The 63,406-nt window shown below is 36.8% G+C and overlaps 3 protein-coding genes across 4 annotated transcripts; 1 reads left to right on the forward strand and 2 right to left on the reverse strand.

Moving 5' to 3' along the window:
• Nucleotides 1–3,505: 3,505 nt before the first annotated feature.
• LOC124642245 (nose resistant to fluoxetine protein 6-like) lies at nt 3,506–16,807 on the forward strand. Its single transcript, XM_047180587.1, has 14 exons — nt 3,506–3,750; nt 5,565–5,744; nt 7,552–7,757; nt 9,225–9,430; nt 10,689–10,780; nt 11,048–11,226; nt 11,930–12,081; nt 12,410–12,572; nt 13,113–13,306; nt 13,730–13,880; nt 14,294–14,477; nt 15,281–15,423; nt 16,249–16,358; nt 16,602–16,807. The coding sequence occupies exons 1-14, from the start codon at nt 3,717–3,719 to the stop codon at nt 16,717–16,719; spliced, it is 2,112 nt and encodes a 703-aa protein (XP_047036543.1). The 5' UTR covers nt 3,506–3,716; the 3' UTR covers nt 16,720–16,807.
• A 10,918-nt stretch (nt 16,808–27,725) lies between these two features.
• On the reverse strand, nt 27,726–45,201 carry LOC124642432. 2 transcript variants are annotated; one of them, XM_047180846.1, is made up of 6 exons: nt 44,009–45,201; nt 32,614–32,770; nt 30,229–30,338; nt 29,624–29,779; nt 28,369–28,480; nt 27,726–27,927 (listed from the first exon to the last, which is right to left on the reverse strand). In XM_047180846.1, exons 1-6 carry the CDS (start codon nt 44,906–44,908, stop codon nt 27,728–27,730), a joined length of 1,635 nt encoding a protein of 544 aa, XP_047036802.1. In that variant the 5' UTR covers nt 44,909–45,201; the 3' UTR covers nt 27,726–27,727. The 2 variants fall into 2 exon arrangements, with proteins under 2 accessions (XP_047036802.1, XP_047036803.1); XM_047180847.1 differs by lacking the exon at nt 44,009–45,201 and adding an exon at nt 40,516–41,347.
• Nucleotides 45,202–47,169: 1,968 nt separating this feature from the next.
• LOC124642196 (MAGE-like protein 2) lies at nt 47,170–53,371 on the reverse strand. The gene is made up of 3 exons (XM_047180507.1): nt 53,366–53,371; nt 52,779–52,907; nt 47,170–48,119 (listed from the first exon to the last, which is right to left on the reverse strand). Exons 1-3 carry the CDS (start codon nt 53,369–53,371, stop codon nt 47,631–47,633), a joined length of 624 nt encoding a protein of 207 aa, XP_047036463.1. The 3' UTR covers nt 47,170–47,630.
• Nucleotides 53,372–63,406: the final 10,035 nt, after the last annotated feature.

Genomic DNA, 63,406 nt, shown 5'->3' on the forward strand with positions numbered 1-63,406 from the left:
TTATTATCTGACCTACAATCAGAGTTTACGCATAAAAACACAATGTAATTAGAAAATAGGTCCCCAAGATACAGGCACAGCCTAGTTTGGGGACCACAGAACTGATAAAAATGACTCTAGTAATATAGTTACAGTTTACCTTTATTGTAATCTACCTCATAACATTAAGAAGTGATTTGTGAATGTAACTGTGGATCAATAAACGAATTTATTATTATTATTATATAATGTATGTCTCTTCCAGACCTCGGGACTATAGAGTCCCGGATTTTTGGGAGGCGAACGTGGGGCCGAAGCCAACACGCTGAAGCCCTTTTGAGACAACTTTAATGAAATGGTGACACAAAACCGACGATTATCCCTGTATACACTATAGAAATGTACCCAAGAACAATCCCCGGTTCTGTGCTAAACTATTGCTAACTATGGATGAAAACTACTTAGGCTATTGTGATGGGATGCTAATGGACTAGGAATGGGGAAACTACGGGAACTATGGCACCTGCCGATGACAATGTATTAAATACATGTTAAAATGGCAGGTGGAGACTCGCCAACTCACTTACTGGGCCCCCGGGAATCAGTCACTGAAAAGCAACAAGAGGGCAACAGGGACATGAGCGGCTGAGAAGGGTGAGGATACCTCGGCGGACTTTAAACGCAGATCACGCGCTCCCTGTGGGTCCAGCATCACCGGCCCACTCGCCACTTACCACGAGGCACCTACCCTCCGAGCAGGACTAACCTTGCTCTAGCGACTCCACTCTGACCGGCCGATGAAGGCAAGCCAAGAGGCGGGAGACCTATCCCCCGTCATGCTTCACTCCGGCAAGCCGGAGGTGGGGGACAGTATACTCTCCCTGGAGCACTCGGATATATAGCCCCGCGGGGTCGCTACTCCCCGTCATCCGCCTCAGATGCCCTGCGGGGCTTATTATTATTATTATTATAGCAAGACTCACAATTACAAAATGAATGGAGTTATAATTTTCATAGGCGCTTTTTGCATTTATAATAATTCTTTAGCAGTAAATAATATCTATACTTACTAATACCTTACAGGTGAAGAGTTTGTTTGAAAGCACATCTCAGGAATTACGGGACTAAATTAAAAAAAAAACTTTCAGTAGCAAATGATACAATGAACCTGGGATCAGCTCATTCAAGCCAACAAATTCTTCAGCTCTACATATAGATAATATATACCTATATATTGAAATAACAAAAAACTTCATTCAAGTAAGTACCCATACAAATCACTTATTCTACCCTCAAAGTACTCGAACACCCCTTTCTTGCGACTCGGTTAAAAACCCTATCACAAAGCAAACAATCTTGATACATTGTTTCAAGCTCATACATCCATATGATTGGCTACAAATTGTTAGTTAAGAGCTGAGATGAAAACGGGAGGGGTTATGCGGGGTAGGAGGGGAGACAATCAAGGTCTTAAGGATTTATCTCAAGGGTCTATCCAAGCGTTACTTATTGTTCGATATTTCTTTTGAGCGCGGATTTGCCTGCAATTTGAATTGTTATAAAAGTCGAGGTTATAGATTGAAGCAGAAGCCAGTCAGTCTGATAACCAGTCTTACCTAGGGTACTGGGTTGTTAAGGTCAGAATCAGAATAACTCGCTACTGACTGCATATAGAGATTATGTATTCAATCAATATTTAAAATGTGCCTGCAGTACCTTACTTTATTTTTGTTATTGTATCTGTCAGGCTTCCTCATGTTAACAATTTATAAATAACATCGCCTCGCAGAGTAAAAATTGAAATTTTTATTAAATGAAAACTGGTCAAGAGCAAGGTCTTGTCCATGGACCTCTCATATACCTAGGAAAATAAAATTTATAATTTATTAATAAGATTTTTTTTTTAAGCACTGATCGTATAAATCGATACTTGCTGTGGAGCATATCCCAAGTGCTAGCAGTACTTAATTAAGTTTCAACTTTGGTACCTACTTTTAAATAAATAATACAAAACATACATTAGATCACTAGCTTCTGCCAGCGGTTTCACCCGCATCCCGTGGGAACCTTTGCACGAACCCGGATAAAAAGTAGCCTATAGCCTTCCTCGTTAAATGAGCTATCTAACACTGAAAGAATTTTCAAATATTTTTCAAATGGAACCAGTAGTTTGTGAGATTAGCGCGTTTACAAGCTTTAGGTTTATAATATTAGTATCTATAGGTAATAACGTTTTATTTAGAGCCATCTACTTACATTAGCGGTGTAATTGGTAACCCTTGATGTTCACCTTTGTTCTATGATTAGTTCTCATTAAGTTCTACAATTAGCCAAACATTACTTCTAGGGCTTTCCATTAAACAAGACAGAAAAGTGTATTTTTGTATTTGTAGTTTTATTTTGAGGGTGCGTAATAGATCCTCTATGTGTTATCCTGGTTATATAACAAGAATACTAATAGTTCAACAAGAATAGTTTTCAGGGACCAACGAGATTTTTTGTTAAAATTTTACAAGTACTGAAATGAGATAAAAATGTAGGAAACCATGAGACTGACCAAAAAAAATGTTGAAAGGTTCCATTCAATTGTGTATTTTCTGTCAAAATCAATGCATTTCTCATCGTTACTACTAATACTAAATCTATAGTACAAGTACAATAGTTATATTGAACTCATTGTTCTTAATGTTAATTCTTTAATCACACCCATTGTCTACCAGTTGATCCATCGTATGAATTCATATTTTTTTTACTTTCAATACACTTTTTTTGTTCATCTAGTATCTAGGTACGTAGTTTTCAACACTGTCGAGTCACTGCAACTATGTTGGGGTCGGCTTCCAGTCTAACCGGATGTAGCTGAATACCAGTGACCTCCTCAACCAGTTACCCGGGCAACACAATACCCAGACCTATAGTTTAACGTGCCCTCCTAAACACAATCATTGGTTTCAAAGATATACTTAGAAATTACATACAAACTCCTATTGGTACTTGCCTGATCTCGAATCGAACTCACACAACCATTGAGAGTTTGGTTCTTTACCCACTGGGCCAACATGCATCGGATTATTCCAAAATAATGCTCCAAAGATTTAAAAGATATTCTTTAAATAAACCTGTTCCTGTCTACACAATTCTATAGTCTGTAGTAAAAAGATCGCGTCTATAGGTACTAAGTACTACTAGCACGGAATAAAGAAAGATGAGCGGAGATGCCATAATGCAGGCATGACCAAAACGATCAGTTACGAGTGAACCAACGAGGCGTACGGGTTCTTTGTGACATCCGTCAACGATTTTTGGTATTACAAAAAAAAACAGGTATAAGAGCATCGGGTGAAGGCGTATAAGAGCGAAGACTGTAACGTTCCTCGTCCCCCGAACACCCGCATTTAGGCGCGTTACTTTCTTAGAAGATTTTCCGTTATGGCACCTCCGCTAGTCATTTTGTCCTCCATGTACTAGGTATAAATAAATGATCTCTTTAACATGAATATTAACTTAAAGTACTTCACAATTGCACTGTTTATTCCGAGGCCAATCGTCTAGGGATAAGCAGGATTGTGAATACCCTCCTTCTTTTAGAAGTCGGTAAAAGTATGATAGTAATAGTTTTGAAAGTATAACCATTTCATCAAAGTGATTCAAAAGGGCTTCAGCGTTTGGCTTTTGGCCCTACGTTCGCCTTCCAAAATTTAAGACTCTTCTTTAAGATATACGAAAATCAGATCAATATGTGGTGTTTGTATTCATTTCTTATTTTATTCGGTAAGTTGCATTTAAACTATGTAGGTATATTAATATAATGCAGCTGCAGTGTTTGTTCGGTGAAATCTCACGAACTGCTGATCCGGTAAGAAAAAATATTTCAGTGTTAGATAGCCTATTTATCGAGGAAGACTATAAACTGCTTTTTATACGGGTGCGCAGAGTTGTTCCCACGGGGCGTGGGTAAAACCGGTGGAAGCAATTTTTAAGAATATATTTACCTTAACTTTTTCCTTTACCCAATTGGTTTTCTATTGTTATCTATTATTATATGTATACCTGTATACAGGTAAGTAACAGTGCAAGTTTTCTAAGTTTGTATGTACTTCCTATGTATGTCTTGTACACCAATGACTGTGTTTTGAACCTCTTTGGCAGTCGTCATGGGTGGTCAGAAGGCATCTTATAAATCAGTTATTGGGTTGCCTGTATAACTGGGTTGAGGAGGTCAGATAGGCAGTCGCTCCTTGTAAATCATTGGTACTCAACTGCATATAGGTAGCTGGAAAAGGCTAGGCAGATGATGACTTGATGATGATGATGAATGCATGCAATAAAAAACTGGATTTCAATCTTTTGTTTGGGAGTTACAAGGACGAATACAGACCTCTTCCTTATTCCCCTTACTTTTATGCGAAGGTCTCAAAAGTTGTACAATATCAAGGCCCTTTATTTTAAAGTCAGTTAAAAATAAAATTTCCATAAATAAAACAAATGTTTAAAATTCATTCAACATTCTTTTGTGTGCACTTAGTAGCTTTATTAGGTTGATGATTAATTTACGGTCATTGACTATTTTAAATACTTTTTTAAGAAATAGATTTGGATTGCACCCAATCTAAGCGTACCCGCACACTAAAAACTTTTAGTCGGTCGATAGTAGAGCTCCACTTAATCATCGGGTCAACTGTCGGCAGTCGGCTGGCAATTTAGTCTACTGTGTGCACTTTTACTATATTTTATCCGAGGGCAAAGAAGTACCCCTGAACTCGAGTGAAACTCTGTTAGCTAAACGTGTAATCTCATAAAATTTTGAAAAGTCACTAGCCTAACTGAGGACTTACTTCTCAAAATGATGTGATTAAACCCACGTTAGACATAAGCATATTTTGCTTATTTTGAGGAGTCAAGTAAATTTTAGGAAACCTACTAACTTGCTAGGTCTCAAAAAAGTTATTTTTTTACATTGTTAGCGTAATTTTCTTTGTCTAATTATCAGCGGCAGGTTCAATGTCAGATGTCAGATCTATAGATAACACACTGTTGGTATACTAGGTCAGATCTCTGACATCGATATCTGATAGCGACTGCACGTGCTGCTGCCGCTTGGTTAAAAACTTGGTTTCATGTAAATACATACAAACCAGTAGTGCAGCCGCGGCCGACCTTAAGCTCCAAACACTCATCACCTCCCGAGCCTTTTCCCATCTATGTTGGGGTCGGCTTCCAGTCTAACCGAATGCAGCTGAGTCCTAGTGTTTTATAAGGAGTGATTGCCTATCTGGCCTCCTCATTCCAGTCCAGTAAGACTGGTGTCAGACTTACTGGCTTCTGACTACCCGTAACGACTGTCAAGGATGTTAAATGACAGTCGAGACCTACACTTTAACGTGTCATCCGAAACACAGTCATTGGTGTCCAAGATGTACTTAGAAAGTATGTAGATAAAAACTTAGAAAAGTTGCCTTGGTACTTGTCTGACCTTTTTTTTAGGAATCGAAACACACTCATACTTGAGAGGTTGGTTCTTTAGCCACTAGGCCACCACGACTTTTTTCCAAACTCCTAACACTCGTCATTATTATTTGTTACAGCACTCACAGCCAGTGTATCATCAGACTCCTCACCACAGCTGGCGCAGCGGGGCTCGTCAATAGACGCGCTGATGCAGCGACTGCAGCGAGACTCCTGGGAGCGCGAGGAAGCGCCATGCTTGCAGAGCACGCTCACACTCTTGCACAATGTCAAGAACCATACGCTGTGGGCTTCTTGGAGTAAGTAGAGATTTTTTATCACACTAATTTCATAAAGGAGTTTGGAAGTTGATAATTGATACACCCAAGCATCGGAGAGAACGTAAATGTCAGTCCTGCGCCTGATCTCTCTCTGGTCGTGTCGAATTGCCGTCCCATCGGGTTATGAGAGTGAATCGTGGTCGTTAATCGGCTAGGAGAACATCATTCGTGGAACATACACTATATTTTATGAGACTGTGGGAAAATCTCCCGATCGGGACTTTTTATCAGCAAAATCGGCAAGATCACAATGCGTGTCAATATACAAATAGGTAGGCCAATTACCTATAATTACGTAGTTAATATTCCAAGGATTGGTCGTCAGTGCCAAATTAGTAAGTACTTATTAAAATATCACATTTCATCTATTTACATTATTATATACAAACTTTAATTACTAAATAATTAAAAAAACAGTGATTGTAATTATGGCTAGCTGCCTACTACATACCCTATTGGTTTTGACTGGCTGTTACCCACGATTTCATCCGTCCGAATCCGTCCGACTGCCTGCACTGGGATAAAAAGTAGCGGATATCTAATCTCAGGCTATTACTTTATTTTTGTTCTTTAATTTTATTAGCAGTATTATTTTCTTCTGTAAGTTGCACTTATACATACATACAAACTTACGCCTTTATAACATTAGTAGGATAGTAGGACATTAAAGGAAATAGCGGCTTAATTTACATATCTACAGACATAAACTTTTGGGATGTTTGGGGTATAACATGTTGGCGGTAAGACGGGAGTGTGACCAGATAGGAACTATGCTCAAAATTTGTAAAGGTTTGACGGATGCACCTGATATCCTTAATGAGCTGATTCGACTATACACGCCGAATAATTATCTCCGCAGCAGAAGGCATCGTCTGTTAGACGTGCCTCCGTGTCGAACCGCAGCCCGCGCTACGGCTCCTGTACCGCGCGTGAATACGATCAACAAACTCGTTGAAGCCAACCCGGACTGCGATAAATTTGACGATAAATTTGTCCATATGATGAGAGTATGCCTAAAGTTTTGTGAAAACAATTTCTAATTTTATTATTTGTTACTAACGTGTTTTTTTACTTTATTTTCATTTTATTTTATTCTTTAATATTATTTTATACTTTAGTTAACTGTATTTTTAAGTTTTTATTTTTCATTTTAAATTTAAGTTTACGATTTATGTAATTGGCTGCTAAAGCCGTGTAAGTCGAATAAATAAATAAATAAATATGTAAGTACCTACCTAATACCTAATGTATTAGTTATGCAGTAACATTAATTGTACTTCATGAGGTTAATGGGTTAATTGGTTAATAATGAAAGATTAATTAATTCTCATTCAGACTAAAAATTTTTGAATGGTATTAGGAATTATTAATGTATACTTTTACACCTACTAATATATAAAGAGGAAAAATTGGATTGTTTGTTTGTTTGAATCGAGTAGGCTTCAGAACTACAGAGCCGAATAATTCTTTCAGTATTGGGAAGGTGCACTATATGCACTGAACATGGGCTATTTTAATATTGGCTGCTTTAACCGGGTACGACAAAAAGTTTCCCAGGTGCACGGGTGAAACTACGCGGAACACCCTGTAATAAATAAATCGTTTTAGTAACGACTTATTTGCTTGAAAATATTTTATGACGAAGAATGCATATGAAAGACTATCCTCATTTTCGCAAAATTTAAGAAATCGTTTTTTGTGCATACCTAGACTACTGTTTTGATAATTTCCGCTTTTCACATTTTTCTAACAAACGTGAATCTGCATTTCTCATTTCATTTTCCAGTTTGGAACGCCAACACGGCAGCCAGTGGGAACCTGTTCGGTTCGCTGACGAACTTCGGTAACTTCGACCAGTGCCTGAAGCCGCCCTGGCTGCGCACACATCCTCACTTCAGCACCAAGTACTGCGTCGCGAGACTCACGCTCACTGATCACAAGAAGACTGCACCTGACTATGATCCTTATGGCTCTGTGGAGGAATATCTTAATGTGAGTAGATAATTGTAGGTAGGTAGGTACTAAAGTGTAGTAGGTAGTATAATAGGCATGATGACAGTAATCAAAAATCATTAAAATAATATATTTATTAAATTAAACTTGAAGCTTGGAATATAAAACGCGCATTGTTTTCTTTATTAATAATGTGATTGATATGTATTTTTATAAAATAAAATTACGAAATAAGGCAATCCGCCATGATATCTTGAACACCAATCAGAGCTCGTGACGTCATTTCTCAAAACAACTCGCGCGAAAGCGCGCGAACGTCACATTTCGTTATTGTGAACTTCCACTGCGATCTTTGTTTTTAATTAATTAATTGTTTATAACACGAGTTATGGAGCCCGGATTTATCAAGGCAAACAGCGCTAATTTGCCTAGAATTGATATCATAATGCTGGGAAAGTTTTTGGCATCAAATAAAGATTTTTGTTCAGCTGAATTTAGAAATGTTAAAACTTCCATATAAGTATACTAGTTTAATTAAAAAACAATGAGAGATGAAACCTAAGCTCGAAATAGTTATTTACATTATAAACTATGCTAGAATCTAGAGAACTACGTAATAACTTACATCAAAGTGATCTTCACAAAAATAAAGTTGTACCCTGGGCAATATTGCTTTTGAATCTCGCCTTGCAAGTTTAAGCCACTTGTTTCGTATTTTTTTATTGTGAGGAACGTACACAAATAACTTATCAGGAGTTGTTTTGGATGTGTTCTTACACTGGGGGACCCCACAACACCTATGCCCTTTCGAATTCATATTTAATAACACAAAAAACTTAATTATTGCACGAGCGTTGTTTACTTGCGTCTTGTAATTTCAGTCGTGACGTCACAAGTGACGACATGACACTGACAAGCGTTTTCGCGCCGGATTCAAAGTGGACAGAGAAAAATGCAATTATTTGATAAAAAATCATCGCATTTTCTTAAAATTAATAATTTTTCATATAAAATAGACGTATACCTACATCATACAAAGGAATTTAAAAATTTGTCATCATGCCTATTGCAAGTATTGTGGCCAAGTCAGGGTTCGAAACAGACATCTCGATCACAAACTGCCTCGTTAGTCTAGTTGTCACATAGCGCAACTGTGGTTTAGGAGGTCTCGGGTTCGTTCCCCGGGTCGGACCGAAATTACTTTGTGGTTTTAAGAAACTTTCATTGGTGATCGACACACCTGCACGTTATCTTTCTCCGGTCGTGTTGGTTTGCCAGATATGGGGCTAAGAGAGTGAAGGATTAGGGAGTGCATCAGTGTCTGATTGAATTCTTGTGCACTATAATATATACTGCGCAGTTGGACAATTTCCTTATATGACAACAGTCGCCGCGGCGGAAAATCGGCTAGGGCTCCATCCATTTTTACTTTCATTATACCCGGCAGCGCAAGATGGAGGGTTTTGTTTTTCTCTATAGAGTCTATAAGTCTTGTATTTCCTTCAGTCTCCGACACCATCGGGTTTGCCATCGAATGAGCTAGTATGGGGTGTATGCGTGCCGGCGTCGTGCGGCGCTCGCGGCGCGGCGCGGCTCGGCGCGGCGATGTGTGACGTCACCGCGTGCGCACCCCGCGCGCCCAACGTGACTGTCGACCACTGCCAAACTGCTGGAGATAATAAGCCATATGACACGGGATATCATATTTTTATGTGAGTAGTTTTCAAAAATTATATCAACATTATCTATCTAGCCTAGGTTACTAACTTGATGACGGCAGATAGAAGAGTATCATCATCCTCCGAGCCTTTTCCCAACTATGTTAGGGTCGGCTTCCAGTCTAACCGGATTCAGCTGAGTACCAGTGCTTTACAAAGAGCGACTGCCTATCTGACCTCCTCAACCCAGTTACCCGGGCAACCCGATACCCCTTGGTTAGACTGGTGTCAGACTTACTGGCTTCTGACTACCCGTAACGACTGTCAAGGATGTTAAATGACAGCCGGGACCTACAGTTTAACGTGCCATCCGAAACACAGTCATTGGTGTCTAAGATATACTTAGAAAGTACATACAAACTTAGAAAAGTTGCATTGGTACTCGCCTGGCCTGGAATCGAACCCGCGCCCTCATACTCGAGAGGTTGGTTCTTTGCCCACTAGGCCACCCCGACATCGCACATCGCACATCAGATAGAAGAGTATGAAAGGAGAAATGCTGCGCTGAATCTAAATAAAATTGGGATAAGGGCAGGGGGATAGTGATGATGATATCTACCTAGCCTTTTCCCAACTATGTTGAAGTCGGCTTTCAGTCAAACCGAATGCAGCTGAGTACCAGTGTTTTATCTGACTTATCTGACCTCCTCAAACCAGTTACCCGGACAACCTAATGCCAGGCAAATTACGTAGCAACTATTCAGTAATCTGTGGTATAGCAGTTAATCCGGTGTCTTAAACGTTTTAAATTGTTATTAACTATATAGATTAAATAGTGTTTACTATTCAAAAGACAGTTGTTAACCTAGATACACGTTAAAGAGTATAGCCGTTGTCGACAGTTGATCTGGATGCAATTATTATTTCTTTAATAGAATGTGTTAACCTTGCAGACTAATCGTCTTTTTAAATATATCAGTATCTTATCACTACATAGTATAAAACAAAGTCGCTTTTTCTGTCCCTGTATCCCTACGTCCCTGTGTCCCTTTGTACGCCTAAATCTTCAAAACTACGCAACCGATTTAATATAGCGATTGAAGCACAGGGTTTATGTGTATAATAACATCGAATAAATAGTGGGGAAATTCTGTCATTTGTGCGAAGCTTGGGTCGCTAGTTTGATATATGATACTAGAGTTTCTTGCGAGTTCTTCTCCATTAGACCCTCTCCTTGGAACCGTGCACCTTGACGTTTCGTAAGCACCATTAATAAATCCATATGAAAACCTTGACTTTGATTCATTTTCAGAATACTAATAGGATCGTTGATACTTACTGCTGCAACTTCCACCTGTTATCAAAGTTTTTTTGACCAAGAAGAACATCCTGCAAAGAGTTTACGTAAGTTATATATTTCTAACTAGCTGATCCCGCGATCTTCGTATCGTTTAAGCCTTCCCTGGATCCCTACGAACATTTTAAAACCAAAATTAACTAAATCGGTCCAGTCATTCTTGAGTTTTAGTCAGACTAACGAACAGCAATTCATTTTTATATATAAGAGAAGATACAAAAGGCACTCGCTTGTCATTTTAGAGTGCTGGCCCATTGCAGTCTAATAGTCGGCCAAAAAAGCAAAATAATGTAAGTACCTACTTAATGTTTCAGAAACAATTATAACGAAATCGTTCTGTATTAAGAAGAATACTCAAGACTTAATGAAGAAGAATAATGGAGAAATCCAGTCGCTCCACGGCATAAGATTCTTATCAGCATTTATGATCTTAACAATACACGAGTTCTTCTATATGATGATGTTTGGAGTTGCCAATATGAGAGATTTTAAGGTAAATTAAAAACTTAGTAATATTAAATCTTCTTCTAACTTATCTAGGTATTTTAATGACACATCAATAAATCCTTTGAATAAAAACCATCCATTGTCCTACAATAATGCTACAATGCTCACATGACATATCATTGACATTTTGGACGTGAGAAGGGTTCAAATTAGACCTTGAAATCTCAAGATATTAATACCTTTTATTGTAAGTGACATCAAGATCCTATTGAGACGGAAAGCTCTGTCATTGTTTAAGCATCAATCAGCAATTTTATTTCTAATTATATCAGATGTAACTTATTAGAAAGCCTCTTCTTATCAAGGGAGTTACAAGTATGATCACATAGCAAGTCCGAGTATCAGATTTTTCTCAAATCCGCCTGACGGCCTCTGACGTGGATTGATAACAACGATGGCTATAACTGTTTAGCATTCGGAAAATTCGGCTTTACGAGCCCTGCCAAACACGGAGGTTTAACACTGCCAACTTCCAGATTCGGACTGCTTTCTGAAAGTTTCTAAAACCCACAAAGCTATTTCGGATCAATCCGAGAATCGAACCCGAGACCGCGTGCACGGCAGTCGCGCTATGAGACAGCTAGACCAACTTAGCAGTCATAAATGTTCTATGATCATCTCATGCCCATACTATGGCAATCGGTTTTTACTTGAATTGACTTTAACCATAATAATTGTTTTAATTACAGGGCACTGAAGGAATAATAAGTACCCTTCTTCACGGCGATGTGTTTGTGGATGGTTTCCTCGCCATATCTGGTCTTCTTCATGTTAAGGGCCTTCTAAGTAACATTAATAGACCCCAAAATTTATTCAGCATTCTATGGAAACGTTATATGAGGTACGTCATCTTAACTTATTCTTAATCGACCACATAAACAAATCTAGTTTTTGAACATCTTTGGCATTCGTTACGGGTAGTCAGAAAGCTGGTAAGTTTGATAACCAGTCTTACCTAAAGGTATTGGGTTGCCCGCACAGCTGGATGAAGAGGTCAGATAGGCTGTCGCTCCTTGTAAAAAGTTGGGATATTTTTCGACTTCCAGTCCAACCGGGTGCAACTGTGTACTAGTGTTTGACAAGGAGCGACTGCTTTCTGACCTCCTCAACTCAGTTACCCGGGCAACAAAATACCCCTTTCTAAAACCAGTAATATTTTTTTATTTCAGATTAATTGGACCATTCGCAATGGTCATGTTCTACCTAACTTCAATGGCTCACCACGCCGGGTCAGGTCCGTTCTGGTTGCAAAGCAATAAGGTGGAAGCTGATGTCTGTGCCAAGAACTGGATATGGAGCTTACTCATGATTAACACTGATCTTAAAACTGCTGTAAGTAGGTTCAACATTAATGAATTCTACATCTATTCTTGTATATTATTCTAAGATATGGGCTTTGATGCCTGAATTAAATTGTTAAATAAATAATCTATATTAATAATATAATTCAATATCCACCAAACTTAGCGCTTTTAAGTTGTTTGTACTGTCTGTTTAATTTAATAACGCAAAACCAGCGGGTGCTATCATATATCTTAATGGGTGCCAAGGAAGACAAAATGACGAACGTTGATACCATAATGGACAATCTCCTAAGAAAGTAATGTGACCAACATGCGGGTGTTCGAGGAACGAGGAACGTTACTGTCTGTCTACGCCCTAATACGTCTTCTTCGGAACCCAATTTTTTTTAACCAAATCACCAGTCAATTGTTGACAGTTTTGTCAATGAACCCGAACGCCCCATTATTTTACGAGTGACTGACCGTTTTGTATTTGACTTAGAGTACGGCACCTGACCTACCTCTCTTATGGCATCCCTGCCCATATTTCCTTCCTCCTTAGTGATGCATTTCACGTTTTTATTTCCAGTGCCATGTAGTCACTTGGTACATATCCTGTGATTACCAACTGACAGTCTTGGCAACTATACTCTTCTACCTTTACAAGAAGAACAGAAGACTTGGTTTTACTACTTTCGCTGTCGCAGCTACCGTCTCCCTGATTGTACCAGCAGTTCTGACGTATTGGTACCGGCTGCCTGTCGTGTTTTTTATGGACATTGGGTAAGAACGTGAATTTCATATTTAAAGATCTCAAGAAAGGTTTTCATAAACTGAACGTGCAGTTTAAATCGTCCAATACTTTTATGGTAAAAAAATAACTGTAATAATATACCTAAAACCATTACGAATGCTGTGGGTGCAGCGAAAAGGAAAGTCAGACTCTTACTGACTGAAGTCCAACATGTTCCTTCTTGTCTTTGTTTACTTTCGAACGCAGTAACTCTTTCGAACTATCCCGCAAATATACCTAAAACTTTCTTCTAAGTCTGAAAAATAATATATTAAAACAGCATAATATATTAAATCAGTTCAATCGCGCTCAAACATAAATACAGGTCATACTGAGAACCTCCTATTTTTGAAGTCGATTAAAAATAAATATTGCTCCAGAATCGTGATCCCGATAATCTATATCATTTTCAGCCAGTGGTACCGAGGCGTTCATGAATATTGGCAGGCCAGCATCACCTACACTCCGAGCTACAGTCGCGCTGGCGCCTACCTCGTCGGCGTCGCCATGGGATACCTCATGACTCTCTACAAGCCTGATGATTATAGGAAGACTGTGTCTAAAGTAGGTCCATTATCTCCCGTGCCTTTTCACAACTATGAACTATATGATGCGGCTGAGTACCAGTGTTTTACAAGGAGCGACTGCCTATCTGACCTCCTCAACCCAGTTACCTGGGCAACCCAATACCACTTGGTAAGACTGGTGTCAGACTTACTAGCTTCTGACTATCCGTAACGACTGTCAAAGATGTTCGAATTACAGTATGGGCCAACCAGTTTATCGTGCCTTTCGAAATACGGAAAAGTTTGTTATGACACTCATAAGATGGCCACCCATCCACGGACCAACCACACTAAGCGTTGCTTAACCTTATCATGGGTCGAATTCTTACCTTGTGAAAGTTGACTGAATCCCTTTTTAATTCAATAGTTATTCTTGTATTAACTTAATGGAGGTTTTCCCTTTCATTTCAGACATGGTCCACACTAGGTATTGCTGTAGCCCTACCAACAATGGCATTCATAAGTTTACTAGGAAAATACTACTACCTTCGGGACTATGAACCTCTAGAGGTTGCAGTTGTAGCTGCCACCAACAGAGTGGTTTGGGCTGTGAGCATCTGTTGTGTCATAGGATTATGCGAGTATGGGACTGTTCGTAAGTATAAAGATGTGGGCATTAAATGATTGAGAAATGGGTTTGTGTGATTTTCTACTGAAGAAAAATCAGAATGACCTCTATCGAATGTCTCTATCGCTTTAAGGTTGGCTGTAAGAGAACCCAATTCTGGGTTAAGCTCGCCGTTGTACATAACTGTCTGTATTCCTTATGTATTTACTGTTTAGTGTGCAATAAAGAATAAGAATGGTTTAACAAAGTTATAGTTCGGCCATTCAGAGAATGCGTTCCTGACACGTCGCGATTGAACTGACGACGTAACTTTGCAATGGCGTTGCAGTTACGATAAAAATATTTTTGCTGGTTGTTTACCGTTTTAACAATTGAGGAGCATTAAAACAACATTATTATATCAATAATCAATGAATGTAGTTACGTCGTCAGTTCAATCGCGACGTGTCAGGAACGCATTCTCTGAATGGCCGAACTATAGGGTCTAGTGAAAATTACATGCTTCGATTTTTAGCTATGTTTAACCAATTTTGAATCTCTGACAATAATTTCATACTGAGAAAAATGTTTACTAATAATATAAAGCTGCAGAGTTTGCTTGAACTGATATCTCAGGGACTGATCTTTCAGTGTTACATAGCTCATTTATCAAGTACGTCATAGGATAATTTTTCGCGATAAAGTTCTCACGGGATGCGGTTGAAAACGCGACCGAAGCTACTCATTTTTATAAATCTCATATCACTTGCTTTTCATTTACTTACTTCAAGTTTCTTCAACAGTAAACCTAACTCAAACCCCATCTTCTAATAAACCAATGTTGTTTCCAGCAATACTTTCAGACATTCTAAACTGGGTGGCGTTCACCCCTCTCAGTAAACTCTCCTACGGTATATACCTGATTCATCCTCTAGTTATACAACGTAAGAAGTACATACAAAGAGCACCCATTACGTACGATACATATTCATTGGTAAGCAAGATTATTTCCTAAGTTTTAAGCTTTTTAGCGTTATTTAATGTTACTAAGGCAAAGTCAAAATCATTTATTAAAGTAAGTTTTTAGATTAGCTCTCTTTAACGTCAAAATTACAAAAAACCGGCCAAGTGCGAGTCGGACTCGCGCACGAAGGGTTCCGTACCATTATTTATAAAACGGACAAAAAAATCACGTTTGCTGTATGGGAGCCCCCTAAAATATTTATTCAATTTTAGTTTTCAGTATTTGTTGTTATAGCGGCAACAATAATATATCATCTGTGAAAATTTCAGCTCTCTAACCATAACGGTTCATGAGATACAGCCTGGTCACAGACGGACGGACGGACGGACAGAGGAGCGAAAACAATAGGGTCCCGTTTTACCCTTTGGGTACGGAACCCTAAAAATGACGGCACTCCCAAAACGCCCCCATTTCACCACTTCCTAGTGTTATGGCTGAAAAGAAGAAGCGGTGAAGAATAAACCCAGCAACACAGCTGTCTATTACAATTTACAATTTGCTATAGTCATACGTGGCTATTTAACCGACTTCCCAAAATGGAGGAGGTTTTCAATTCGTCAAAATCTTTTTTATGTATGTTCACCGATTATGCAAAGATGCGAAATGCTTTTTTTATAGGGTATACTTCCCAGGTGGTCCCATAGTTTTCAGATCAGGATCTGATGATGGAAACCCTGAGAAATCGAGAGCAACTTTCCACTCCTAACACTAACATAGGTGTATATGTAAAAACATCTTAATAGAGCGATTTTTCATGTCGACTTAGTTTTACTTTTTTTTTGGTCCTTCTTCCAGTTTTTAGATGCGATGGGGACCCTAGTTGCGTCTACAGGGCTCAGCTATGTTATGTGGTTACTCGTTGAAGCTCCAGTTATTAACTTGACGAACCAACTAATATTTAACAGGTATGTCAAAGTCAAAGCCTTTATTATTATTATTGTGTAATTCTATGTCTTGGTTTGAGTAATCCCCCTAACCTTTTCTCGGATAACTGGGTTGTGGAGGTCAGATAGGCAGTCGCTCCATATAAAACTCTGGTACTCAGCTGCATCCGGTTAGACTGGGAGCCGACCCCAACAAATTTCGGCAAAGTCTAGGCAGCTAAAATTAGTACTTGTGTATTAAAAATGTACTGTTTTTAATTTCAGATCTAAGAAATTGCCACCAAGTAAAGTTCCTGATCAAAATACTCAAGATGAAGACGTAACTGAAATATTAAAACCATCTTCTGTTCGACCAATATCAAGAAGATTAGCGGCTAGATAATCCAGTTTAGGGTGTATTTAAATAAGACTAGTATAGACTTTTACATTTGTATAATTATTTACAATAAATCTTTGGCACTACTAAAATACATTACTGTTTTAAATAGTTAACTACCCAACATAACTATGTAAATAATTGTTATTAAAAATACAAAAAAAAAAGCATATTGAACGACAAATTCCTATTCCCAAACAGAAATGTTACATCTCGTGAATGCATTACCAATCATACATAAAAATATCTAGCAAAAATCCATAAAAGAACAAACACATAGTGTTCCGTCCGGGAATCAAACCAGTGACATTCCACATGACTGCTAATTATTCATCCATTAAGAAAATAGTCAGCATTCATGCATCATCCTCCTGCCCATATTCCAATTTTATTTGTGGTCGGCGCACCATGTTTTCTTCTTCCATACTCTTCTATCTAAATCAAATCAAATCAAAACGTTTATTCGCGTTCATGACGCACAAACAAAAACGAATATACATATAAAAGCACACAAAAAAGAAACAAAACAGGAATGAAATAGAAAAACAGAAGAATATGGTAAAAGGAAAATATGCGTCACAATCACGCGAAATGGCCCTCGTTCAGCATCTCACAAGTAACATTCTTACCACATCGAGTTTCACATAATCCATAATTTATTTGATCGGCATTCATTAACAAACAATAACATAGATATAAACAATACAATAATAAAATACCACCATAAAAAATAAAGAAAAATTAACTCATTATCCCTTGATTCATAGCTGCCATAAAATACTAAAGTCTTTCAATACAATACTCTTAATTAATTCAAAGTAAACCATTGATTAAACAATCCATCAATCGACTCCTATTACAATAAGGGTCAAATTTCACTGAAGGAACCGCCACTTGTAAACACAAATGAAGTGTGAGTGGCAAAAGTGTGATATAGCATTTTCAACCTTATGACTGAGAGAAAATCTCGCGACTAAACTTTAAGTACAAATGAATTTGATCCTTGTGCTCCAGTTAATAAGGTGTAAAATGTAATGGAAGAAATAGTTTTGCTGTGAGTAATTTTCAGTAGGCTATCAATAACTTCAAACAAACTCAAAAGCCTGGCCATTATCGCAAGACATCATCAAAATAATGGCGTTATTTCAATTAATATTTAAGAACAGAACTTGCGAAATTATAAGGAAATTGTGGGCATTAAAATAATTTGATGTACTGGGCCTAATATTGACCCATTAGGTACACCACTGTTGATTATAGATACCTACAGCCAATACAGCACATCGACCTACTCGAATCTGTCTTTCTTCAATAGATTTTCAACCTTATCACAATAGTGGAAAGTTAATGTTCGATTGGGACAAGACAGATTCGTATAGGCTACTCTGCTGACAGTAAGGTATACATACCTACATCTTCTAAGACAGTACCTACTTCTCCTTATCCATACTTGCTAATATTATAAATGCGTAAGTATTAAGTAACTGTATCTGTCTGTTCCGCACTCACAAAAAACTACTGACATATTTATAAAGCTGGGTACTCACTTAGCAGTGTAGCACATAACGTATCAGATACGGTATCAAGTGAGTACGTAGGCACGAGCCCGCTGCGAGCCGCTCGCGCGTGGAGCGCTGTAAGCTCGCAGTGACCCGCCGAGTGGCGGTTTCACTGCGATCACAAAGGCGGCTCCCAGTGTGCTCGTGAGGACCGTGAACGAGCCGGACCCACTTGCAGGTTGATACCGTATCTGATACGTTACGTGCTACACTTCTAAGTGAGTACCCAGCTTTATATTTGGTACATAACATAGATAATATAATCTAAAGCCTTACAGAGGTCTGGGTTACCTTGTTGCCCAGTTGCGGGAAATGATTCTCCTGTGACTTGGGTGAAACTGTAGGGAACATAGTAGTACCTACTTTATGACATTTTATTACAAGTTTCTACATACCTACATAACAATACTAGGGCTGGTATTCTAGAACAATATAGTTAAAGGACTGACAATAAAACTATTGTGTGTATAGATACCATAATATTTATGTCGTCATCATCTGCCTAGCTTTTTCCTAACTTGGTTGGAGTCGGCTAACCGGATGCAGCTGATACCATATGTGTATATCCTGCTTAAATTATTCTTGCTTTATGGTCTAGAACAAATCCATAGACGGCTTCGAATCCAAGTTTTGTGTTGTTGATGAGGATTTTTCAGCGCTTAGTTTTCCTTTGTTTATTTCTTCTAATTACTGGACTTCAGGTCTTCAAAATGTTAAGCTTTTACTTTTTAGTTAAGACCAGAATGGTCTTTTGTTTATTCTTCCACATATTCTTCATCATAGTCTCTATATTGGCTCTTACAACAGTACCCAACAAATCCATCTTATAATTCAACGCATATTTCATCTTCATAAAATATATAAATCTTCCCAGATGTAGGTAACTGCTATCAGTCTCTTTTCCTTCTCACAGTCTTGGAATAGATTCACATTGTTCTTTTGTTTCAACCATTACACCATGAACAGTTCACAGTAAATAATCGTTTTAACCTTCACTGCTAGTCACATTTTCATCACTTACTGTCACATCATTACTTATCACTATATCATCACCAACTAAGTCTATATTACCTTCATCACTCACAGTTACATCCCTAACTTCAACATATTCATCATCAGAGAACATCCCGTCACTCACAAGTCTTTCCCTTAGGAAATTATCATTAAGGTTCGTGAATATCGTTTGATCATTTTCGATGTCCTCATTACAGCATCTTCTAAAAAACACGTTGATGACTGGTCGACCGTATATGGTACTTAGTACCCCCACTAAGACAAGTGACACTAAGATGCAGAAAGTGAGGAATCGTAGCCACATGGTACCGTTTAGTTCAAACGACTATTGTGTACTGTGACAGTCTTATTTTAAATCGTAATGCGTTGATTGTTATTGAGTGCCTATTGGATGGGTAGACTTGCGACTTTTTGTCGCAGGACATTTTAAAGCGCAACTGTTGAAGGAAAATATGCGATTTTAAGTTTTGTTTGTTTTGCTGGGTCTGAAAATTTTTGACTTTGCCTTTAAAACCCTGCTGATGTACTAATGACTCATAGGTTTCAAATGATACGACTGCTATTTTTTAGTACACACATATTTACACCAATAATTGATTAAATAATGCATATAACATATATATATATATATATATGCATATTTGCATATCTATGTATAACTGTCGTTTATACCTCTCATAAAATAAATAAAATTAATAATGCAAAAATAGATTAACGATAAATATTTTTAGCAAAACCTCTTAATCTTCAAGATCAGAGTTTTCTGCGAAGAAATTCGATTGAGATGTTCCTATATCTATCTCTCAGACGAAAATAATTTTATTGAATGGTATATTTATTTTTGTCATGAAGTAAGCTGATATTAGCAGCGTTTTACCTGAAATAAAACGCATATTAAATACTTACCTTATTTGAAGCTTACTAGTTTGAGATAGGCACCTACGTGTTTTCCGCTTTTATCTCTGTCCTTTTCTACCCCATATCTTGCATCTCTCTCGCACACCGACCAGTTTCACTCCCCACCAGGCAGGAGGCGACGAGTGTTCTCGGCGGCCACAGTTCGTCATTGAGTCGAAAACACCAGGCAGAAATTATGTATGCAAATAGGTACTTAGGTACACGAGTAATCACATGTAAGTATGTGTATTGCATCCTGGAATACTAATGTAATCAAAGTTAACTGGTACTGGTACTCAGCTACATCCTGTTAGACTGGAAGCCGACCCCAACATAGTTGGGAAAGGGGCTCGAAGGATGAGTAATAAAAATTAAAAGAGAGATGCAAGAACAAAAGCAAAAATTGATTTCATTTTCTAATAGTAATTAACAAAAACATTGCGATACTTCTTAATAACAATAGTAACAAAAATATAGACATTAATCAGCTGGATTAATTAAATAATCGAGATAACTTGCTACTTCTATTTAGTGGGTATCTTTCCCTTCTGTAAAAATGGGCAAATGTATTGCCTGATCGCCAATTACCCTTTGCTAATATATCGTCCAAAGGTATATTGTCAACACAGATTTTGACGCTACCGCCGAGTGGAAGCTTCCTGGGGTTGTAGTTATTCCTGCCTCTTTTAACAATGTCTTAATCCACCCGCATCATCGTTCGGGTGCCTGCCTTTGGTTGGCCTCTAACGGATATAAATAAATTTAAGGAATTAGCCGATGTCCGTCTATCTTCTAACAAGGCTTTAGTCTTTCTGACCCAATACACTGGACTTAGATTTATATTTTCCTGATTATCCATCAAACAACAACCCGACTGCCTATGACTAGAACTGTCGGTCTTAGAGCCAAAGACTGGCCATAAGATTAAATTATCTTTGTTGTTTTTGAAATGTTCTGGGTCTATTGCAAGCAAGGAAAGATCATGGACTCGCCTTTCCGAAACAAGCTAGCAAAAGAAAGAGCAGCAGTGTGCCTGGAAGTTGCAAATGGATTATTCTCGTCTACGTTTACTGCACTTAAGTAGGTTACCAATTGGTCAATATTCCAGATGGACGGCTTCCCGGGGAACAGGTTTGCTCAGCGCTATTGATTTTAAAATGTGTCCGACTAGAACGTGTGAACCTAGCTCTAGAGTGGTTTCTGCATTGCATAGTGTAGCTATAACTGACTTGTGTAATAAAATAGTATTGTATGCTAGTTTATTTACTATGTGTAAGTCCGCTAAAAATTGGGTAAGTATAGGTCCAAATAGGGATTCAAGGATTCATAGGATCCAATTTCATACTTTTCGCCCCAATTTAACCATCGACTCCAAGCTGATTGATAAGTGTTGCGTGTGGATTGAAGAAGACTTCAGTCGGAGAGACTCCTAGTCCCCCCCCCCATTTCCTTGACCTTGGCAGGGGGTATCCCCGTTGCTGTGTCTATCGGTTTCTGCTCGAGGTTCATCAATGTGTAGGGTACTGCTAATGATCGGGACTTCAAATCTGCTCGCCAAAATACCTGGTGCCACCGAAGGAACTACTATGAGATTAACTCCCGTTCCTGAATTGAGATGACTGAGGACCTACGGTATAAGGTAAGGTGGCGGTAATACCCATGCTAGCGGGTAAGTCAAAACTTGAGAAAAATGCATCGTGGAAGGCGTGCCCCGCTTTCGGGTCCTTCAGATCTAGGGGCACGTAGTACACAAACTATGTGTCCCTGGGCTCGCTTCGAGGCAAATAGGTCCACTGCTGATACAAGATGCCACTCCGGTGGAGGTTTGTGTCGGGAGAGATGGTCTGCCTGACTGTTGAATAGGGCTGGTATATGATTCACGACGTGATAGATTTGATACAGCTCAAGATAACTGAATACTCTGTACGTCAAGTTCGGTAGGCTCCTTGATCGGGTGCCACCTTGATTTCTTAGATATGACACCACAGTCCCATTTCTGCATTGAAAAATGGCTGTTGATCTCTTTAGCAACTTGCCGTGATTTTCCAGTTAATACTGCAAGCATCTCTTTCAGATCGCAGTGAAAGCCTTTTTCTCTCTCGTTCCATGAACCCATTACGGGAGTTCCGTTCAGTTGTGCCCCCATCCTACATCGGAGGCGTCCGTGGTTATAAGGTGACAGGGAAGTGGCGAATGAATATCCAAGGTTTGGTGGCAGCTGACCAGCCACCACTTTAGATCTGCTAAGGTATCTGCTGGTAGGTTCAACATTGCTATACTCCATTCACCGAGCCGTGAGCCCACAATGTAACCAAAGAATGACACTTTTTCAAAATGGTGGGTATAACCCGACCGATGACAAAAACGTCACATTTTTATGTAAAATGTTCTTAGTATCTGTGGTCTTCAATTAAGTAGGGTTCTATGTATGACAGTCAAGACTTCTAGGTTCATTTTACATGTAAACGATTTACTACATATTTCATTAAAATTAAGAAAATAATTTACGGCATTTATTATACATATTTGATTTCAATTAAGTTTGAAAAGATTGCATAAGTTCCACAGACATCGTTCTAAAATATCATTTCTAATGTTGTCAGTATATTACTTTCGTAGTTATTTTTATAAAATATGATCATTACTTCAATCGTGACTTATAAGAACCCTTTTTATGGTTTGTTCACCGTTTGGCTCACGGTTCCATGAATAGGGTAGGTATAGATTGCTGTTCAACACTGCATTGAGGATAGTGAGGAGAGCCCGGTAATGCAGTCTGCCGTATGGAACAACGAAAACTTGCGAAGTTTAAAAGTCCTATCAAGCTATGCAGGTCTTCTAAGTTTGTCGTGCTGTTTGTCACGTAGTGCGTTTTGTCATTATCTTGTTGATAATGCTTGCGATTTATTCACTTGCCATCCAAAACATGGTGCAAATGATCCCAAAGTAGGCAAATATATCTTGGCGAGCCACCAGAAAATCGAGATACACAATTATAAGTATCCCTTGAGTTTTCAAAGTTTGAGCCACCCAAATTGGTCACTGTGGCGAAGGTCTTGGGTGCCGTGCTTAAGCCAAATGGTAGGCACGTAATCTGAAGCAGTCTTCTTCTGTATACTAGTCGAAGAACATATCTGTGACCTTCGGCTACCGGAAGGTAGAAGTAAGCCTGGGCGAGATCCACTTGCACAGCCATTCGTCTTTCTGAAGAAACTCTAGCACCCGAAAAACATTTATTAAACTGAAGGGTTCCGTAATTATGAACTTGTTGAGAACCTTGAGATTGAGTATTGGACGGTTCTTTCCGTCGCCTTTTGGGCACAAGAAACATATTGGAAAGAAAGCTGGCAGAATTTGCAGCTATCAATAGAACTTTTTGTTTTATCATTTGGGATATGACGACATCCATCTCTTTGGACTCTCTGGTCAAATCTGGCATTATCTATCAAAGGTGGCTTTTGACCAATGGTATGCGATACCCAGTTATTATTTTTAACAAGAAAGGCGGAGCTCCCATTTCTTTCCATTGGTCTTGATATAATGTTAGGCAACCCGCCTGGAAAGTCATAACTTACGTGCCTTGTTGGACGCATCAAAGTCCGCCTGCGGTCCTGGACGCTTTCTGTTTCCTCTGTTGGACATGGTTCCTATTGTAATTTAAGAGCTTTTAGAGTTTTGCGTCACACGCCATTCAGCGTGAGTGTGATTACCATTTCCCTTCGAGGGAAGGTTATAATGGCGACTCTTCGAAAGTCGATCCAAAAAGCCACCCTGCGAGGGTAGATTGCAATGATGGTACGACCCGCAACATGCATGATTGGTACCCTGCGAGGGTCCGTGATAATGAGCCGACCCCTGCAGGGGATGGCTAGTATACTTACTGGTCCCTGCTTTGTAATGATGCTGCTACTCGCAACATGCAAGATTGGTACCCTGCGCGGGTCCGTGATAATGAACCGACCCCTGCGGGGGGTGGCTAGTATACTTACTGGTCCCTGCTTTGTAATGATGCTGCGACTCGCAAAATGCAAGATTGGTACCCTGCGCGGGTCCGTGATAATGAACCGACCCCTGCGGGGGGTGGCTAGTATACTTACTGGCAGTCCTAGGCGGAGCGTACCAAGTCTTTCAAGGCCGAAAACCATCACACGCCGTGATAATGAGCCGACCCCTACGGGGGGTGGCTAACAGACTTACTGGCAGTCCGAGGGGAGCGTACCAAGTCTTTCAAGGCCGAAAACCATCACACGCCGTCATAATGAGCCGACCCCCATGGGGGGTGGCTAACAGACTTACTGGCAGTCCGAGGGGAGCGTACCAAGTCTTTCAAGGCCGAAAACCATCACACGCCGTAATAATGAGCCGACCCCCATGGGGGGTGGCTAACAGACTTACTGGCAGTCCGAGGGGAGCGTACCAAGTCTTTCAAGGCCGAAAAGCTTTCTTGACACCACCAGCCCTCTTCAAGTGCGGTAGTGACCAGTCCGAACTAAGGAGATGCTGGTTGGACCGCACCTCACACCATTCTTTTTTGTCAAAAAGTTGAACGCCTTGCAGGTTTGAACTAGGGCCACAGGTGCCTTAGGAACTTCGGGCTTGCTTTCTTTTCCATAGTCACGTGCACGGGCTGTGGTAGCTTTATTATTTACCGCATCCGTATTTGCTTTATAAGTCACTCATTCTGAAAACAAATTACTGAAAAAAAAAAAAAGTACACGGAAGAAACTCGTGACAAAAAAGGGGTAGATGTACAAAATATTAACACTTGATTTCGCAAAATCGAATATCGAACGGTAAAACCGTTAACAAATTGTATAAAATATTATAAACTCACCTGTGTTCTGCGAGAGCACTGAGTTTATTTTTCAACGAAATACTACAGCGGTTGGTTAGACCAACCTTCTCGGGCGGAAAACAAGACGCCAATGACGAACTGTGGCCGCCGAGAACACTCGTCGCCTCCTGCCTGGTGGGGAGTGAAACTGGTCGGTGTGCGAGAGAGATGCAAGATATGGGGTAGAAAAGGACAGAGATAAAAGCGGAAAACACGTAGGTGCCTATCTCAAACTAGTAAGCTTCAAATAACGGTCAAGAATTTAATTATCCAAATAATTTATCAATTCGTACACGCTTAGTTCTATTTTTATAAACTCCAAAAATAAATCTATGTAAATATATGTACCTACCTAATAAATATGTTTTGTGTACGCAAAAATGTTGTCATTTTTGCTATCTCATTCAGATACTTTACAACATGAAAGAGTATCTCATCAGTCTTATCAATATGAAAGTTTTTAAACATAATGTGTCATTTTCTATTAAGTATTTCAGAAAAAATTACAGAATGTATTTTTTGGATTCACTTTCTTAAATCTTTTGTGATTTTACTGTTACCAGTTAATTATTATGACATGTTTTTTTTAAGCTCAAAAATTGCTTAACTTTAATCAACTTTTTATCCACACCTTACCAGTCTAACTTCACACAAAAAAAGTCGCAGCCACAAATCGCTCGTCTACTGACCAATTGACGTCTTCAATATCGGACTAGGAATAAATGAAGCATGGTTGTACCATTTGTATTCAGTGAGCGACCGGCCACCATATTTCAAACATGTCTGCTTACACCCAATGCATATTAATGGCGTGATGATAAAAGTACCGAGCTCTTGTTTACGCGGAACTTCCATGGTTTGGTATGAGGAAGTCTCATTGAGGATGGTTATTGTTCTGTGTGCTGCAATTTGTAGGTTTATTCGTGCTGGTACTAGCTTTGTTATACTTACTTAGAATATACTTAGATGATGCGGTTTTGGACCAATAGACAAAGTTTTCAGCTACCCCTAATGGTTCCATCCGAGTCTCTTGGGAACTAATTCCCTCACGCGGAAAAAATATTGCCTATAGTTTCAGGTACCTTTTTCCATACACGTGCTATTAATAAAATGCTCAATAAAAATACAAATGTACCTACATTGAAAGAATCACACAAATCGGACAGATAAGTTGCTGGTATGAGAAAACTTTAACATTAGGGCTTGTTAGGTAATTAAATTTGCAGCTCACTTAAAAAGACAAAGTCAGAAGATTTTGAACTATAACCGTCTTACCACAAAAACTTTTAAACGTCAGTTTAAGCCTTGTCTAAAAAAATGTCAAATTATGACGTTGACATATGGTTCATTTTGCAGCCACAATTTTTTTAGACAACTGTAAAACAAGCGTTTAAGTTTTTTTGTAGTAAGGCCAGAAGTATTTAAGCCAAAGTCCTAATTTACAAGCCCATTTAAACAGGAACTTCCTAATACACAAGGAAACTATTTTACTGTGTGTTTGTTTGCTAAGCCCACATCTCGCTAACTTTAACTTACTACACTACGGATATTTTATAATATACATATATAGGCTGTGCTTGAGACTTTTTTCTACACCATACCTACTTTAAGTATATACAATTTCTTCCAAGGTTAGCTCATGAAGAAAATCGTCAGAGGAAGTCGGTGTAGTAGAAATGTACCTGTAAAATTACGTCAAAGCATTCCTGCGATGCAGTTTGAAGATTACGGCTCGTCTTCCTAATAAACAGCATAGCTTCTGCAGGCATTTCATCAAAATCCAGTTAGTATTTTTTTGTGAGAAAAACAATTTTGAATTTCAGTACTTACTTTGGTGGAATTTTTCCATTATATTCTTCGCAAAGTCTTCTTCTTCTTCCTTCCTTATTTTAATTGGGGTTTGACGCAAAATATCTTTGCTTCTATTCTTCCCATTCATTCATTTCCATTCATATCATATTTCAAGCAATCCATCCTTCTTTATTTAGATTTTGTAAGAAAGTATTTGATTCTAATATTCAATCAGGCCTACTTGTACTAGTGCACGTAGTGCCTTATATAAAATATTCAGCGTAATAGGAAAACCCATTCGAATCATAAATGAGACAACAATACAATTACTCACAATCATAAACTATTGACGAGCTGAGAAATTATCATAGTAATCGATTTGTATTACATAAACATACATACATACTTACAGGTGCCTATTGTTTTTAGATATACCATTGTTTGGCTTTTCAATCTGACATTGAGTGTACTTAGGTGCTTTTATAAGGGTCAACAAAACGTGGGAAAAATGATTCAGTAATTTCATGGTTTGTAAATTGGTCTATTATTATTCATTATTGTCTTCAACATTGATAATATTAGGGTTGAGTTATAGAGTCTAAAGATGCAGCGGAGTATTAGCGTTTTCCATAGACCGACTGTTTATTTGAACTCTTAAAAGTGACCCCGTTACCACTTGGTAAGACTTGTTGTCAGACTACTAACTACCCGCAAAGTCTGGCGAAAGACGTCCGGATGATCCGTATCTAGTCTCGCGATTGATCATGCTATGTGCAAGTAATTTACCTATTTATTTCAGAAAAATAAGCATAATGACACTTAGCTTGGACAACATAGCAGGTAAAACCCTAAAAATAATCTTCATTACTACCTTTTCTACTAGGTACAGAGAAATTAGGATCATAAATAAAACACACTTCTACAACAAGATGCCATTCTTATACATTCCAACAGTATCATCGATCCACTTGAGGAAGTTCCTCAATGCAGTATACTGGACGTTCTTGTTGAAACATATGCCTCGCTCCTTCGGATCGCCGTGGAAGATACCGGAGAGACACCAGCGGTCCATCTGTCTGGACGCAAAGATGCCGCCGTAACTTGGGCAAAGGGCTACGTCTGAAATGAATATTAAGTTTTGTGTGTTAACTTTCTGGTTACTGCAATCAGAAATTAATCGAATAACAGCTGTCACGGCTGGTGTGATGAAGTCCCATCAAAATTGACGACTAGCATTGCGGAGATACGATGTTTGCTATCAAAAATGTTCGCTCTCAAATAAAGGGCTTTGTTTTTATTTAACTAGACAACTTAGCAGTTTTCCATAACTTGTCAGAGGACGTCAGGAGGATAACACTGATAATAGAGCTTGTTATGACATAAAAAGTCCACAGCTCACTCGATGAGAATAGTTGTCAATTTGTTATCTCAAAAAGTGGACTATAGAAGAAATGTATTAGGTCTCTATTCTAAATTCTATATAGGTGTCCAAATATGTATGAAGAATGGCTGTGATAATTAACTAATATATAAAAGTGGGAAATTATTCTAAATACTTACCATTACCGTATGTAGCACAGAAGACATCTTCGTCCTTGTCGAAGCACTGATCACTCTTCTGCTTGTTGAACAATATCGGGTAGAGGGCGCCGTTCAAACCCCATGCTGTCGTCTGGAAACAGGTAAACGTAAATAATCATTCATTATCTATACTTAATGTGCAACTAAAGGACACATTGTTCATTTGTTTGTACCCTAACAAAGGCTACGCAGCAATACTAAACCAATTTAAAAATTCTTTCATTGTTGTAAAGCTAGACTCAACGATTAATATAGGCTTTATTTTTTCCAGATACGAGACGCAGTTCCCACGGGACTCGGGTGAATCTTCAGAAAATAGCTAGTTACAATTCTTATAAGTCTATTTTCTGCGCTTTCACACCAAAACTACTGATCCAATGTGAATAAAAGGTAAGATAAAGTGAGTTAGTCTAAACAGCCTAACTATGCTATACATATCCCAAACTTCTAAAAAATATGCAATAGACATTATCCTAATAATTGATAGTTTAGTTATAACTATAAAGTTAACTATCACAGACAACAATATAGGGATGCAATAAAACCTGAATGCCGCCCATTTTGTTATTCAAAATGAATTTGTTACTCATTAGAGATTCTTGCAGCGTACGACAGAATTAATTATTTTGACCACCTCTGCTTTTAAATGGCATAGTTTAAATTTTGCGCCATTGCAAATATTATAATGTAGTTTTTATCTAGTTTATGAGATAACTGGGTCATAAGTTTCTTTGATAGGTTTATGATTATTTTTGGATTAGGTGAACAACTAGCTTTTGCTAGGGGTTTGACCCTGCGTACCGTGGAAAACTACTTCACGTACGGATAAAATGTGGGCTGTCTTTTGTATTATACATTACAAAAGTGCTGATTTTTTAGCCTAAGCAACAACACACAGCACACATTTTAGTGTGCCGATAGTTGGTTTGGGCTCACAAATCACTCATTGTTTGGTCAGGTATTTAGACAGACTTAAAACATTGAGTAGGATCAGGCTTTTTTTTTTAATTTTGGCAACCCAACGACAATTTGGTCTGCATCATCCTCCGAGCCTTTTTTCCCAACTATGTTGGGGTCCGCTTCCAGTTTAACCGGATTCAGCTGAGTACCAGTGCTTTACAAGAAGCGATTGCCTATCTGACCTCCTCAACCCAGTTATCCGGGCAACAATTTGGTCTGCAGTGTGCCGGTATTCTCATTTGGATTAAACTTTTTAAATTTTTTGGTTACTCACAGCAGCCTCCTCAAAGCTATTATCCTGGTGTATGCAAGCAGACTGGATGTTCTCGTTGAACATGACTGCGTCTTCCAGCACCAGCAGTGCCAGGTCACTGGCAGCTTTACCCTCAGTTTCCAATGTGAAGTTCGGGTGGAGAACTAGGGATTTTACCTGGAAAATACAATATATAACATTATCTATAGGTATATAACTATCTTTTAATTACTACTATCTTTCTTGTTATGTTATTGTTAACTAGCTAATCCCTCGAACTTCGTATCGTTTAAACCTTCCCTGGACCTCTACGAATATTTTAAAAACAAGCCAAATCGGTCCAGCCATTCTCGAGTTTTAGCCAGACTAACGAACAGCAATGCATTTTTATGTATAAGAAGATCATTTTGATATATAAAATAACTAATTCCATGTGGATGCGATTCGTTTGACTGACTACTAATTTTAATCGAAGTAACCATAATCATATTCTGCCCAGTCTTTTGCCAACTATGGTGGGACCGCATGCAGCTGTGTACTAGTGCTTTATATAAAGCGACTGCCTATCTGACTGCCTATTTTTAACTAGTAGAGCTTGTTTCACTACAGACTTTTAAAATATTTACCTTATGAACTTTTTCATTGCCGCCAAAGATCTGCAGGTTGGTCTTTCCAAGGAAGACCAACACATTCTCAGGATTCCACGTCTTATTGGAGACGGAAATACATCTCGCACCTAGAATGAAATGTTTTTGTAAGTTATTAACAATGTATTAACAATACAGACTATGTTTAGAGTGATTAAAGTGATCGTTGTACTATGCAATATTTTAAAATTGGGATTTCATGTAGGTAGGTACTTGTATTAGCAAGCAAGCAATTTAACTTATTCATTTAAACTTAAGTGAAAAGAACACATTTGTCGAAAATATTATAAAGGGAAAATTTATGTGTGTGTGTGTATATATGTTTGTCACTTCTACACGCGTAAACGGCTGGACGGCGAAACCGCTTATGGAAACTAAACTAGATAAAAGTACGTGTCTGACACTTCGTTAAAAATTGTGAGAAAGGCACACAATTTATTACAAGCTATCGACATTCACCTTTTCCACCAGACCACAAAGTAAAATTACACTGAATGAAGCTCTCAAAGAAACTTTAAATAGAATAAAAAATAAAAGTCTATTCTTTCCAACGAGTCATTCAGGAGTCAAGCTGTTCTCTGTACCAGTCTGGGTAGGATCTTAGAGCATTGAACCAACTGGAGCTGCCTTCAGCACCTAATCACCACTTGATTAAGTCTGACAATTAATGCAACAAAATTATGATAGCTTCAGGTGGGTCCTGCGTGGGCGAATCAACGCTAATGCGAATGCTAAGCGATCCGAAACGAACATAAGGATACCTATAGGTACGTACTACGCTGTACGATGCGTCTCGTAGGCCACTTCGACTACTACTCCCTACAAACTGCCTCATTTACTAGCCCTATGTATAACTCCCTCTTGTACCTAAATAATGAATTTCTCAAACATATGTTGCAAGTCCCCACAACCTTTTTTGAGGGCTGGATTCAGGATGGAAAATAATGATAAGCACAAGCTTGACGCTCACACATGTACCTACACTCGTAAGTGACGTTCTCGTACCTTATGGCAGAGAAGGCACAGCAATAGCGTATCCAGTTAGTTTAACTGTCTAAGGCTCTACACCAGTCTGGGTAGGTACCCAATATAACGGCAGAACACGGAAATGTCATTAGGAAGCAAACGTTGTAAGGAAGGAGGTCTGTAATCAAATTAGTGCCTGGTCTCGCCTCGAAGGGAGGCAAAGGCAGAGGCAAAAAATAAAAAAGATTGTGCTCAAACGCAAGAGTTCTAATATTAAATTTTGAAAATAAACCTTCCTTTCTTGATCAAAGGTTGGTATGTATCGTCAGCCAATTATTTTGATGGGATTATAGAGTTTGATCTTTCGATGGGTTGTCTTTATACACGGGTATAGTATACTTCGAGACTTTTAAAATAAAAGTTAGTAGGTATGCTTGAACGCGCTAATCTCAGGAATTACTGCATCCAATTAGAAAAATGGTTGATTGGAAAACGACCCATTTTAATTACTTATACTTTTTTGCAATTTTAAGTAGCACATGACATTTTAGGTAGCCTAGTATATGCTACTTTACATCCGTTTCGCGAAGTAGTTCCCACGAAAAGCAGGCCAAACCGCGAACAAAGAACGAAAAAGTACTTTAAACCCTAATTTAGGTCATAATCTAATTTCGCTGCTAACTTTGAAATCCATTCAACCGAGGTGTGATTGATTAACGGACCTCCAAACTTTGCCTACAATTAATAGACCCTCAGCCTTGCAGACCGACTAAGGTCTAAACTTGTTACAACCTAAATGATTGGGTTTGCCGCGATTTCATGTCTAGAGTGACTTACAACTTTTTCTATATCTCGGGAAGGGTTTTAGGAGCAGATGTCGAAAAACTTTTGATACTGGCTGTCATTCTTGTAAGAATGTTTTGGTTACTGAAGATCTTTGATTAAAAACTATTGTGTTATCTAGTGACTGGTCAGTGTGTCTGCCGGTTTGAAGCTTGCATAATTAGCCTATTTTAACTCCCGACGCAAAAGTAGGGTATTTTAAGTTTGACCGCTATGTTTGTCCGTGGCTGAGTAACTGTAAAACCGATTTCGATAAAGTTTTTTTTAGTTGAAAGCTGGTTTGGTAGCATTTTTTCTGTGGAAATGTTTTGTCAAAGATAGAGTAAGTATTTACTTATCCCTATTTTAGTACCTTACTTGGTTCATTTTAGTAAGAACTTTAACTTGCTCGCGGGAGGACCTAATGAGCGCGTCTGACCGTGCTCTCGCTGTGGTCCATACTGGGCTGACAAACTGTAGTCTCACTGTAAGACATGTCATCGACACAAAAGAAGAAGAAGTAAGAACTTCATTTTGACATCACACCTATCTCTCAAAAATTTACTCCCAACTCACCAGTAACAATAACCTTCTCCGTCAGCAGCGCTCCATCACAGTAGTAACTGAACTGACTGCCCCGATCCTCGCTGGTGACGAAGATGCTCGCCACCCAGGGGTACACCGTCTTCGTGAACTGTATGCAGGCCGCGTCACCATCGCAGGTGGGGTCCAACTGCGAAGAGAAGGTACATACCTCGTTATTTTTCAAAAATAATTATTATTTTTAACACGCTTTAGCTTTTAGCTTCACTTGTAACTATGTATGTAAGAAAATCTTGGAATCTTAATTTGACCCACTTCCCGGTCTTCGATTTCGATTAATATGAAATTTTGCACACGATCTGAGTTCTGATGACAATACAGGCATAATGGTTTTAGTTTTTTAAACTATACATTTTTTGACCTAATATTTGATTCAAAACATAAATTGAATCCTTTTTCGTTTTCATTTTTACTTTTAACGTAAGCTGTAAGAGACTTTCTTTTCAGAAATCCATTTATTTAGGTGTCTTGGGCTTGGTGTTCGGTTTCCGGGGCGAGCCAGAATTGCTTAATTACAAGAGTAACCCGGAGTCGTTAGCTTCTGCAGTTAATTCTTTCATTTTTAATACTAGGCACTATTCCAGCGATTACGAAATATCTAAAAGGCGGTCTAGAATTTTAATTACTTTAACCTTAACCTTAGAATTCAAAAAAAAATATTACTCCTCACAAAATAAAAAGAGAATTTACAGCTCAACGAAATGAATACATTTTTTCAGTAAAACCCTTCCATAATTCAAACCGCGTTGAGGTTTCAAAATTAAAATTAAAAATTAAAATTTTCCCGGCATGGCATCCATTTTGGAATGTTTATGGTAATAAATAATGTGTAATGGTTGATAATGAGCATCTAACGACCTATAAAAAACAGACAATGGGATTTTGGATATTTAAACTACTACTTAATTGAATACTCTATATTCAGATACAAGTTGTCACGAGCGATTTTTTATAATTCTGATTTACACAAAAACTATACTACCTATGTAAGTCTTTCACCAAGTTTCAGTTACTTCATATACCTTACATAAAACAACCATTAACCGTCTTACCACAAAAACTTTTAAACGTCAGTTTATGCCTTGTCTAAAAAAATGTCAAATTATGACGTTGACATATGGTTCATTTTGCAGCCAAAATTTTATTAGACAAGTGTAAAACAGGGTTTAAAGTTTTTGTAGTAAGGCCCTAAATGTTTAGAAACTAAACTTCATATGTATAAGAACGAAACACTTGTTGTATCTAAAAAGCTTGTTTGTTTAAACGCGCTAATCTCTGAAACGACTTATTTACTACTTATTTGTCTTTTTGTTGTTCATCTGCATTACATACATAGCTCATTAATCACGGAAGGTTATAGACTACTTTTTATCTGCATTGACATAGAAGTTTCAACGAAACGCGGGTGAAAACGCTAGAGGAGACTAGTTTTCCAATTTGGTAAAATTGTAAAAAAACTTTAGACTTAGACACATACGTAGTTAATAAAGACACATACGTAGTTAATAACTTAATTTCCAAAAACCAGAATTTAATCAACATTTTAATTAGCCAGCCTGCTTTCTTGAAGATGCCTAACAGTAGAAACCCTTTGAAATATTTGAACCAAGTTTAGAGTGCCAATCCATGTTCCCTTTGTCTTAGAAAAACTTGTTCAAATTCATGGAGTTAATAACATTAAGAGTTCGCGCATACTACAAACTTTCAGTCGGCCGATATTGCGTTTGGGCTCATAAATCAGTATGAAGATGAATGGTAGTACGCACATTACAAAGATCAGGTATTTAGCCGGTATCAGAGGGACTGAAAACTATCCCTCCTCCGAGCCTTTTCCCAACTATGTTGGGGTCGTCGGCTTCCAGTCCAACCGGATTCAGCTGAGTACCAGTGCTTTACAAGGAGCGACTGCCTATCTGACCCCCTCAACCCAGTTACCCGGGCAACCCGATACCCCTTGGTTAGACTGGTGGACTGAAAACTGTTATTGGACTAAAGATTTTCTTTTAAAATATATTTTCGCTAACCGGTGCGTCAACTGTCGGCCGACTGTTTAGTCTGCAGTTTGTGGTACTCTAAGTAATTGGAAGTCAAAAGGCTGTATAATTAGCGTGTTCGTATTAATTATTGTTGGGGAATTGAGAATTGAGATACGGAAGTTGCTTTGTGATCATTGTTTATTCATGTATGTAAATGTAAATGATAAGAAAAATTGATAAGCAGGGAAACATTAAAGATTCACATTTTCGGGTGACTGCAATTAAATTAGAAATATGAAACCGTAAGAAAAGGTAGAAAAATTACAAATTCTTTATATTCTAAATGCAAAGTATCTGTATACTGTATTATGTCTCTTTGTAATTTTAATATTTGGTGCGCAAATAGTCTCAGAAAGGACAAAACTCCTTCTTATCCGGGTGTGGGGAGAAGTTCCCTAGAGCTGCAGAGACACTATAATAATTTGGAAGCTACGTTATTCTTACATATCAATTAGGTACGTCTTATTACCCACATGTTTTCCGATTCCAATAAATATGTAGATTTCAGAAGTCTAGATCTCAAAAATTATCTTCAATACAATACTTCTTCATACTTATTTAATTTTCACCTCGCGCACTGACAATCTCAATACATGTTTACAGTTTAAATTTTCTCTAACAAATAAACAAAACAACAGTCAATGTACTACAAAGACGTTCCGACTTCCACACGAAACGACTTCTCACACGAAACGACTTCATAAATACTCAACAAAGTCTTTAGAATCTCATGTAATGAATAGTCACCCATTACAAGAGTAAGTAGCCCGCACAGTGCTAACATTTAGTTGGCCGAAAGTTTGCTCGAGCTTTTTTTTAATGGAAAATTATCAAATGACTCCTCCCGCTGTGGGTTACAGCATGAGGGAGTGTCAGACCCTTACTGACTAACACACATCATGTTCCTTCTTAGGCCGCGGTAACTCTTTCGAACAATCCCGCAGCCCCGGCAGGCCTTGGCCCTGGTGGGCCCCGCGAAAGTTTGCTTGAACTCATAAGACAACGAATATGAATGGCAGGACGCACATAACAACGGTATCCGGTATATAATCAGATATTTGGCCGGTATCAGACCGATTAAAAACTTTGATTGAATTGCTTTAAAACATTGAGTCAACTTTATACTGCAGTGTGCGGGTACCTACTGTAAATTCGGCCATATGTAAAATTGTCTGCATTTAATACCTTCGTCGCGAGACGCCTTGTTAAGTAGAAGACATCTCCTAAATGAGTGTTATTTATTTTTTGAGTGTGTCTTTGACTTCCTGTTACGTTTCGAGTGTGTAAATAACTTATTAACTGGCTGGGTGCTAAGTATATTATGTAAGTTTTGAGTTCCTTTGTGAGAAAAGCTTGGATGGTTCCACAGTAACAGCCGATAGGATCAATCAAAGGGCTAATCTCAAATTTACTGATAGGTACGTATTGAAAAAATATTTCAGTGTTATATATGGCCCTCATATTGAAGAAGGGTAAAAGCTACTTTTTATACGGGATCACGAAGTAGTGTCTCAGCACGAATGTGAAACCACTGGCAGAAGCTAAGCTAAGGTCAGCTACTAGATAATATTGATAAAGAAACACGGCAAGAAAGGGCATAACAATTATGTAGTTCAGGCCATTTGAGCGATATGCAGGCTGGCGAAAACTAGAAAATCATACCTCTTGAAAAAGGTGCACAGCAAGAAAAGACAAATTATTCCGAACATCTGCACCACAAAATATGCTTCTTATCAAAACAAACAATGAATTTGATCGCCATGAAAACTTTCTTCCTCTTACCTAACGGATAAGGAAACTCTCATACGTTAATTGTGTTCTAATTGCAGTAGATCGACCGTTGAGGAAAATTTTGTGTTTTTTCAACATAATTACAACCTTGAAGGGAACAGCCACCATTATTTCAAACGAAGTACTAAGGATGTTGGATACGCCATTTTTGTAAATAAAAGAAGCCACAAAAATTATGTGTTAATGATGTCTTCCTATTGGTATATCGGCCACGGCGGCTGTTCTCATATAAGGAGATCAGCCAACTACGCAGGACATATTATAGTGCACAAGTATTTACTGACACAGGTGCACTCACTATTCCTTCACTCTCATAGCCCGATGGGACAGCAATCCGACACGATCGGAGAGAGATCAGGTGCTGGACCGACATTTACGTGCTCTCCGATGCACGGGTATCAATCACCAACTTCCAGGCTCCGGGCTGTTTTGTGAAAGTTTCTAAAACCAACTAAATGATTGAGGCTCGACCCAGGAATCGAACCCGAGACCTCGTGCACAGCAGCCACACCATGCGACAGCTACACCGCCGAGGCAATTAAATACTTTGCAGAATTATAAATACGCACTAATAAACAAATAAATAAGACCAATCATTTCAATGTACATTAACATTTTCAAACAAACAACAAAGTCTTATTTGTGTCTGGTTAATTGTGTCCGCTAGAGCAACAAACACAAAACTACTTATTTGTAGTCACAACAGTCACAGCACTTTCACACTAGCGTATTTCCCTTAGGATTTTTTCCGCGTGGTTTTTTTACTCTTTGAAAATGTATCAAGTGCTTTTTTTATTCGCTTCCTCAATTCAAGCACTTTCGCAGACTCAATTGAATGATTACAAAATATAAGCACATTTTATCACAAAATAACCGTTAGTAAAATTTTAGTCGGCCGATAGTTTATTTGGGCTCATAAATCATTAGGTATGAAGCTAAATGGTATATAGTACGCACAACTTTACTTAAAACTTTGGTTTCTCAATTTTCTTAAAAATAATATACAACCATCGGGCCAACTGTCACTCGACTATTTAGTCTACAGTGCGACCTCACATTTTAAAACTCTAATATTTCAACCGCATATACCGCATCCGTAATACCCTCTCACCATACACTCGAGGGCCACATTCAGTCTTTTGTGTTGGTGATTGATGATCACACATCACGTGATGCCCACTATCAGACAGAGCCACTATCACGTCATGTTACATCATACACTGGCTTCTCAAAGGCCTGATGGTATTTTTAGACTAGATTTCTTTAAGAAACTAGAGTTTTAGAGAGAAAGCAAGCCTATTACGTTTAAGTGTGTGTTCGATACCAGGACATGCAAGTACTATTGTAAGTTGCCTAAGTGTTATGTACTTTCTAAGTATTTTACACCAATTTATTATTGAACACCAATTACTGATTATAAAAGGTGAAGAAAACATGAATTTTAAAGTCTGAAATTGCCAATACACCTTCAGCTAACATGGTGATTAATGCTCATTCCTTCTCTGTACGAGAGGAGACCTGTGCCCTGCAGTGGAGTAATATACAGACTTATTTACTAGGTAAACGTGAAACTGTATATTCACGAATTGTAATTGCGGATCTAATCATAGAAATTAGTCCTAGAATAACTGGTTTTAACATTACTTGTCCTTTACGAATTCTATGTAGTACAGACCTATTTTTTCCCAAACCTATCGAAAACCCCAATAAAATTCAGTACTCACACATAATTCTTTTCCACAAAAGATATAAATAAAAGACGGGCACATAACATCAATCGTTACCAAATTGCTGGCCACACAAAGCCAGCAGGCCCGAACAAAGAGTAGACAACGCCGGGAGGCAAGCCAGTCAACATGTATGTGCGCGGACGAAGGAAAGATAGTAGAGATGCCGTCAGGCTGGTAGATCGGGCGCCTTCTTATAGGTCAAGCAACGTACGATGGGCTTGACCGAAACGATATATTTCACGAAAAAGTCCCGCAGACGCAGCGCCTATGCGATAGTGTCTATGCGATAGTTCAGTAAATACGTACAAAAATATATGTATAGTTCCACAATTTTCCGCAAGACTTCTTGAATTGGACTTTACGAGTGTATTAACTAGGAATTCTGGTTCTTTGAGCCATCTGTTAACGATTTTCGGTAATACAAAAAAGACGGGTCCTAAGAAGGCGTATAAGGGTGGAGCCAGTACCGTTCCTGGTCTCATTAACAGCCGCATTTTAGCGCGCTACTTTCTTAGGAGATTTTGCGTTATGCCATCTCTGTTAGTCATTTAGTTCTCCATGTTTTCAGAGCGATGGGAAATTGTTTTCCCAGCGATTCGAAATATTCGCGGCTTTTCACACGCCTGCCTGTCCGTATTTTCTGTAGAATGATTGATTTGAAGTCTCGCTGAACTGAGCGATTGGGACACACTGCTATTTTTTTTGTATGGTCGGTAGTAAAAGTTTGTTTTTCATGATGGGAAAATGTCTACTATAGTCAGTTTCGTTGGCTATACGTAACAGCAGCGCTCAATTGTTTTTCTTTATTTTTGTAAGGCTGACCTAACTTTTTTTAGACACTTAAAAAGTTTGCAATGTCTTATTTAGGATTGCCTACATCTAAAGAAAATTATGCACCCTTATAAGATCAGCCTGTGGTCTGTCTGTCCATCTTTATTTTGTGATGTCAGTATCAAGCTTAGATTTTAAGAATATGATTTGGAAAAAAAAACACATATTTCAGCACTCTCTTAGGAATCAAAACTTTTATTGATTGATAATGGTATGAGATTTTAAACTATAGACATACATGACAATGTATTCTTTGTATTTGAAGCTCACTAACCGCATTATCCGTGTGTGAGCCAGCTGTCGAGCTATTGTTTAATGTTTTCCTTCATAAAACATTACTCGCAGTGTTCATCACTTAGTCAAAGCGTTTTTAATAAAACAGAGATCGTTCTAGTTTTATATTTTAAAACAAATAATATGAACTGATTGTAGCCCGCAGTTCCACTCGCTTACCGCAAAAAATTACGTACCACACCTGGATTAAAAGTAATCTATGACCTTTCTCAGGCTTTAGAATTATGTACCACATAAATTTTATTAAAATCGTTTCAGTTGTTTTAACCTGAAAGTCAGTTAAGACATCATCTGTCTTTTCCGAACTACATTCGGACTGGCTTCCAGTCTAATAATGAGAGAGAACATGATGAGAGTTTTACATGGAGCGACTATCTATCTGACCTCCTTAACCCAGTTACCTGGGCAACCGTATACCTCTCGCATTTTTTAGTACATTTATTCAGGCTTCTGACTTCCGAAAGGACTGCTAAAGATTTTCTAATGCACAATAGTTGTGATTGTTCAAGTAATTGGTACATGACAAACAAAATGTCATTTATTAAGTGCCATTTGTAAAATCAGCACGATGCACAATTGATTACAATGTGCACTGTATTCTAATTAAATTAGGTATTGTATTTGTATGAATTAGACTTCCGTGGTAAGGACAATGCGGGTTCCGTGTAGCGATATTGTTTTAATTGAATCATTGTTAAAGATTTGCTCATTTTTCCTAACATCATCTCCCGAGCCTTTTCCCAACTATGTTGGGGTCGGCTTCCAGTCTAACCGGATGCAGTTGTGTACCAGTGTGTATTTATTAGCCCAGAACATTACACACAAAAAGAAGTTCATAAGTATTTTATTCTTACATACAATCTAATTACTGCAAAGATTCACCAAAAGCCGTTTAATATTTCTTACTAATACCCAGACACAATTCAGATATTAGTTGTTTGGTTTAGTAAAACATTTTCCAGTTTTTGTAGTTTTGCAGTTACCTAATTATCATTTTATCTTATCAGGATGCTTTAAGTAATCGAATTAGGACTGTCCTATAAATAAATTCCAGAGTTTTAGCTACACGTTCCTATCGTATAAGTTTCGGCTAAATTGGTCTATTTGTTTTCCGATCAAGGCATCAACAGATCTTTTGCTGTTAGCTTTTCTAGCATAAAGGAACCATGGAATCCTTTGATATCAAAACTTACCTCTACATCACTGGTAGTTGGTGGCGGACTTAGCTCGGTAGTATTTTGAACAATTCCAGTAGTGTTTGTTACCAAATCATCGATAGTCGATGTTTCTGTAGGTGTATATACATTCTCTTCATTAGTAGTATCTTTATACATTTCTATATAATCTACAATTGGGTAGTCTGTAGAATTATCCTCATTGATATCGTAATACGTAGTATCAAATTCTTCTATCTGAAATACCTCATTCTCTCTCTCTCCACCGAGTTTTTCAATAATCCTTTTTATTTGTTCCGTTTTATTTTTAACTCTAGATACAAATCCTGGTTTAGGACTTTCAGTTGTCGTAATGGTTTCTGTCCTCTTCTCATTTTTCTGCACTTGGGTCGTTGTAACATTAACATCTGTTGTTGCAATTTGTAAAGTTCCGTTTTTACCTTCCGATTCTTCTGCTAAGTCCACGTCAATTTTAGCATTTCCTCTTTCAAAGTCCACGTTAAAATCAAAACTTTTGACGAAAATTTTAGTCTTGTTATTGACATTTTTGAAAATTAAACTTGTCTCATTCAAACGATTTTCAAACCAGTTGGTAATGTGACGAAGGATTTCGTTCAAATCTTCAACGCCTACATCTTTGATTTGTCCGAATTTTGGTACTTCTAGTGTAATATCAAAATTTTCTACAACTGATGTTCCTTTTAGAGCTTCATTTACTAATTTAGGGGCACAATTAGTTTTATTTACACATTCACTCCTAACACTCGCGACGAATATAGCACATACCACGATTGGTATTATTTTCTTCATATTTACTAAATATACGTGAACACACTACATGAGTTCTTATACAAATGCATACTATGAATTGTTTTGCTGTTCGTAACATATTGTTTGTACGTTCTTTGTGGACTTTATTTGCTTTGAATTAAGGTTTATTTTGGATTGTTTGTTTTGCTTTGGGAAAGATGTCTTCACCTTGAAGTTTCGTGGCTTCGTTGACTTTGATGGACGATCGCAATAATTAGTGAGGATTGTTAGGGCTTAGTGACAGAAGGAGCGGGAAGCGGATTAGATGTACAAGCGTAAACACACTGACCTAGGATAATCGTCTTAGTAATTGCATCTGATTATGTATCCATCTCATTGTGACAAGTTAATAGCTTAACAAATGAACTAAAGCCGTAGTAATACCATTAAGGCAATTATGTTCAATCATCATCATCCTCCCAGCTTTTTCCCAACTATGTTGGGGTCGGCTTCCAATCTAACCGGATTCAGCTGAGTACCAGTGCTTTACAAGAAGCGACTGCCTATCTGACCTCCTCAACCCAGTTACCCGGGCAACCCGATACCCCTTGGTTAGACTGGTGTCAGACTTACTGGCTTCTGACTACCCGTAACGACTGCCAAGGATGTTCAATGACAACCGGGACCTACAGTTTAACGTGCCATCCGAAACACAGTCATTGGTGTCTAAGATATACTTAGGCAATTATGTTCAAGCGATATCAATTTACAAACGACATTAAAATTTAAAAAAATAGGCATGGGAACAACGACGATTCCTGCATACCCGATTTTTAAATTACCGATTATGTTATTCTTGGTATATTCACCCGCTTCCTTTGGGAACTAATCCGCACACCCAGATAAAAAGTAGCTTCCAGCCTTCCTCGATAATGACATCTAACAGTTCCTTAAATTAGCACTCACAAACAAACAAACCAACGCTTCAACGCTAAATATAGCCCAAACTAAACCTGAAAATACTCGCAAAAAAAACATACTCAATCTAATTTACTAACTAAATAAATCGCTCTACCCAACAAGGTCGTGGCCTTACTCATCAAAGCTTAGACAGACCGGTCACGATCAACAACTGTAAGATTTTAATTGTCCAGACCAATTACTGGGTCTTTGTGATTTGTGGCTTCATTTCCATGCCCATTATTATGAATTATTTTTATAGGAGGGGTTTTTGTGATTTTTGTCTTCGAGGGTGCGGTGTTTTTTGGTGTTCTTATCTACTATTATTATAATTGTATGATTGATATTTATTTACGGTCCTTGATACATCTTCTCCTACTTCGACTGCTTTTCAATATTTTATTTTATAGGACTTTTATTATAAGAATATGCTAGCCCTTCTCCTGTCTTAATAATGTCTATCTGTACGTATATTCACGTGCATTGGCATATTTTTGCACTTATTATATGTAGCTAAGTAATATGTATAAGTCGAGAGTCGTCGGTAGTAAATATGTAGATATTTTTACACTATAACAACAAAAAACTACAATTAAGTACCTGATTTTTTGCGTTGAATCATTTATATTACCTACTGCTTTAAAGAAAAAAGGCATTAATAAATATGTAGTTATGAAACAAAACCTTTAAAGATTTGACCTCTAAAGAATAACCGTTAATCTAGTTCATTTGATCATCATCATCGGCCTTTTTTGTCCTACTGTGGGAATACGGCCTTTTCTCATAGAGGGAAGGTCCGTCCATGTGGCTACTTCATCATCAGCTTTTTAATCATTTCACTCCTGGGCTGTGGCCTAATCTCACACAGAGAAGGATTGAGCATTAATCATCACGCTTGCTCAATGCGGGTTGGCCATTCCGACTTTATAGTCCAGGTTTCCACGAGATGTTTTCCTTCTTTTTTAATTAAGAAAAAGTCATAAGATCCATAAACAGCTTAATAAAGATACTTCTATTCTCCTTAAAGTCCAATAAAAATCGAGGTTAACAATGTACAAGAGCAGTCTTAATTACCAATTATATACTGCATAGCATCACCCGTTACATGTAATCTACCATCAAATGACTCAACTGATGTGGATTGCATTGTTATGAAAGACGAATTCTCATAAATTACTCTGAAGTAATTCTGAATATTTCTCGAGAAGGATTAGGTTAGGTATAGTCTGAAATCTAGAATGAATGAAAAAAGGTTATTGCAGATTTTCTCACGTTAACTTCCTGTCGCCGATATACTTCAAAATATTTTTGTAATGAAAGTTGATTCTTGCTAAATAAACTGATTTTTAGATGAATCGTTATTTTGTAATCAGTATTTGTTAATTTGAGAGTTAATGGGGCTTGCTTCTTATGAGTTAGCTAGTTTATTTAGCAAGAATCAACTTTCATTACAAAAATATTTTGAAGTATATCGGCGACAGGAAGTTAACGTGAGAAAATCTGCAATAACCTTTTTTCATTAATTCTTGATTTCAGACTATACCTAACCTAATCCTTCTCGAGAAATATTCATGATGAAATATTACAGCAAACATTAAATGATAACCAATAGTCTATAAACCAATTTGGCTGAAAATTACAAGAACGGTAGCTAAGAACTGGGAGACAGACATAAATGTTTATCCGGGTATGGGAAGTATATAAGAAATTACTGTTATGTTAAACTTAGCAGTAGTATTCGAGAGAAGCGTGTGAAACCATGTACAAAAGCTAGTAAAACATAAATAAAAAAAAAACTCACCATCATTATTTTCTCAGGTTTCCCAGTAACCATCTCCACGTCATCAGAACTCCTGGTACTCATCTTACTCATATCAACCAGATCCTTCATCAACCTCTCATCATGTTCGTCATCAACCAACTCGTTTTCGTTCGCTTTCGTTGTTAACACCACCGGTTCTTCTGTAACCTCGTCAACCATTGCTTTGGAATCATCACCAACCAAGTATCCTTCTATGGTTGTTGTATGTTCTATGACAGTTTCTGATGTTTCTGGTAAATACTGTTCAGTGGTGTCATCTTCATCAACACATCTTTTTATTTTGTCACTTACTGTTGGTTGTACTGTGTAGTAAAGTTTGGTTACTGCTGGTTCTTCATTAACCGTTGTTTTAGGTAAATCGTCTTCTATAACTACCCCCGTAACTACTGTTTTTAATATATCTACATCTTTTTTAGTTTCTTTGGCCTCATTTTCAGTACCCGCATTCATTGGTGGTGTTTCTTGTATCAGCGGTTCTTCAAGAAATACATAATCAACAAATATAGGTCTTGTAGGTAATTCTATGTAATCTTTTAACTGTTCATACACAATGTTTCTTTTAACTTTCCCTTTAGGATCAATTTCATCTTTCATGAATTCGTCGATATCAAAATCATTGACCGTTGATACATCAATATATTCCACATCAGTAGTTGTGTATGATTCTGTTGTATATGTATCTACTTCTACAACAGTTAATTCTAGCTCAGATATTGTTGGTATTCTTTTAATTGTGATATTCGCGTTTATGTAGTTATATACATCAGGCCAGTACCTAGCACTGTATAGAAATGATGATATGAGAAACATTATCACGAATAGCATCATTAGTATTAGCAGTTTTATTGTCATTTTTAACATTGACTGTGATAACTTCATCTTGGATTCTTGGACCTTCTTCTTTAGTACGAATATCTTCACAATTACCACTTTTATCTAGTTCACACTAGTTTTATATGTACACTATTTCACTTGGTTAAGTTAAACTTTTGAAAATACTAACAATTCACTGACCACTACGATTATGTGATTACGAAATGAAGTTCAAATCAACACTAGCTTGAAAATCCAAAGTATGGACTCCGTAGGGATTTTCTATAGGATCATTTAGGAGCACATATATGGTAGCTATTGCGCAGTACAAAACAATACACCATATACTTGCCTTGTAGGTCGGGAAGCACTAATGGTTGCTCAGTTTAGATCTAAGATCATCAATATAATCATCCTGTCTGTATGACTCATATATCAGCTGTCAACAGATTTATTTACATATGTAGTTGGTAGTATGTTCACGATTGGAGTACATAGTTGTAGAAAATCCAAGGTGTAGTAAGTGTTATGTTTAGATATAAGACAATAGATGTTTTCCCAAACAATTTATTAATAGACACTTCTATGTCAATTTGATCTGCTTTGTCATACTTGTAGCAATTAGCCTGATTCATCACCAACTTTTAGTATTTTATTAGTACGTTAGTTTGGGGTACGTAACTTTTCCCAACAATGTTAGGGTCGGCTTCCAGATGAATCAGATGCAGCTAATAAGGTTGTCTGTAAAAGATCGCTTTTAGTGATAGGACCGCCCATTGTGTCACCGACTTTAAAATCTTTAGGTTCGTTTTTTTGTTGTATTTTAATTGTTGTACATAATAAAGAGTATATCTATCTATCTAATAAGTAACAATGTTTTATATAGAGCGGCTGTCTATCCGCCCTACCCATATTATTTATCGATAGCAAGATAATATTCAATCAAAATAATAAAAACGTAAACAGTATCCGCTCACTGAAGACTAAACAGTCGGCCGATAATTGAAATTAAATGAAATTTATTTATTTGCCAGAATATAGGTACAATATGATGGTCGATACAATAAAAAAAAATATGGTTTCACTATATTCGACTTATAATTTAGTCATGCAAATATTTCAAGTTCTATAATCTTATAGCTAAAAAAGTACCTACAATCATTTTGCATTAAAACTATTTCTCCTCTAGGTACTCTTTGACTGTATAAAAACATTTATCAATAAGCCAATTTCTGAGGGAACTCATTGGTAGGTCTTTAATGCGAGATGGTAGCTCATTGTATATTCGAATGCACATTGGGTAACAATTTCTACGGTACAATTCGGTTCTCATAAATGGTAAATTTAATTTCTTTGGGAATCTACAGTTAAATGTGCAATCATCACCAAGTTTCTTAAACATATCTTCATACAATTTTGTAAATTTGCAAACTTCCTCTATATAAATGCATGCAAGTGTTAGAATTTTTAGTTGTTTGAAAAGCGGTTTGCATGATGTTAAATTATTCACATTACAAACAGCTCGAATACACCGTTTTTGTGAGACAAAAACGGTGAAAAATTGACCCGATGATAGGCGATTGTTTTAAAAGAATATCTTGATTTCAATCAAACTTAGTCAGTTTGATACTGGCAATCTAAATATCTGATCTCTATAATATGTAAGTATTTACTCAACCATTCATCCTCATACTGATTTATGAGCCCAAACAAACTATGACCGACTAAAAGTTTATAGTACCTATGCAGGTACTCTTGACGTCTTTTCTACTTTATAATTATTACCTTGTGAAAATTTAAGAGACTGTAATAAATCATTTGAATATTATTCACGGAAATGGAAATGCAATGACAATAAAAAACAAGGAACAGATGTACATGTAGTTTACCTACGATAAATCCTAGCGCCTGATATTCTTGTTTAGCAATATTTCTTCAAGCATATGATTGCTCACAATGTGTCCTCTAACTATATTTATCTCGCTTATTTTATAGGTAAAGTTATATTAATATAATTGAATCCTAGAGCAGTAACAAAGGTAAAGTTTGCTATAATTATTGTGCAGTTCGCACTTTCACTTTATTAATTAGTTGCCACTATCTAATGAGTAGTTAGTAGTCTATGTAACTAATTATGCACTCTGACCGGGAACATCAATTAGGCATCATCTAATTTCTATGAAATAAAATGACTCAGTTAGATTGAGCTATTTAAATGTTCTTAGCAGAGAAACCATCAAAAGAACTGATGTAGGTAAATCAAACACAAAAGAACTGTATAACAATTATTTATTACACCTTAAAAAACTAAATAACAACAATAATATTTACAACACACACACACTCAAACACCCAACAACTCGACAACAACATAACAACAGTAACAACATAACAATAGTACCAACGTAACAACAAGGCGGTTTTAACATAAAGGTCTTATACTTAATGGCCTTTCAGCCTTAAGCCTACAAATATTGGAACGCCATTACACGATAATCCTGGCCACAATATTTGTAAAATATTAAAGTTCCCATATTTTATAGACGAAATATCATTTTTAAAAGGTGGGGAAGAGTTTTCAGCTTAGAAATAACAATGCTTTAAGAAAATGAAATATTTTAAAAGAGTTAATGCTTCAGAAAATCGTAGTTTTCTTGAAGAAATAATTGCCCATGAAATGATAGATGTAAAGCAAGAACATTCAATAAATGAATGAGAATAAAAACAAAAGATAGTCGACGCAAAACTGAAAAGTTTCATCATCTGTCGGCCATTTTCATTTCTCAATTTAAATCTTATGCTGTCCCTTTTTAGTGTGGATAATAGTTTCGTAAACGGGAACCTTAAAAGGCACAGGCTTTTCTACAGGGACCAAAATATGTTTAACCACCTCGAAAGGTACTTCTTTCACCTTTGGTACATGTACAATCCTTTCTACGGGGTATGGTACAGACTTCTCTACAGGGATGGAAACCTCTTTAATGATAGGGATGACGACGGCCTTAGGAACTGGCACTTGGATGGGAATAGGGTGGGGTACAGGAATGATGACTGGCTGATTGACTTTGAACTCTACGTTCTTGGGCAGAGGGACGACAATTTCTTTGTAGTGTTTGATGGGTTCAGGGTTTTCTTCTTCCACGTGTTGGTGGACGGGGTAGACGTGGGATTTTAGGTCATGGCCACCGTAGTCACCGCCACTGTAGTCACCACCGTCGTGAGAGCTGCCTCCGTGGCTACCGAAGTCGAAACCGCCGGAGAAGTCGCTGGCTTGGAACTGTGGACAAGGAATCAGATAGTTATGCCAGTCTTTGGGTAAAAGAAGAAATTACATAAGGATACTTGAAAAATCCGAATGAATGCACATACAATGAAGATAACTAAGAAGTAAATAAGAAAGAAATGCTTTTTCATGTATTCTTTTTTTGAACATGTGTGGGACAATGGGCCAACGCTCCATTGGTCTTTCAGGTCAATTCTAACTCGAACATGACATAGGTAAATAAAAATTCATTAAAAACTGCTCACTTTTAGCAACTAAAAACGTCCCGGAATCGGTTACTCGACAATTTAATAACAGAGCAACGTTGAAAAAATCAAATAAAAAAAAGAGAACCGTTTCCCGCGCGGCGACATGCCCGCTATTTAGTCTGTGGTTCCTTTTTCTTTTTTTCCCCAGTCTGTGGTCCGTTTTACTTTTTGCAGTGACGTTTTTATTTTCGTTCGGTAACGGTTATCCAATCTGTTAGATTCGTTCGGAAATCGAGTTAATAGAGCAGATCTTTTTATGAAGTTATGTAATAGCTGTAACAATTGATTGTCAATTTCGTTTTTTAATTTGAAGCGGTGTGAACGCTTATTAAGTTTACTTTCAAAGTAGAATCGAAAGTGTGTTACTATAATGCATGTTTTCGTGAACTTTTTGTAACAGTCTAGACATTGAAGAACTTTCTCAAAGTATGTGAAACAAAAACTAACAAAAATAACAATGTAGTTCTCCAAAGTTCAAGTTAAAATACTTATTAAAGACTTCTTCTTCTAACAATAAACTTTCCTACCACTTGACTGTCATCTACAAAGTAAAATTAAAGACAAAATCATGACGCCTCGATTCATATTTCAAGCAATATCATTGTTTTTGCGAACACATCATTCTTTATTTTCGTACCGAAGGACCCTCACCTAATATATCATATAACAACTCTGAACTCTCATAAAACACGAATTCTACTGACGTCTGTTTTTCCAATAAGTCTATCAAGATACACGAACAGGCTACAACACGCCTTGAGAACATAATAAAAAAAGAAATAACGCAAGAAAAAAACGTATAATATACTTTTATGACATTTTATATATTTCTGTTAAAGAAAATATACATTAACCGTCAAATCCGTAGCGGACCCCGATTGGGGTCTGAACATCAATGTCACCGTAAGCTCGGTTTAGACCCCAATCGGGGTCTGCGAATGAGTCATACACTTTCCTAATTATTTACGCTCATATTTATTTTCTTTCCAATCAAACCGTATTTGTGAGTACTAAATAAAATAACTAAATAAATTTAAACTATTTTGACGCATTCAAACCTTTCATATTTAGCATCCCTTTAGTAATATACCTTTTGAAAATCCAATCGTAATTACCGGGAATTCTGATCGAACTCGCCATGTTTGTTTACATTTGTTGTTTTTTTTAAATTTGAAGACGCATAGACAAGATGGCGACGGTGATAGAAGTTTTGCATCGAATGATCCGATTCGTTAAAATAAAGAATCGATTTAATAATTTTATATTATTTGATATTATAATATTACTAAATTGCACTTTTGTATACTATAATCTGAAAATAAATTAGGAAAAGTAAAATGACTTAATTTATTTTGAAAAAATGCTAGAAAATCAGTGGTAGAAAATACGTTGTAGCCGGAATATATTTTTTTTTCGGTTTTTAGGATTTCTGAAGACCGCAAATTTTGAAGACTTATTTATTTTTTCGGGTGTTTTATGTACAGAATTCCTGTAGTCCTGCCAAACTTAATGGCGGTTCGTTACTTCCGACTTTTTAACTGAGCGGCAAAGCTATTTGACGAGAGCTGTAGTTAGGTGTAGTTATCGCAAAATTTTATGACGATTTTATTGTTTGAAAGGGCAAATAGGTAGTCGGAACTGCTACTCGCTGTTCATCGAAAGCTGGTCCAAGATGGAAGAAAGATGGCCGCCGCTGACTTATTTTTCTTTTCACAAATCTGTCAATACGGGTATCAAATAAATTGCATTGACTAGTAGAACAAGAAAGATTATTTTTGACCGACAAGCTATAAAGAAGCGCGGGGTCGCTACTCCCCGTCATCCGCCTCAGATCCTCAGAAGTCCTGCGGGATCATTAGGATCAAAAATATTAAGTCGATGCCTAGAGGAATGAAGCAATTTTTTTTCGCCACCAAAGGACAATGAGCGTTTTGATCTACCTCTCCTCTAGCATTAAGTAATACATCAATAGAAAGCTTATGTAGTAATACATCAGTAGAAAGTATATGTGTAGTATTTTCTTGTACGGCGGCGATTGTCATTTGTTAGTATTTAGGGAGTTGGACCATGTTTAGTGAAATAATAACTATGTCTAAAATCTACTGTAGCTTCTTAGGTACTGACAATTTGTTAGAGGTATTTAAGTACGAAATGTTCGATTTAAAAAGGCCTTTCCAGTGATATATAATTAATTACTAGAGAAGGAATCTAAGGACTTGAAACTAACTATCGATAAAAAACCTTAAACATGTTCTAACATCTAAAGTACTAAGAATTGGTAAGTAGTATGTAAGTACAAAATGTAACGCTTAAAAAGGCCTTTCAAATGATGTATGACTCATTACTAGAGGGGGAGTAGACCAACATTCAAACATCTCGCCCAATGTCCTTTACGCCGCGCAATGGTGGCCGAATCATTGTTGTGACTCACGCACACAAAAACCACGGTCTGCTCCGATAAAACTTTCCTGAAAGACCGTTGATGCTATCCCCGCACCCCGCGCGCCATTCCGGCGCGCCATCTGAATTTTATTCGAAATTTAAAATTCAAAGGACTTATGAGACACCCAGTATAAAAATTTTACCTATGCTAAAAACTTTCATAAAACTTTAATATTTTTTCTTCACAACAAAAACAAATTGAACCTATAATTTAAAATTAAGAAATAAAATTGAAATAAGTTTCTATTAAAAAATATATATAAAATTGGTATTCGATTATTTATAATAAACATCCGATTTAGGTATCGAATGCACACCGCTGATTGAAAAAAAAAAATGTACTCTGTTCCAAACTCTACTTGACTTTGATCTTGTAAATTGTTCATTTTTATTGTGTATTTTATGTGCTGATTTTTTAGTTATGAATCATAAATAAGTGCACGAAATGTATTGCAACGGATTGAAAATGTTATAAATATGACGTTTGTGTTGTGTTTGAGAAAGTGATGCGATTATTTATTGGTAAGTTTTCACCAAATTTGAAATGCCTAACTTTTCGATAGACTTAGAAACACCGTAATTATTATCTATTTCTGAATTAACTGACCCCATTTGACCTCCGCACGTTGTTGTCAAATAAGTGAGCTCTAAAGTTATAGTTAAAATACTTCTGATCAGGCATTACGGACTTAGAATTTATGTGTTGAAAGTTAGTACAAATTTTTGAGTTCCATGTCGCGATTCAAAATATCCCGCCGAATCAACGGTAAAGTCATATGTCAAAACCTTGTCGAGCAGAGGGGTTAAACTTTTAGTATTTGGGGTTCCTTAGCCTGGAAAATTAAATAACGCCCGTTTTTTCCCTATTCATTTTACGTCTGACTTAGGTCGGTATGTAGAAAATCAACCGATTATTATCTTCAATCGGATATTATTTAAAAAATTCCTAGGTTAAAATCGATGCTCAGATGCTCAAAGCTTGCTCAGGTTCTGCGGATAATTAAAAAAACTACACACGGCCAAACTTTTCTGCATTATGTAATCATCAATCAAAATCAATTTTAAAAAAATGCCTTTCCTATAGCAATTACCATCCGAAATTTTAAGCATTACTTACCTATAGTATTTCGTAAATTGTCAAATTAACGATATTCAACTTTTAACTGAGAATGCAAGGACCAGTCCACAATTTAGCAGACACTAAGGACCAAAATTTCAAAGTGTTGCAACATACAGAACCAAACCCACCTTCCCAGACTCAAACCCACAACAAAGCTAGGAAATAAATAGCTCACCCAAATGTATTACCGTTGAATTTTTTAATATAAGTACGGTTACCACAAAGGGATGTTTTTTATGTGGCAACATCAAAGACGAAGGCAGGATTAATAATATCGCTCATTTCTACAGAATGATAAAAATGTGCTTCTTGTGTATTACGGTATTAGGTACTTGGTCCTTGTATACGGAGATTTTTGTGCAGGTGATAAAATCTAGGATAAGGGAACAACCCGTTTTTTCGCATATGACACTACTATATGGCTTTGCTCCAAAATGTTTATGTTAGATCTAGAATGTCTTATTTGTTGTGCGTCTTAAGATCAAGGCATATATTTCACCATTTTGTAAGGTAAATATCATCTTAAGACAGTCAAGTTACTTTTATTTAAATGTACGATATCTTGCACAATTACATTATTAGTTGCTTAACATTATAAAACCTAAATGCCGAAATTGTCAGTCGGACTTTCACGCTGAAATAACTGAACCGATTTAATTTCAATTCGCGACACAGACATTTAAGCGCCTGAAAAAAGATATAAGCTACTTTTTATCTAGGGGAGGGAAGTAGTTTGCACTAAACTCGAATGGAACCAAAATTAATGCCCCATTAAATTCACAAATTACGGTTGCATCGCCCTAATTCTGACCTCAAAGGACCAGATAGTCTTTTCCTTCATACCTGTTGGTCCTGTGTTGAAGCAGCCTGCTGGTAGGGAGAGGAAGCTTGCTGGTACTGCTGCAGCAGCGAGTTGTAGGGCGTCCACTGCATCTCCTCGGCCAGGGAGCTGGCCAGCAGCGCGCTCACACACTGGAAGATAAGCAAATGATGTGTTATTTTGAGAAAATCTTGTGAGTTGACTTTGGTCGAGGAGGACCACTATGTTTGACTCAGAATGATGAACATTATTTTAAAAAGATATGAATACTACGGGTTTTAGCAATAGACAACCGACATGATCTAAGCTTCGGTATTGCAATTCAAATCAGCTTCAGTGATTGGTTTAGGTTAGGTTCCAAAATCATCATTATGTATATTTAAAAGCGAAACTGAGTATGTGGGTATGATGGTTACTTCACGGCCCAACGGCTGAACAGAATTTGATGAAACTTGGCAGCAATTTAGCTGATCCATCGGTGTAACATGAGGGCTACTTTCGATCCGGATGCAGGAAGTAGTTCGCTTGAAAAGCGAGTGAAACTATTAGTAGCTACTAGTTCATAAATGAAATGATCATCCAAGTGTTTTCTCCCCAACAACTTTTTCACCCCCATTTCGCCTTCACACAAAACACAAACATCTGTATTCAGACACAGTAATTCTGAAACTACGAGCATTGTTTACAAGTTGTCGCCATCAACCACAGTCTACGTTATGAAGTCCTATCAGTTGTGAACAACTGCAATTTGCTACACTGTAACTCATTTGGCATAACTCTCGAGCAAAATTTTAGAATATATGTATGTTGTGTGTGAAATGTTTTGCTGTTTTTGTTATTTAGTGGTGAATCTATGTAAGGAATGGTAAATTGGTGAAATAAATACCCAGGTATTTCGGTTAATTGCACCCAATTTAGTCATCATTGCTCAGATTGGGTTCTCTCTCTGGCATGCAAAGATTTTTTTTAGATATTCACAAAATAAGACATTACAATGACAGGTCGAGATCAAGATTTTTACTCTATAATTAAGTTGCACGGTTGCACCGTTTTACTATTCCGATAACTGAACCAAAACCAGCCATGTATACAAATACCAATGGGCGGCAATTTCACGGCTGATTATCATTAACATAACACACCCTAAGTAATATGATACGATAAAAATAGGAATTAATTGGCATTTTAAATAATAACACATCTATTTTGAACATGATGAACAAACAAATGTATGATCGTGTCAGATCCTGAGTTCTGTTTACATAATATGGTATTCATCCCTTGTCTGACCTTTCTAAAAGCAGAACTAATGATTATGACGTTGAAATGGCTTCAGAAGCTACATTTGTTCGTCCCACGTTAGTTAACCGATGGATAGTCAAGTTACATGTAGGTGGACTTAGTGAACCATATTATCTGAACCTTAAAAGGTTAAGGAACAAAAAATTGTCTTTTGCTTCTGGGTGAAAAAGGACCAATATAAGTAAACAAAATAAAACCGGCCAAGTGTGACACAAAGGGCCCATAAGATATATTTTTTTTATTTATTTAACTTTTTATATTTATTTAATTTTATGCCTACAAATAATTTCAACTTTAAAGTGATGCAGAGATAACGTGGTAGGTGCAATCATTATTTTTTGTTCTAATATTCAGTATTAGTTGCTTTAGCAGCAACAATAAATCAGTGATAATTTAAACTGTCTTGCCATCACCGTTCTTACAACCATACAACGTGATGATAGACAAATGGACAAACAGCGAAGTCTTGGTAGTAGGATATCGTTTTGCCCTTTGAATATTCTACCCTAGCAATGGTCCTTCGTTGACACTCAGGTGACAAAGGACCAATAACGGGGACCAAATTAAAAACTTGGACCTTATATTCGCGAAGGTAATGTATAAAGTATATTTTAATTCACGAATTTATCGTTGTATTGGGACAAAGTTATCGCTGCAGTATTGCAGTAATTCAGTAATATTGAAACTGCTCTTTATCATCATTATAAACCTTTTATTACCCTACGAAGAATTGAACGTATGGCAATGCTCACAATGGCTGTAATATTTTGCAAGTTTTCCCAAAAGTGTTGCCATGAAAATTATGATGTGCATTTTTGAAATTAATATTTTGTAGACTTATTTACCATGAGAAATTATTACAAGTTACTGAGTAGCTTTGGCTCCCGGTTTTGCCCACGTCCCAAAAGAAATTACTTCCCTTACTCGGGTGTGAAAAAAAGCATCCTATCCTTCGGGTCTGAGCTACCTTAACGTTAATTTTCATTCATTCTTAAGTTATAATAGATTTACTTAGGCCCGGGTGTTCGAAGCTCGGTTACGTCAAGGTTAGGGTTAAATTCTAGTTAAAGTAAAATTAACAGGGTTTAAATTCATAAAGCGTTGTTGAACGTTAACATTTCATAGTAAAAATGTCAAATTAACACTGGTCAAAATTGACAACGGTAAAATTTTAACTTTAACTTTACCATAACGTACGAACAACCGGGCCTGAAACGACTCTCTTCTGAACTTCAGATCATGGGTTTGTATGAAATAAACCTTAATTTTTTTCTGAAAATAAGCTTATATTTTCAGAAATAAATTAAGATTTATTTCATACAAACCCATGAGTTAGACCTACTACATAATAGTTCCAAAAATCAAATCGCTAATTAAAACAGAAGTTTAAATTTCGAAAAGAATTCACACAAATTCAAAAAGACTCAAGTTTTAAAAGAGAATTTATAGCGCTAACGTGTTATTGGCTCAGAAAATGACGTTCTAAAATCAAAGGATGTGTTTATGTGTGTGTGAGTATACGTTATGAACAGCGCGACGATACATCAGGTGTATCTAGCGCTGTTAGCAGCACCGCGCTGATATACTGCCGGGGAGTATACGGACCCGTGATACGGACATATTTCCTTAGCAGAAACGCTTAGAAACTAAGAGATTTTTAAAGAAAAAAAAGAGAAGTTTAAGTTAAAAACGAAGGTATTTTTAACCGACGAAGAATATGGGAGAGGTTCTCAAGTCGTGGTGTATATTATGATGACCATTGACCTCGCATAACGTTTTACAAAGTATCCAGATTTTCATAATGTTTTTACTGTCCCAATTTTTTTCTCTATCTATCAGTTACCTAGCTTATGATTCTCGCTAGAGGAAAAGTCTAGCAGCTGTCACCTACAGACAACAACAATCACCTAGATTTAAATCAGTTTCAAAAGCAAATAGAAAAATTGCTAGAGAAATGCATCATTATCTATTATTTCATATAAGAATAATTAGGGGTTTTTGTAACGTACAAAAACCCCTAATTATTCACATGAATCAACTTGTGCGACAAAAACATTATTACACAACAGTATTGTATAATGTTTTGGTCTGAAGCACTAGAAAATAGTGTTACTAATTTGCCTAGTTGCTTTATCTGAAAGAGTGACATAATTTTACTTCGTAGATATTGAAACATGCGCCTCCTTTGAAGCAAATAAACCTACTATTCTGTACAAACTTACTTAATCTAATTTAGACTTAAGAAACTGGTCATCTCACTCACTCAAAAAGAGTATTTTATGACAAGATTAACCCTAATTTACCAACAGTGCTGATTCTTATGGAAAGCCTTTAGCAGTAATTAAATGTAACAAAACCACAAAGTTTTGGTACACAGAAATCTTAATTACAATTTGAATAATTTTACGGTGTTTTCTTAATTAAAATCACTATTTCACGCACTCCAATCCGCATAGTTATTTAAAAAAACTGTAATTTTCACGTCACGTTTTCTTTCACGCTACTCTCCCGTATATTCAACGCTGAGAAGCCAGTATAAAATGTGTCCAATGGCTTGCGATGATACACAGCCTCCGCAACAAGCCGGCGTTATTTATTACAGATAAAAGCAGTTTTTAGCTCTAATCTAACGATATGAGTAACAAAGGAAATCTCTTTGTCGTTGAAAGGAAAAATAACTGCACGTTTAAAATCTATAGATATATATAAATGAATGCCTTAGTCGCGCCATCGTGTGTGAATGGCTGAAAACTTTAAGGGAAGAAACTTAGACCCAGGAGGGACATGGGATAGTCTTTGTCACCATCTGGCTACGGGAAGCAGTTATCTCGAGACGCGAGTGAAACCGCGGGCGCAAGCTAGTAATTTATATGTATGTACAACTTTAAAATAAGAAAAAACTAAAAATGTTTTCAAATATGTAAAAAAAGAAAAAGAAACTACCTAAGTATCAAAAAACTGACCCGCATCGCTGTCATTGCAAATTTTTTGACCGTTGAAAATTGAATGAGTCAGTTCAAAAAAGCGATTTTTATATTTTAATTTAAACATTAATATGCCTAATAGAAAATGTATAGCAACATTTATATTCGGAGTGTTTTTGCTGAACGATAAAAGTTTTGGTCCTTGGGTACAAAACTTTTTGTACTTGTATCTTTGCAAATTTTTCACATGGCTCAACACTTTTTATAATTTGCCCATGATGTAGAAAATTACTAATTTATTCTAACTTTACTTTAAAAAAAATAGCTAACATTAACTTTAAAAAAAAACCTATACACACGTTTAATATCGTACAGAATTTTGACAGCAAACATTTCAGCCTTATTTTTTTTCAGGCTGACCTTACTATTTTTTTTTTCTACGCCCCGTGGCTTTGTTTATTGACAAAATATCATATGATACAAAGCGATTTAGAGAATAGTGAGAGAGTGAGAAACATTTTATTACATATAAATTATTTTTAAGGCAATTCGAAATTGCTTACATTTCCACGTTAGAAGCGTGGTACTTAGTAAATGAAAATGTTATAAAAATTTTCTTTCACGAAATGAACTGAAATACAGCGCGCAATTTTGTTTGAGTGCAAGTAAAATGCTCAGATTGAATTTTACACACAATGTAAAGAGTCTGAACGTTTGAGCATATTTATGATGAATTTCAAACATAACCGACTCCATGAAGTATCGAAATTGCTACCTAAATACGCATCACTTTTCACTTTTAAAATATCACATGAAAGATATTTTAATGTTCCTTTCGTAGCGAAAATCCAAAAATCATAATTTTCCTAGAAATACACCACAGACAACAGAACGTATACACAAATTCACTTTTTAAATACTAAAAAAAAATATATTATCAAAAAAAAACTCACATATAAAATTACTGTGCACATTTTGATGTAACTGAGAGCGTTTCACAAGTGTTTGTGATGTCACAATAAAGTGTAGTGCCGTTTTATAGTCGGGTGACGGGCACGAGTTGTTAGTGAAGTTTGCCGCGCTTTTAGGGATCCGTGGAATAGGAAATGGTGTTTGGTCCTTTGGTACGTGAACTATATTTGTTGATGGTGCGGTATTTTTGAGGAAAAGTAGGTTAATTGCGGTTTGTGTATGGTTTATGAAAATTATTGGATGGTTTTCAGGTTAAATTGACTTGTAGTAGCTAGGTATATATTTAAAAAGTTAATATAAAAAGTTAACCCAACATATACTAATATACATTTAAATATTAAACCTAATAATGGTTCCAAAAGCTGCACGTCTAATCACATTGCTATCTAAACTATTTGTTGTGCAATTTTTCATGATGCCATCCTTAATTATCCAAGTTATGAATACAAAACTCTTCCCATATACAATTTTTATAGCAAGAAAAAGGCCATGGACATTTTATTATCTAAACTTAATCCAAATAAAAACTGTTTCTAAATAAAAACGAAAAATCCTTTCAAAAACTCGCCAAAAGTAAAGAAACAAACGAGAAAACTTCACATTACTACAGACATCATTAAAACATTTTTTGTACGGAACCACACCTCGTAACGACGTGTCTATGAGAAACCAAACTCTTTTATTTTGTTCTATATATTTCTACCAGTTTAACTTGACACCTACTTTAGTACAATTTGCTTGATCTGGCAGGTCTCTTGAAATTGGCCGGTTATATCATCAAAACTGCTCGCAGTACAAAAAAATAAAATACTACGTTCTAAAAGTAATTTTGTATACATTGCAAGTTTGGTTCAAACATGTTTTTTACACTCAATAGTGAAGCAGCAATGGATTTTACAAGGAAGATTATTTTCGATATTTCATTGAGTTCCGTTACTGATAGTTTTTGGTCTATTTTCAGATCGATAAGGTATTATAATTGAACGAGAGTATTTCGAGAGCGTGTCTATGAAGTACGCAGTTAATTTGGTGTTTAGTACCTTCGTAGTAAAGTTGCAAAACAACGTAGACCGTAGCTAAAAAAATACAAAAAAAAATGGGAAAAAGTCTCTTAGTTTAATTTATGTCAGTGACCTCAATTTGAAGTGTAAACAGTTTAATTTGTGATAGGTTATGGCTATTAGTTCGGATGGTGTTACATCAGGTAATGTTTTACGGTCTGTGTGTTTTTAACTGGATGTTGTCTGTACAGCTAGGTCAGGACTACGGAGAAATAACCTTAGCTCAGGAGTGCATGCATCTAGATTGAATTTTTACCTCCATCCCTTATTTATTAGTTGACCGTTAGGCTTCTTTTCTTTTCTCCGGGTTGTGTCTAAGTACTCTCTGTTTCGTGACAAGGGCAATATGACGAAGATATCATCCTCCTGGCCTTTTCCCATTGACGGGTCAGCTTCCAGTCTAACTAGATGAATTTAAGTACCAGTGTTTTACAAGGCGCAAATCAGTCAAATTCAGTTACCAGGGCGACCCCTTGCTAGACTGGTTGTCAGTCTTTCTGGCTTCTGGCTGCCAAAGACGTTCAAATGACAGCCCATCAATTAAACGTGCCTTCCAAAACGCAGAGGAACTCGTCAAGACATTATAATATCATCCCTCCACAGACCGACCTCTTCATTCCTTATTATCGATCGACCCGTGCGTATGTTATTTAGACTTAACTTTTAAAGAATCTGCAATAATCTGAATTCTAGAAGCCTCACGCATAATCCCGCATCCGGCTAAACATCATGGAAGCGTTTAATGCGTCCATCTACGATAAGATCTCTTCCTGATACATTTCAATTCGCTGGGATTGTGCATCATAATGCTTGCGTCACTTCCAGCTTTGCATAACCAAGAGTTACATTCAAATTAAAAAGTGTGTTGCTAATTGTTTTGTTTTAACAGCTTGTTGTAATAAACGTACTTTTATTTTTTATTTTATTTTATTTATTTGGGAAAAAATACAGTGACACATTACATTTTGACATGATATAAATACAAGCAATTATGAACAAATGTGTTACCAACGACATTTTCCACAAAATACATTAAACAGGCTTAATTGCTAACAGTTATTATAAAATATGAACCTAAAAGCTATAACATACTATACTTATAGATAAAAAATATTGATTTTTATTGACTAACTGTCTTCTTTATAATATTTTTGAATTTACTAGCCGATAGACAAAACATATCAACATGCGGGAAGTACTTGTTGTAATTGCCAGTAAGTCGACGCAAAGGTGCTCGCAAACCTGCGTTACTTCAACAAGAGGTAACAGCAAAGGGTGGCCGCGTACGAACCTTACGGTGTAAGTACCGTACTGTGTAAGAGGTGTTATCTATTAGGTACCTGTGGCTTTTCTCTGTAGTCAGATCTTTTCATGTAGGGCTGCGGGATTGTTCGAAAAAGTTACCGCGGGCCTGGTACATAAAGGGCTTAAGAAGGAATGTGATGGGTTTTAGTCAGTAAGAGTCTGACACTCTCTCACTCTGTCTCAAGTAAGTGGTCACCCATTTACTTACATACATGATCTTTGTATAAAAGATGAGTGTAGCAGATAAACGACTAGTTGCTACGCTGTTTTCGCAGGCACGCACAATTTTTTTATAAATAGGCAAAATGTTTGTACGTAACGAAGCAAGAGTAAGTTCCTAAAAGGATCATCGACACTTAGGCTTAGATACATCTTCGTTATACCTATATTTTTCTATGGATACCTATCCATACTTTTGCATAAAGTTACAATTTCAAGAAAAATGCAAAGTCTATTAAAACTGCTATCCCAAAGCCCACCTAGGCGTGAAGACTGGAGATCTTAAACATACCTACATCATTACAGATACTTACACATTGCATGTCTATACCTCATACAAGTTATTAGGTACCTACATAGTTATCTCATTATGTCCTAGACTTTCACACACTATATAGTGATTAGAGATAGTAACGAGAGCTAGATGTAGGTCATATAATAACGGTGTGATTGCTACTGATTATAAATAATAAATCATGCTGCAGTGGTTGAAAGTGAGTTGGTTGTATGCACTTCATGCTGGCATGTCAAATTGCTAACATTAGAATCGCAAAGTTTTAAAATATTTTCCTGATGCATTACTGTCTAATGATGGATGGAGAAGAGGAGGAAGACCAAAGAAAAAATGGTTGGGATGGCTTACCTGAGAGTGTCAATACGACGAGTGACAGAGAGGAATTTAAGCGAAAATATATACACCGACCGCATATAAAATTAGGAACAAAACAGAAAGATGATTACTGTTCATTGATCTAGTCTAGTCTCGAGGCAAAGGTTAAAGTTTTTTGTTCGATTCTACCAGTATCGATCAAATCTGCGCAAATCTGTGTAGACTGTTTGTAAACTAACCTAAAACATCAAAATCAAACAAAACAAACTTGACACTAGAAATCCGAAACCATTCACAATACCAAAAAACCCAAAAAAGGAAAACAAAATACAGTCGAAAAAAGATACAAAAGACAGACAGATAAAAATCTAAAACGCACGAGCACTCACTATTCAGACAAAAACAAACAAAATGGACTATATTTCTATATAGTGAAAGGAATGATACGTTACTACTCGATCTATCGAAAATAAACCAAAAGTGCAACAGATATGCAAGTTAGGTAATAGTGTGTGCCTTTTACCGGAACTTTAGACTGTAATATGTAGGTGTATTTGTATGTAGGCTTGTGAGGAAATGGGTTCGTCTTAATTCCTGTATTAGCTATTGATATGTAAGGTGGCTTTATCCCGTGATTTTCTTTGCCGTTCGTCTTTGATAGAGAATGAAATCACGAAATCATTATAACACTTTAGAGGTAGATAAATCATTTGATATTTAACTAAACATTAACTGATTCATGCGGTTTCACCTGCATCTACCGCAATTCCTATATTATATTTTTAGACGCAATTATTATATTATATTGTTTTTTTTTTTCTGTTACAATAGTTGAATTTAAGATGTCATTTAGTATGAATTCACCAGGCATAGTAATGTGGCATTTTATTATATTAATAATAACGCAGTGCACTTTTCACTATTCAGATATTTGTTACTTTCGTTTCATTAATATTTACTCAGTTACAGTTAATACCTAATTGTATAATATATCCTACTAAGTAGGACCTACTTATATTATAAATCCTACTTATCCTACTTATATTATAAATGTGAAAGTTTATGAGAATGTATGGATGTATGTTTGTTATTCAATCACGCAAAAAGGGCTGGACCGATTTGATTGAATTTGGTACATAGATAGGTGATACCCTGGATTAACACATAGGCTATTTTTTATCAACACACCACGCGGGCGAAGCCGCTGGCGGAAGCTAGTATTTTATATTATAACGATTTGACAGCAAATGTCTGCGTACAGATTTTGTATCATTTTTTTTTGTAATTTGTGGAAAATTTAGTGAGTAGTATATTATTTAAGTTTAGTTTTAAGAACATTTTGTGTACCAATAATATACCTACTACTGTTTGTTTTCCCTAATAAAATAAATAAATAAATAAATTTCAGTTGAACTGGATAACTGGAAACTGAATAGGTTAATGAGTTTTAATCTAGAAGCGTAACAAACAAACATCCTAAACAATCATATAGAAGTTTAATTTAAGAAGTAGGTTGGTAATTTCTAAGATGTTTTGTCCTACCTATAAATATAAATATTATGTTTTTCCTTACATGTAGTATACCAACTTTCGCTGTTCAAGAATGCATGGTTTTAGTTATAGAGTAGGTTCAACCATGTTATATTTGTTGATTTTATAGTTAAGTGGTAGAGATAAACGGATTTTTATTTATTCTATCATGTTTTTTCCTAAATATCTTTCAGAAATTAGCATTAGCTCTCTTCCGTTCAAAACTTTAACAACAAACAAAATACAAAACAAACCGACATGACATACTTTTACTTTTACTTCTGGAAAAAAAAAACAATTTGAATATTAATCTTGCAAAAAAATAGTGCAGAATTATATTAATATCAAGTCGCCTTACATTGCACGGTGAGTAAAAGTGAACGGTTTTACCACGAGACACTTTAGTCTATGATTCAGTTATTATTTATTACATTACATCGTTATATCATCTTCGAATTAGATTGTGAACAAATTGTATCACAGATAATTAGAGATTTTTATCATGCCTTTATTGTTACTGGTGATAAAATCAAACTCGATTAATCTCCCGAGTCTTTTCCCAACTATGTTGGGGTCGGCTTCCAGTCTAACCGGATGCAGCGATTGCCTATCTGACCTCCTCAGCCCAGTTACCCGGACAACCCAATACCTCTAGGTAAGACTGGTTGTCAGACTACCCGTAACGACTTCCAAAGACATTCAAATGACAGCCAGTAAATCAAACTTGA

This window comes from Helicoverpa zea, chromosome 24, assembly GCF_022581195.2.
Source record: "Helicoverpa zea isolate HzStark_Cry1AcR chromosome 24, ilHelZeax1.1, whole genome shotgun sequence".
Classification (NCBI taxonomy): domain Eukaryota; kingdom Metazoa; phylum Arthropoda; class Insecta; order Lepidoptera; family Noctuidae; genus Helicoverpa; species Helicoverpa zea.

Excerpts from the sequence above, each read along its gene's own strand:
- LOC124642245 (XM_047180587.1), top strand. The coding sequence starts at position 3,717 with ATGTGGTGTTTGTATTCATTTCTTATTTTATTCG. Across the intron at positions 14,478-15,280 it reads ATGCGAGTATGGGACTGTTC|CAATACTTTCAGACATTCTA; the intron begins GTAAGTATAAAG and ends TGTTGTTTCCAG. Across the intron at positions 15,424-16,248 it reads CGTACGATACATATTCATTG|TTTTTAGATGCGATGGGGAC; the intron begins GTAAGCAAGATT and ends TCCTTCTTCCAG.
- LOC124642196 (XM_047180507.1), bottom strand. Across the intron at positions 48,120-52,778 it reads CTTCAACACAGGACCAACAG|TTCCAAGCCAGCGACTTCTC; the intron begins GTATGAAGGAAA and ends CCTTGTCCACAG.
- LOC124642432 (XM_047180846.1), bottom strand. The coding sequence starts at position 44,908 with ATGAAGTTATCACAGTCAATGTTAAAAATGACAATAAAACTGCTAATA. Across the intron at positions 32,771-44,008 it reads AACCTGAGAAAATAATGATG|TTGGACCCCACCTGCGATGG; the intron begins GTGAGTTTTTTT and ends TTCTCTTCGCAG. Across the intron at positions 28,481-29,623 it reads ATAGCTTTGAGGAGGCTGCT|ACGACAGCATGGGGTTTGAA; the intron begins GTGAGTAACCAA and ends ACCTGTTTCCAG.